Raw genomic sequence first — 72,089 nt, 5'->3', positions numbered from 1 at the left:
CATCATTGAGTGATCAACCTGAGGCGTCCAAGTCTTAAGGGCGATCAAAAATGGTTGTCTACACTAATGTATCATCAAGCAATTGAAAGATACAAAAAATCCTTACTACAAGTTCACTCTCAAAAATAAAACTCTCTTACAAAATAAACTCTCTCAAAAGTATATTTCTCTAAAATATAAACTCTCTATGAATTTTGCACTATTAAGCTCTAGAGATGTTTTAGAGAGATAGAAAATGCTCTAGGAGAGATACAAAATGATCTTGGAGATGTGCCTCGACAAATGAGCCAAGGGTCCTTTAAAAAGACCTAAGGCAAGGCAAGTTCGCAAGTGCAAATCTGTTCATCGCAGGCGCGGTCAACCTTGGTCATAAGTGTGAGCACCCTTCACGGGTTGCAAAGCAAAGATACTGGGAGCATGAACTTTTGAACCTTCCCAATCGCGTGCGCTATTAAAACGATCACGGGCACCAAGGTTAAGGTCGCGGGCATGACCACACATGCTAAGCAGCCTTTGCTAACATTTTTCACCATACTTTTGAGGCTTGTTTTTCCTCCATGATTTAAGGCACGTTTTCATTAGATAACCAGCCTTCATGTGCCCATACTTGCCCATGATTTTGACAATCCATACATGCTTTTACACATGCAAGCCCACAAAACTTTTGACTAAATTAAGCAAAACATCAGCACATTATCACCTTTAGCTTCTTCAATTGCCCATTCACTTTACTTTGTCTACCATGTGCCATGAACAAAATCAAAGCATGTTGTTGCTTTGATTTGCTTTGATTCACCGAGAAATCAAAAAAAAAAATTATTTTTCAAATCAAATTATAAGACCAAGAAGATAATGAAAGATCATCAAATAAACAAAGTAACGAAATAATGAAAAACAAAAATACTTTGAATCAATAATCAAGATATTAAGTTTTGTCAAGAGAGGTGTTGCCAAAACACAAACCATTAAATCCCTTAGGATAAAAATCTTAACAATTTCCCTATTTTCTTCTTCTTTCTTCCTCTTTCTTTCTTCTATTTTTTTGCCTAACATTCACTCTCTCTTTGTCTTTCTGTTTCTCCCTCTCATTTCTTTTTCCACCATTAATTTACATCTTAAAACTTCAATTTGAAGCACTTAGAGTGAGAAATAGAAAATTTATCGAAGATGAATGTTGTAGATTGTGTTGAGGGCTACGCAACTATAGTCTCCGATTTTCATTTTGACAAGTTTGGAATTTTTGGATTTCTTCTTTTCTTGCTTTGAGGTATGGATTTTCTTACTTATATTATGGTTACATATTATTTGAATTGTAGATGTATGGTATTATCTCTATAAGTATATATATACTAGTGTGTGCCCATGCTTGAAGGCACAGTGCAATTAATAATGAGATTAAAATTTAAATCAAAATTGGAGAGGGATGTATTCAGTGTTTTTGTGTGTGTGTGTGTGTGTGTGTGTGTGTGTGTGTGTGTGTGTGTGTCATTTTCAAAGAGTAAGGAGTGAATTCACAAGAAGGAAAAAAATTCCTAAATGAAGACATGAAACTCAAATGAAACATCAATTTATTAGTAACCCAAATAAACTCCAAATTCAGAAAATTTATTAACTGATAAAAAAAGTTGTTTATAGAAACAGAGCATTAAGACAAAAGCTTTACCAGCACTTCAACTAAACCCTCAATTTTGCCAACAGCCCCACCCAAAAACTTCATAATAAAACAATCCAATTCCAACCCCTAAATAGAACATTTCACAGCACCAACACTTCAAACATTTCCAAAAAATAATAATAATAAAATCATGAATTTGAACAAAGAAAATCATACAAATACAAATAAAATATACCTGAAAGAAGTCAGTGAACTTCATATCAAACTCAACGATTGAACATCAACATGCAAACATTTTTCTAAACATAGCTATTGCAGAAAATGTAAACATGCGAACTTCATACTCAATTACTCAATTACTCTTTTTTTTTTTTTACTCAGTTAGTCAATTACTCTTCAAACTCTTCTTCTTTTATTTTATTTTATTTTTTGCAGAAAATGTGAGCATAGCTATTCCAGAAAAGAGAGCCAAAAAGAAATAAAGATAGAGAGAAAGGGAGAGAAATAGAAATCAAATTACCTAGTGGCCGTGTTGATTGAACCGTGGTGGCCACTTCTAGCGGTACAGTGATGATGTGGTTATGGCTGGAACACACAGGTAGGCTTTAGAAAAGGAGAAAGGGAAATAGAGATAGAGAGTAAGGGAGAGAAAGAGAAATCAAATTACCTGGTTAACAGGGGTTAACAGTATGGATTCCAAAATATTAAAACAAAGAACTGAAGAAAAGAATCATCCTAGCTAACCCAAAAAAAAATAATAATAATAACATGACACAGCCAACCAATGACACACCGGTAGAAACAATGTAACCCAATGTTTCTAATGTGGATCAATGACTTGCAACAAAATCACTCATTTAAATTCGCTTCAAAAAACCAATAGCTATGAAAAATCACATGACAATGCAGAATTGAATATAACTATTATGGTCAATTGAATTATGTCATTGAATGGCAAAGTGAGAATAGACATATGCATGCATTACTAAAGTAAACAAATGAATAGAAAAGTAAATAATAGTATAGATAGACCAATTGAGAATGCCGATAAATCATACAAACCTCCAAATAGAATTAAACTCAAAGGAAAATCAATAGCTATGAAAAATCATTTCTATGAACATATGAAGAAGCAAACCAAGTTGAAGGTAGTAAATAGCAATTAAGCATAATCACTGTTTCAACCTTCTATACTAAGTGACAATTTTTGAACATGAAAAAAATTGAAGGGTTATATTCCAAACCAATATCAAGGACTCATCTAGACATTCTGTCAGACAACTAAACTACAAAACCGAAAATTACTCCTTCAAGATGGAGAATTGGACAACAGAATTCAAACAACAAACAACGAGTTCGAAGAGCAGAGAAAGGGAAAAACACAATAGTGATCAAGAGCAGTGAGTTCGAAGTCTTACCTTGCGATAAATTTTATAATTTTGATGCTCATGTCTCCAAATTTCTTGAAATTTCAAACCAATATCAAGGACTCATCTAGACATACTGTCAGACACCTAAACTACAGAACCAAAAGTTACTCGTTTAAGCTGGAGAATTGGACAACAAAATTCAAACAACAAACAGTGAGTTCAAAGAGCCAAAAAAAAAAAAAAGGAAAAACACAACAGCGATCAAGAGTAGCGAGTTCAAAATCTTACCTTTTGATAAATTTTATAATTTTGATGTTCATGTCTCCTAATTTTCTAAAATTCCAAACCAATATCAAGGACTTATCCAGACATTCTGTCAGACACCTAAACTACATAACCAAAAATTACTCCTTCAAGCTGGAGAATTGGACAACAAAATTTAAGCAACAAACATAATTCAAACAACAAACAGCGAGTTTGAAGAGCGGAGAAAAGGAAAAACACAACAGTGATCAAGAGTAGCAAGTTCGAAGTCTTACCTTGTGAGTGCGAGTTCGAAGGGAGCCGAAGGAGGAACAACGTCGTGTTCAACCTAAAAATGCTAACCCAACCTAACCAAAAACAAAAAACAGACACAACCATGAGCAAAAAACAAAAATAGCCATCAATCGAGTTCAAAGGAGCGACCGAAAAAAATATTAAAATTATCGAAGAGAGCCGAACGAGAAGCAATGTCGTATTCAACCTAAAAATGCTAACCCAACACAGCCAAAAACAAAAATAGACATAACCATGAGCACAAAGAAAATAAAATAAATAGCCATCAGCCGAGTTCGAATGAAGGGAGAGAAACAACATAATCAACGATAGCGACTCGAAATTACCTTGCAAGTTTAAAAGGAGCAACGTTGGTACAATAGCGACCGAATACAAATCTTACCCCTTGCGAGTTGTAAATTGAAATCCGAAGGGTTGTAAGGGATATACGGGAAGGAGGAGGAGTGTGGGTGAGAAGAACAGAGAGTGGGTTTTGTTGGGTAGCTTTTTTTTGGTTCTGTTCAAGAAGAACAGAGAGTGAGAGAGAGAGATAGAGATGGAAGGTGGACGGGGAAAACGTGGATAGGTGGACTCTATGAGAGAAATGTTTGGAGAGATAAAAAGAGATTTTTTGGTTCTGTTCAAGAAGAACAGAGAGTAAGAGAGAGATAGAGAGGGAAGGTGGTAGGGGGAGACGTGGGTAGAGGGCAGACGTGGGGGGGAAAGAGAGAGAGAGAGAGAGAGAGAGAGAGATGAGCACTTGGGCGGGAATGAAAGCATCATCTGAACCATTGATGTTTATTAGAATTGATCTGAGCCTTTGAAATCAAATCTACCTCTAATACAATTTACATATTTCGAAAACCCTTCTGTCTTATTATATAGATATATAATTTGCATATCTTGTTTGAAATGCTAGGGTTTGTTCAAATTTTAGAAATTATTTGAAATATACTTTGTAAATTAAATTTTATCAAATAATATGTTGATTATATGGATAAAAATAGGAAAAGCCCCAAATTTTTGAAAGCCCTAATTTATGAAATCTTGTTTAGTTGAAATTTTAAAGTACACTTACCATGTGTTGAAGTTGGAAAGTATTATTTCTCTTGTATCATTTCAAAAGGGAAATTTCATAAAAATTATAAGACTTTGAGAATTTTACTATGCATGTGGAAACTTATGATTTTATTAACAACTTGGAATAATTTGGAAAATAGTAAAGATTTATAATTGTGGTAATTGGTGGAGGATTACGTTGTTGTGGCAATTATAATTTGGAGAAATCAAAATTTACCTTTGGAGTATGAGAAATTGAATTGTTTTTGGAACTTAGGCCTCGGTTGGAAACTACATGTTTTAGCCAAAAAGTAAAAAAATTAATAAAAATTGTCACATCACTCTCTCTACTTTTCTGCACATCTTTTTGTAATAAGCCAAAAAGTTACTAAAATAACTTGTTCTCAAACAATGCCTTAATGTTGGTGATTGGTTTAGGTGAGTGAATTCAGCTAGTATATTTTGGTTAATTAAGCTAGTGAGAGTGTCCTCGATAAAAGACCAGAAACCCACTTGAGAGAAAATACCACATTCCTGCCGGTTAATACCCGATAAAGTGAGGGTGTTATTTGGTGGTCCCTATCTTTTTAGATCACTGGCATATACTAACCATGTGATTACCACATTTGTAACATGGTATGATTTTGGAATTGAGAAATGTACTCTATGCATAAAATATTGACTTGGATTTTGGAAATTTTAAACTAACCCTTTATATCTTAATTTGAAAATGTGATGATTTAATTAGAACATGGGCAATGATGAAATTTTCGAATCTATATTTATGTATCACACTCGCATCATGGTCATAGGAATATTTCATAGGTTTAAGAATTTCTGTACTAGATTTTGGTTCATCCCATTGTGGAAACAATTTTTCAAGTGTTGATGTTGGACTATGATTTTGAGTAGGCATGGATATGGCTGTGGGCAAAGGTTCTTGGTTAATAGGTTTTTGAGCCTTACTTGTTTGGCTGTGTGCCTTATTTGTAAAAAGGTTAAACCCTATTTAATTGATTCTAGCCCAAGGGGCATTTAAATATTTTGACTTATAATTGTTATATCTCATGTCATGCTTATAAAATCATATAATTGTCGAAGAATTAGTTTGCATGAGATAGATGTAATATTATTGAATGTTGCATTTCAAAGAGCGGATTTATAGGTTTTCTAATCTTTAATTATTTTGTTGTTCCATGATTAAACAATTACTCGCACGAGACTTCTAGCCATTTTCTTTATACTTCTTCACCTATTATTATGGTTTTGCTTTCATCCTCTTTGGGTTTTCGGATCTTATAAATTCGGGGTGTGACATTGAATAAACCAAATATCACTGAATTTGGATTTTAAGAATACAATCATATATTTTCCATAAAATCAATCTTTGAAATCATATGGTTATAAACACAACCCAAATCAAGCAATATTCATGAAAAACATCCAAAATACTCGATTGATCACCCAAAAACACCTAACTTGCATTATTTAAAGGCAATGCACCGAACAATGAAAGAAGAGAAACTTACCCGAATTCTGCCACAAAGCAACAAGATGCAAATAGGAATAAAATAATGTACATATGATCAAAAAGCATTCAACTAAAATCCTAACCATATGGCCTATTATTTGCAACTATACATTCAACTAAAACATGCAAAATAAAGCGAAAACATGCAAATAAGCTAACCTACATGATGCTGCATGATTATAACACCGTAACCATTACCAAACACTGAAAACATGCTTAAAAGGTATTAAAATTAACCAAAATTAGAGGACTTACTTGCAGGTTTGAATATCAAACCGAAGAGCAACAAAAAAAAAGGCAAGAAATCTTGCTTAAAAGCTTTCCTTAAGCTTTGGCTATGCTTTGGATGTTCCTTATTCAAACCCTAGGTCTACTTTAGGTTGTAGAGCTGCAATTAGGGTTTAGTATTTTAGGAATTGAGGCTAAGGTTTTGAGTTTCACTCTTCTAGCTCACTAAAAATTCTTTTTTTTTTTTTTTTCACTCTAACTCTTAGTATCATCAAAGGAGAGAATGGAGTATATTTATGTGCATGGCGAGACTTGGGGGCTAAGAAAGGTCACCCTAGATGAAAAGGGAGAATGGAGAAAAGAGAGAGAAGTGAAGGCTGAGGAGAGAGAGAAAAGCTAAATAAATTGTTCGTCGAACTAGTGATCGATCGCCCTTGAAAAGCAATCCATTGCTCTCCATATGCGATCGATCTATCATCGGTTGCTACATTCTAATTTTTACACTAGATAAAATTCAAGTATGGAGATCAATAGGAGTGTAAAACTGGCCCACAGCCCGTAGGTGGCCTAAAGCCCACCTACGGCCCGGGGTGGGCCCGACCAGATTAGGCCCAGTTAGGCCCAAGCTCGAGCCTAGCCTGAGGCCCTGGGCCTGGGCCTGGGCCATCATTTGGAAGCCCGGTCCTCCTAGGCCAGCTCATCGGTCCACGCAAGGCCTACTCAAGGCCCGGTCCGAGGCCCAGCTCTACCTGCCCAAGGCCTAGTGTCGTTTTTGGTACGAAAAAATAAAATTTTGGTGAAAAAAATAGAAAAAAAATTTAAAAAAATGTTCAAGCCTTGCCCAAGCTTAGGCCCAGGCCCACCGGCCCAGCTCGAGGCCTGAATACCTCCTAGGCTTGGACATGGGCCTAATTTTTCTAACCCATGGGTCGACCAGGCCTGGTCCAAATTTTGGCAGGAGCCCACAAGGCTCGACATGGGCCAGCCCAAGCCTGGGCCCGGGTGGGTCGGGTCAGGCCAAATGTACACCTCCTAGCGATCAATCACTCCCTATATGGCAATTGATCGCTCTGCCCAACAATCAACAATCTTTTCTGCACCAATCTGCACGAGCAGATAAGCTCGCCGCACGTGTTGTCATACCATCCCAAGTGTAACGCCCCCAAGTTGCTAACATCTTATAACTCTGATTAACACCTCAGTAATCCTCAATCCTCATTAATTATGAATCCTTAACAATTTAATAATCATATATGCATATTCAAGATCCTTATTTTTTAGATGTAAAGGTTCCATGACTTTTTTTTTTTTATATTCTAAAAAAAACAATTTAGAGAATTGACCCATTTTTCAAATTATTTGGGAAACTAACCCACTTTTTCAAATCACATTTTAAATATGCAATTTCAACTTGAAATCACATGTTCAAAATGCAATTTCAAGCCAACATAGATTACGACGCGCTGATGTAGCAAGTTGAAATCGCAGTTTGAAAATGTAATTTCAAGTTAACATGGCTTCTGTTGCATTGATGTGGCAAGTTGAAATTCCATTTTCAACATACAATTTCAACATAAACTCACATTTTGAAAATGTGATTTTAAGTTGTGCAATTACAAAACTCATTCTAAAAATGACATTTGAAATTGAAATTCAACAATTGACAAATTGAAAGTCCTTTCATTTCAACATTTTTTAACATACACAACCAAACTATTCATATTATTTTAATACATATAAATTTTTATTCAAGTCAAATCATCACTCCTTCTACGTTTCTTTTTTCTTTTTTCTTTTCCTTCCTATATGTTGAAGTGAATTTTGAGAAAAGATAAGGACTCCCTTAACATAATATAGTGAACGCTATAATTTTAATACAATTACATTGAGTGGTATCATACTTAATTTTCATCAATGATTTTTTTAGTTATATGGATGAAAAAAATAATATTGTCATACTTTTTAAACAAAATTGTATATTTTACGTTATTTATTTTGTGCTTACATAATATTTGTATTAGTTTTGATCCATTTAATTTTACTAAAAAGGAGATTGGCATAATTATATGAAAAATGTGAGACGTAATGTATTTATTTTTGAATTTCACATCGTTGGTGACAATTATGTCAATTGACAACTCTCTGAATCAGCTATCTACATAAAACTACAACTATGTCAATTGTAATGTTTATCATTTACTTCATTTTACTCATAAAAATATAAGCGTTATAACAGATTTTTGCATTAAGAAATATGATACAATATACAACTTAACATAAGATTGATAACATTACATTGGAATCACTGTAGCAAGTCATAGGGGTAGCTAACAATTGAAATCACATGTTGAAAATGCAATTTCAAGTGAAGTTCCATTTTAAACCTGCGATTTCAATAAAATCATATTTACAATTGACAATTTCAATTTGCCAGGATAGTAGTCCATGTCATCATAAAATTACATTTTGAACATGCGATTTCAAGTTGAAATTGCATGTTGAAAATGCGATTTCAAAAAGTGGATTAGTTCTCCAAACAGTTTGAAAAGTGGGTCAATTCCCTAAATTATTATTTTTTTAAAATATTCAAAAAAAAAATCTTAAGGTTCCACGTGCCTTTATACTTTCAAAGCTTCTAAGACAATCATTTACAACATGTAACGAGTATTCAACGGAAATTAAAATACAAAATATTGCCCCTATGGGCTACACGTTCCGAGACATAAACCCGGTTACAGACAAATGATTTTCTAACCCATACAAAAATAGCCCTTGGCTTATCAAAATAAAACAGCAATAGATAAGCGTTTCATGCTCCCAAAACAATTCTTCAGACCTCTACTTTAGCAAGATCACAACATCTTTTCCTGCAACAAATCCACTAGAGGTGAGCACAAAACCCAGTAGAGAATTCATAACAAAGTATATACATTTTATACAGTCTTATGAGATGGATGCACATGCCATGTCATGCTCAAAATAGTTTTTCTCTTTTGAAAATCTTATGCATAATGCTCATTCAAAAGTAGAGTCAATCCAATGATTCCCATATGTCAACAAGGGGTGGTAAATACGACTCGGGCAAATTTCCAAGGCTAATGTCTGGAAGTAGGCTTATCAGGCACTACCAAATCCTATCTTACCAGCTTCTAACAAGAGGGCTTAGGCATCCGTACACACATGTTTCTGGTCTTACCCCAAAGACACTTGTGCCAACTTAATTTTCAAATTACACCCCCTAACAGGATTTCCCACCATATGTACCTCAAAACGGTTCATTAGCAATATTTGTTCCACAACATTACCATTTCAAAAATGATCCTAACAATGCCAGTTCAAAAGAAAAACAATGAACATGAAATGAAATGCCAATGTAATAAATGTCTATATTAATGCCTTAGACTTTCTCAAATTTTCTTAATATTCTCTTATTTCATCCACACAATCTTCCATTGTGATCAAGTTCCACATCTCTACTCAATATATATATATATATACACACAATATATATTCCAAGAGATAGATAAAAACACATTATCAAATATATTTCATTTCTCTTTAAATCAAAGAAATCTCAACATGAAAATCATCATTTCCAACCTTCATCTATTCAAGATAAGTATAACAACTTATTATTTGCTATTTTGTCAATATCAATTTCTCTTTAACAAGGGATTTTAACAATAGGGATAAATATAATAATTTTCTCATCATTTTTCCAAAATGGATCTCAATAATTCATGATTTCACAAAATCCCAACTTTTTCCCAAATTTCCAAATCTAGGTTTTCACAAAAGAAAAAAAAAATAGGGTTTCTCTTTTTGAAAGATTTTATGCAATTAAGAACCCCAACTATCACACAACTCATATTTTACATCGATACCACTTTTTCCTCAACCTTCTCAGGCCTAGGGTTTTCATAAAATTAGGATTTCCTCATTTAAAAAAAAATTAAAAAAAAATAATTGCTCATGAACTTCCAAAACACTCTTATAGTTCAAAGATTTTAAGAAAGATTTGAAAAAACTCTTCTTTAAGCAAAACACAACCCCATAAAAATCAAACCCTAACTCAACACACTCCAAACAACATCAAAATAACCATAGGCTTACAAAAAAGTATATATGACTCTAAGAAAAATCCTATAGTGATTCTGGTTTTAACCCAACCCTTGTTGTATTTCAGGCTCGAGTTTCATGATTCTATAATGTTGTTCTCGTCTCTTTTTCCTTATTCCTCATTGAAATTGAGTTTTGGAGTGTCATGGTTGTGTTTGGAATAGGTTGGTTGCTAGTTGGTTCAAATTGTTGTTGTCCAGATTTTGGCCTTTTCGCTCGAGCAAGGCTTCTTGCACTCGAGAAAGCTTTGTGAGCTCTCAGTACTTTTGTAGGCCTGCAAATATACTGGGAGGGTAGTGTTCTTCACTCGAGCAAGGACTCTTGTGCTCGAGCGACGGTCTTCTGTCTGTAAAACTTCTGGGAGTGTGTATTATGCGCTCGAGTGAAGCTTTTTGCACTTGAACGAGGTGACTTATTTGTGTCTCGTCGCTCAAGCGACAACTCTTGCGCTCGAGCGAGCTGTGCTTCTATCAGTTTGCAAAAACACCTTTTTACATCACTTTTTGATATATCTTCTCTCAAAAACCCTAGACTGACCCTCTCTCTCTCTAGAACACCACTTCTCTCTACAAATACACCTAGATTATGGATCTTTCTACCCTACTCTCTTTGATAAAAAGATAGAGCATTGCTAGAGCTCCATTTTGATCCAAATAAAGCTTGGTTTCGGCATTCTTGAAGTTTCTCCTTTGCTCCCTTGGTCTTCTAAGTTTGAGGTAGGGATCTTCTACACTTTCTATGAGTTTTAACTCAAATATTTGTTGATATGTAAGAAACATTGGGATTTGAAGTGATTTTTGAAATAACCAAGGGTTTGGATTAAAATCAAAAGAGGGGTTTTGAATGTATATATTGGAAATGGATATGGGAGTAGATATGAGCTTTTGTTGTGTTAAAATGGTTGATTTTGGTGTTTGGGATGAGATTGGGAAAAAGAGGATTTTTGCCCTAAATTACCTTGAATAAGTATTTTGTATAAATAATGAAATTGGTATTGGGAATATGAAATTGGATGAATGTTTATGTAAATGGTGGAATTAGACGTGTATTATCTCGTACTTATGGAAAATTTGGATAATTTATCTATTGTAAAGATTGTATATCTGTTTAGAAATATCTTTTGGGGGCTATCGGTGGATGATAGCCATGATTGTTGTAGCAATTGCATGAGGATTAGGCGAATTGAAACTAATATCTTGATTATTATCATTGAATATGATTATGATGTTTATACATTGTATATGTATGATATTTGGGAGGAGAAAATGGATGTACTCGATGTTTGGGAGGAGAAAGGGGATGGACTCCATAAATTAAGTTGGCCTGTGTGTCTAGGGTGAAAGTCCCGAAAATCACGCGCACACATGGGTGACGATTCCCGCGGACGAAATTTTCATAAAATGGCAAGTGGATGTATCTGTATGATAATTATGTTGGTTGGAGACTTGTGAGGTGTATCCTCTGTTTGATCAATTAAATGAAGTAGGTATATCTAATGAACCAGGATAGAATGAATTGAGACGTAAGTTTGGTATAACATGGTTCAGAATAAGAGTTGTAAAATATTTTGTCATTGGACCTTGAACATGTGCATATTTCTTATATCTTTGTTAAGATTTATATATTATACTAGATTGTCTCAACTGGGCTTTGGCTCACCCTACTTGGGAAATCATTTTCAAGTGTTGATAACATACCTCCGCTAAGGACCTAGCTTGGGAGGATTGTGGAGCTGAGAGCTCACTTTTGTTTATTTCGTATTTACTTTTGTACAAGCCTAGGGCTTTATTTGTATTGAGCTTCTGATTTGTTTTGTTGTAACCAAACATTGTCTTGGAAAGTTGTAAGCCCGTAGGGCATTTATTTCGTTGATCATCTAGTTTGGTGTCACATGCTATAGATTCAGGGTAGAGCGTATAAATGTGTAATGCATATGCCCTTTTTGTAAATTGACTCTGATTAATGAAAGCTTAATACTTTGTTTATGTCACGTTCTATTTGTCTTTACTGTTGGATTATTGTATTATTTTCGGGGCATTACAAATCCCTACCTCAAGATTCGGAGAATGGAATGAGAAAAACCCCCAAAAGCAATGGTGTCAAAACCCGATCTCCACCGCACAAAAATTTAGCCCTTGGTGAGCTATCCAACTTTGATGAGGAACGTGGGTCAAAATTCCAATATATTTGGAGAAATCAAGGATTTACGGTGGTGGATGGGTGTTTGTAGAGAGAATTGAGAGGAAAATATGTTTTTGGAGAGAGAGAGAGAGAGAAAGAGAGACATAAGAGGAAATAAGATACACTCAGCCCAAGGAGAAGAAAAATAAATAAAATTCAAACTCAACCTTTCCCACACGTGTACACCTTTCGTCGCATGTGCGGAGCGTGCCCTGCTGCACGTGCGACCTCCTACATATGTGGCTCTAGCCCCCGTACATGCAGTTTTGCTCCAGCAGCAAATTTTGCAAGATCAAGAAGGTGCTACCAACCGCAACTTCGATTATGCCACCGAAATAAGAAACCCAACTCCGGAAACAAAAATTGAGACACAATTTTGAGGAAGACTTTAAAAGTGATGAACTAAATGGCCGACGAGGCCTCGAAATAGTTTTCTAATATCCCATACAAGAAAATAAACATGATTAGAGGAGAATAAAACAATCCACGTACCCGGACATTATACCAAGCCTGATTTCTATAGAAAGGCTTCTACATTTATACTTTTCATCCTTATGCCCTATACTAGAATATTAAAGACGTTATATGCTCAATAGGAATTTACACTAATTTGATCACAATCGTCAAAACGCAACCTGTCATACCAGGGGTCTGAAATTGTATGGACGCATCCATACATGTGGGTTAAAATATTCGATGTCAACTCAAGGTTGTGGCACGTCCTCAACACCTAAAATTTATCAACAACGTAGGGTGAACATATAGTCTAGTAAAGAATTCTTTATGCCTACTAACATGTATCCACACAAGAATATGATCATGATGCTATATATATATATAGGATGCTCAAATTCGTTTAATAAGAATGTTTACTTTCCAAATATCAAAAATTCTCAAAGTGTTTAGTCAGAAACCTCAAATCTCAATTCATTACATTGCATTTCAGTGAATCCTCTGAAGGGACATATATATGTCAGCGGCCATCACTAAGTACCATCTACACACCCATAGGACAAATAGGCACCTAATCCACGTTGGTTTTCAGTCTATCATCGTGGATTCTCTTGCCAACTTAATCTCATGCCTCTATACATTATTTGGATTCACCATAACCATTCAATTTAAAATAATGATTTTCAAACCCCAATGCAATACATGCAATTCTCATTTCCATCTAAGTGTGTTCAACAACACCTCTGTTCATCAACGGATTTTCATCTCATGAATTCAAGAATTCAATATACATCACATAAGTTTCAATTCATCCTATGATGATGATTTTTACAACGATGCCATTCTCTACTAATGGCTAACAATCAATCTTTACGATATCCAATAATTCCACAATTTAAAGGTATTCAACTTCAATTTCAAGTAAAGACAACATTTCCAATATTTGAACAATTTCACAAATTAAGGTTTCAAGAAAATTAAGAATTTTTTTTCAATTAAAGCATCCTCATGCTATTCAACATTTGAAAAATAGGTTTTTATGGGAAGAATGTAGAGAAATACCCAATAAATTCCAAACCCTAATTCTATACAATGCATATTTCCAAAATATCTACCAATTTCTCAGTATGGTAGATATAAACCCATATTAAATAGATAAAAGAAAATCCTACCTCAAAAGGAGAAAATGAGAAATAAAAAATAAAAAAAAAATTCAAATGGTGGCAAAATAAAGATCGGCTCTAATGAAAGTGAAGCCCTTAACGTGCTCTGTGATATTAATACTTGAGTTTTTTTATCAACTGGAATCTCTTAAGGCACCTAATTGAAAGATTTATGGTGAGTTATGGTAGAGAGAAAAATTGAGGAAAAGAGAGAGAGAAAGAAAGAGTAAATGAGAAGACAAAGCAAAGAAAGTTGTAGAAGTAGATCCAATCAGACTAGCGGTCGATCACCGTGAAAGAGAGATTGATCATTCTCAAATTTCAAAAGTTGCAATTGTTCTTTTGTCCATCACTAGTCTCTGCTTAAGGAGTGATTGTTTGAGCGATCGATCACTCGTCGATCGCAATCTACTACTGAACAAGCTTGAAAATGGCCAGTCGAAACAATCGCTAGGCAGTCAATCGCATATCAATCGCTAGCTCTCGAAAATCAATCAAAACAAATGTAAGTATGGCGATCGATCGCTCCAATTGTAATCGATCGCTTTGCCCAAAAAAATTGGTTTCAAATCTCCTATTCAATGCCCTTTCTTTTTTTTTTTCTTGTTATGCAGGGCATCCTGGGTTAGCTTTCGTGTACCAGACCAAGTCTCCTATTCAATGCCACTAACACTAATATCAACTTTTCAACTCTCAAACATGATTTATTGTATCAATAACATCAAGCATGTATGATAACGATACATATGAGTGAATCAACATACAAGAATAAAGGGGTTGTGACACATCAAACAAATATGTGTAATTGGTTTTGAGGCAGGTCCCAAAGTGTTCCAAATATGAAGGAAGATACGTGGATAAATAGGTGGATAGATAAATGACACTTAGACCGATAAGTGACATGAACAAATAGACAAATAGGTAGGGGTAATATGGTCTTTTCAAATTATTTAATTGTTTTTTCCTTACAAAAATACTAGATCTTGGATCTATTGTCCCAAAAAAATTTAAATTAGACTTTGCGGGGAAAAAAAAAAAAAAATCAACTTTTGCTAGAGAAAACCAAAAAATACCAAAATTTTCGTCATCAGCTAAAAAAATTAAATGTCACATCAATTTTTTTTTTTATTCACAGAAAATAACTTTTTTAGTAACTTTTCAAACACATTTAAGTTCTTTTACTTCTAAAAAACCTAAAAATGTATGGGGAAAAAAAACAACTTAAACAGAGAAAAGTGGATATGGTAATTTGGAGAAAATGAATAGAGCTGAGGGGTCATGCTATGATAGCAAGTTATGACATTTGTGGAATTGATTGTCACAAATATCATAATTAGATCTCTTTATTCATAATTTAAACATATAAAAAATGAGTTATAACAAAAAAATCACATAAAATACAATTAAAGGCCTTTTCAATCTGAACTAAAATAATGCCATAATCATTATGTCAATGAGTCATAATTAACTCAATAACACAATAAATTATAACCAAATATCACAAAAGTAAAAACTAAGACATATACTACATATCCAAAAAGGAATATGTATCATAGAATTTTCCTAACTTCTAATTTTTAATCATGATAGCAATTAGCAGCAACACGAGGGTCACATAATATCACCTACACCATAAAGAGACAGAATCAAGGGGGCCATGAGGGAAAAAATATAAAGATAATTCTTTACAAGAAACTCTCTTCTTTGAATTATTATCTATGTCATTACATTTTACTTCTAATTTAAGAAATGTTATATATTGCTGGCTTTTTGTCCATATTTTGTTTTACAGCCTATAATGAATATTAATGGTTGATTATCATAACGAATTAATTAATATAATTAATATCTTATCACATATCTTGGTGATATAAAAATATGAAAAAAAAAAAGAAGAAGACAATTTATAGGGCGGGTTTGGTAATATTTATAACAATTGTATGATTATATATACAGAATTTTTGAAAACTTTGATCAAAAACTCCTTTAATTTCTGTTCTTATTTTTAAAGAGTTGTAAATAGTTGACAACCACAAAAAGTTAATTTCACTTGTTTACTTATTTATTCTATTTTTTTCCTATTTTTCTCCCACCTTTTTCAACCATTCCCATTGCACATCACTACCACCGACCACCATTGCCAATAATCTCCTTCCCCCACCCCACCACCTCCCTTGGCCGCAAGCCACACCTTCTACCGCTGCGATAACCACACTTGCCAACTGATCACTATCTGACCGTCAACAACCACTTTTCGCCACAACTTTCCGCGGTAGACAACCACCTCTTATTACCGCCAACCACTCCAGCCACCACCAACTACCTCTCATTGATAGCAAACCACCTTCAGTTACCACCTCTCACGTCCAGCAACAATCTCCGACCATCATCTCCAATCGTCAACAATTACCTCTTTCACTTGTTTTCAAAATAAATTTTAAAATACTCGTTTACCAAGCATGATTTATGAAATCAATAATATATTAGTGATATGACACCAATTATATTATTGAAGTGAAATATGTTTTAATTTATGAAATTTCATCATTGTATGACACATTGGCAGTAAAAAAAAAGAATTTGTATGCCATTTTTCTTCCAAAAGACTGAAATTCTCCATGGTGTCAACTTCCTAAACTCTAAAAATTTAATATTTTATTTGGTTAATTGGTGAAAAGTCCACACTTATGAGGACATATAATATTTGGTCTAAGGTTTAATCTCTTTCGTTGATAAGGACATGCGTTGAAAGTCGTCATTGCCATAAAATTAGCCAAAAAAGTCATTGGGGACTGAGGATGGCAGTTGGTGGCAATGAGGTGAATAAATAAGTGACATTAAAAATAGACATCTAACCTGAGTACCTTATTTTATCTCTAGATCCACTGGAGTCTTTTTTCGAGTATGCTAGTGATTGCTTTGTCATAGAAAAATAACAAACATTACATCCTTAAAAAATCGTGTTCATATAAAAATAGTTGTATCCATAGACAAGACCATATCTCATATTAGAGTTTTGGCAGCATCAAAGTGACCATACTTTTGGGTTTTGCCACACCTATTTGGGTAGATAAAAGATTGATATATCATAGAGGTTGATTAGAAATCCATCTTTCAAACATAGTATAACATTCAATAGGCTTTTGCTCCGAAGCTGTATGTCCTCCTCCCTATTAACACACAAAAAAGAGAGGTTAATTTCACTTTCTTCTATCGTTCTAACTATTGTCATTTTTATTTTTTAATTTTAATTTAAAATTATTAATTTTATCTATTTATCTAATTTTATCTATTTAGTCTATAAAGTGTTTTATTTATTTATTTTTATTTTAGTTCATATGGTCCACAAGATAAAATGTCCAAATTAATAGTGGTGGAAATCTAACCTGATACCCCCATACAAAAGGTAGTTTTATAATCTGCAAAATCTAAATCTAAATCATACAATTAACCACTTGTTTTACATGTACCTTATTATAAATTGGTATAATTTTATCACAAAATTTCGTAATATCAATTACAAAATGCATAATCTCACTACAAATTGGAGTAACAAAAAATATCATAACCATACCACAAACTTTTGTTACATGAATCGCAAAATTTTGCACATTTTGTTACGCTAATTTGTGACGAAATTACGTATTTTATATTTGATGTCACGAATTTTCATAGTAAAATTACATCAATTTGTGGTAGGGTGCATATGATATGCACCTTAAAAATGCACACCATAGGCTTTCCCATAACCCAATACCCATATTCTGCCTCACCCCTTATTTCAAAATAGTAAGCAAGAAAAATGAGTGTTGCTTTGTATGGTTTAAATTGTTTAAATTTTGAAATTATATTTTTACCTATCAAGTTAACCTTAGCAGTTACTAATTTATTTTTCATTTGGCTATGGTTTAAAAGCCAACTAATTGGTTAAAAAAAATTATTTTTCTAAAAAGCCATATCGCACCTGACTAATTCATGTTTTGCCAAAAAAATGAACTTTTAACTACTCAAAAGTCGGTAGAAAAATCATTAAAATTAAGAATGTGCTAAATAAATTAGCTTTTTTAGCATTAAGTTTTTGTAGACTTACTTTTAGTCAAGAAAAACTTTCTTTTTTTTCAATGAACAATCATCTCCAGTTAGATAACATTTCCTCACATTAGAAACTCTAAGAAGTAATTAGACGAAATTGATAGAAATAGAATAAAAATTGATAGTTTAAGAGATAAAAATAAAAATGACCTAATAAAAAATACAAAGAAGGTAAACAAACAAACAAACAAACAAACAAAAAGAGCATACTTCACGTTTGGTACTATTTTCATTTTTTTCTTCTAAAATTAAAAAGGAAAAAAAAAATTTGAAGCAGAAAACTTTTTGGCTAATTGTTTTTTTTTTTCTTGAAAATATTTTTGAGAACATCTTTTTTTTTTAGAAATACTTCTAAATTATTTTCTCAATTTTTAAGAACTGTTTTTACACAAAAATGAAAGGGATAAATTTTTTCAATTTTTTTATTACTTTTACTTTCAAAAACATGAACAACAAAAATAAAAAATTTCAAAACGATACCAAACACATTTGAAAAATATGGAAAACAAGTGAAGAGAAATTTCATACCTTGACGGTGGCAAAGGTCATCCAATTTGAGTAAGTCCTTGTATAACTACACATTGGCAATGAAAAATAAACAAATAAATAAAATAACCTTTTAAATAAGCTTTAAAAATGAATATCAAAAGTTGAACCTACCCGGCAACTTGGCCTTGGACCCACCATGAACGCCACTCATCAACAATGGAATAATTGAGAGCCCTAATCCATGCTTGAGTTCCCAAGAATGGAACCATCATGTCATGATCACCACTGCTTCAACCATCATTACACAACCAACTTTCTTAATTATTATTAGGGGAAATTACAATTTTAATTTATTGATTTAAATTTCATTTTTATTTTTTTTATTTTAAATTAAATAATATGTAGACTCTACACTTTAATTTTTGTTTTAATTTGGTTATTTCGTTCCAATTGAAAGGTAAAATTAATAACTTCGAGACACGAAAATTTAGACAAAAGAATTAAATTTAAACATGACTTAAATGTATTGACTAAATTGTTCAAATTTAAACAATAGGGATCAAAGTAAAAACTTGAATCAAATTATATAATTGAAAAGTATTAATTACATTTTTTTGGAACCAAATTATCTCTAGTTGAACAAAATATTGGTTATGTCCAGTTACCTTAGGTCCTTTGATGATCCAAATAATTCATTAGGTAGGTCTCTCTATATATAGATTATTCATGAGAAAAGTTAAGTTGATCTAATAATTATTATATAATTTCATCATATTTACCTTCAGAAAAATAACCACAGGTAATGATTTCAAGCAAGTGGTATGTTCTTTTAATGATAAACCTTTGTTGTTCAAATATTATTTTTTTTAAGATAAATATAATAAAATTTTATAGTTACAATTTATTAGATCAATCTTCTTTATTGTTGGTAGATGATCAACACACTAAGACTTCCCAAAAATAACTAATTTAAATCATAAAAAAAAAAAAAAAAATATGTTGTAACGCTCATAGCCAAGTAGACAAAAAATTAGAAAGTTGAGATGCTGCTGCGCAACAACGGCTGTTGTGTGGCGAAATGAACCTATTTCGGGGTTCATTTTAAACCTTAGATTAAGATATTCAGACTTCCCTTCTTGTAGATCTGAGAATAAGAAGAGTGGGAAAGGCAGGAGAATGAGGGAATGAGTGGAAAAGTCAAGAAGAGAGTGGGTGTAGAGAGATAGAGTGAGGTGGGGGATGCATATAAGATTGGAATATTGGATATCCACTACATAATTTATTCATTTTTTGTTTTTATTACCTTATCATAAAATTCCAATTTTATTTTCATTTTTAACCTTCCAAACCTAACCCTAATTCTATACCACCCACTGCTACCATCTCTGGCTACGACCTCCAACCCCTTCCCACCCTTCCTCACTTCTCCTTTCCACCTTTAGTCTCTTTCCATCCATGCCACCCCTAGCTCCATTTCCACCTCTCCCAACCCTTTCCTTCCCTACCTTTCCCCGCCCCTTCCCAACTCCTCTTTATCTTCTTCTTCCTCTCCTAATGATCCTTATCCCCTTCTCACTTCTCCACAACCCCCTTTGATAGAGAAAGAGGAATCGTGCATGCATCACAGAGAGAGAGAGAGAGACTTATAGAAATGAGAGGGGAAGAAAAGGAGACTGGGTGGTGCTGAGAGATGATGAATATGAACAGGAGAGTGTTGAATGGGAGGAGTAGAAAGAAAGTGCGGATGGAGATGATAATGGGAAGGGGGACAAGAATGCAAGAATGGTGTTGAGAACTGCTGGGTTGGATGGAGATGATAATGGGAAGGGGGACAAGAATGCAAGAATGGTGTTGAGAACTGCTGGGTTGGATGGAGATGGGTTAATAGGTGGCGGGCATATAGAGAATGGACTGTAGAAATTGAAGGTAGAGGCTAAGGATTTGGGTTTCAAATGATGAGAATGATAGTAGAATTGAGATTTAAGGTTGGTGTTCAAAGTAGGACTAGCAGGGATGGTGGGGGCGGGTTGAGGAGTGGCAAAAATGTGGGAGAAGAACTGCTAAAAGTGAAAGTAGGTGCTAGGATTAGGATTTCAAATGTTAAAGATGCTGCTAGAGTGTGGTTTGTTGAAAAGAGGTGTGCAGCAGCATGTGTGTTGAAAAAGAAAATTTTAATTTGTTGAAAAAAAGGAATGCGGGAGCAGCTTGGGTGTTTTGGTGCTGGTTTTTGGTTTTGGGTTGTGTGGGTTGAATTTGTGGGGATTTATGTATGTTATTTTTTAGTTAAGTTCTTAATTTTTTACTTTAAAAAAAAAAAAAAAAAATTGTGCAGCCAAGGGGTTAGTTGTATGGATGCGAGTAGCAGTAGTAGGGACAATTTGTACTTTCTGAATCTCTCTCGATACATGTCATCTTTCTGTACCTTTAATTTCATGCTGTTAATGAAATTTTTCTTTGTTGATCAAAAAAAAAAAAAAAAAAAAGATGATGCTAGAATTAGGATTAAGGTCAATGTTCAAAGTAAAAGAGAAAATTTTTAAATTTTGAGAGGAGGGTTCAAAGAAGATAAGGGTCCAACAAAGATTGGTGAATGCTATTAACAACACTCTTTTTAAATGTGTATAATGAGGCAAAATAGTGTGTAAATGGAAGCACCCATATTTTTTGGACTTAAAAGCTTGGTTTAATGCAAGAAACATAGTGATCTCACCTGTATATAAGGGACCTGTAGCCTTTAGTGCTGAGATTTACATGATATTGGAAACTGTCCCAAATTGTGCTAGTGTAAGATAATTTCTTGCATCTCATCCATCCTTTTATGCTTCCCTATTTTAAGAAGTACAATTCATTCTCTTATTATTTTTCTTATAAATAGTTTTAAGGGTAAATTATACAAATAATTCCTGCAATTTACACAATATGTCAATTTGGTTCCTATTATTTTAATTTGTCTGATTTTGCCCATTAATTTAACGGATTGTATCAATTTAGTCCAATAAATAACAGTTGTTAAGTTTGGTGGTTGGAAAGTCAAACTATGTATCAATTTGGTTCATGTAATTTACACAATGTGTCAATCTAGTCCCTGTCAAAATCAAGCAAATTAAAACAATAGGGACCAAATTGACACATTGTGTAAACTTTTCGTCCATCAAACTTAACAACTGTTTTTTATTGGACTAAAATGATACAACCTATTAAGTTAAGGGGCAAAATTGAGCAAATTGAAAAAACATGGACCAAATTGACACATCGTGTAAACTACCAAGATCATTTGTATAATTTTACCCTAGTTTTAAATATAGACGTATGTATGTTTCCTTCCCCTTCCCTGTTATCAGTACATCTCAACAAATCGGTGAACAAAAAAAAAAAAAAAATGCAAATTACACTTTGCCTATATCATTTAACCCCCTCAACTAAAAATTGTAACAGTTAATCCTGCTCATTTATTATTATTTTTTTTCAATTTGGACCTTAATGACGAATGTCCACTTTCATCTATTGGGGTAAATTACACTTTACTCTCTTAAACTATCACAAACTATCACTTTACCTCCCTCAACCAAAAAAAATACTACACTTTGGTTTTTCAACTCAACAACAGTTTTTGAGTTATTTTGTTTTCAGTAAAACTTTTTCGTATTTTAATCAAAAACAAATTTCTTAAATTTTTATATGCCTTTAATTTAAATACACCTAGAAATTAAAATATTTGTGAAGAAAAATCTTTAAAAAAAAAGTTCACAAAAGATGAAAAACTAAAAGATAAAAAGATTATAAGAAAAAAAAAATTAAAACGGGTATACTTTTGTATTTCTTTTATCTTTAGTGAACATTTTGCTAGATTTATTCATAAATATTTTATTTTTTAAATGCATCTAAATTAGAGGTACATAAAAATATTGTCATCTATTTAAGAAACATGTCCTTAAAAGAATATTTACATGATACAAATTTATAATTCAAGGTGGAAAAATGTAGCATTTTTTAGTTGAGGGGTAAAATGAAGTGATACTGGGTGACAGTTCAAGAAGGTAAACTGCAAATTATCCAATAGCTAAAAAGGCATTTTTTGTCAAAAATGTCCAAATTGACAAAAACTAATAGATGAGGGAGTTAAAGTGTTACAATTTTAATTTAAAGAATAAAACGATATGGAACAATATTTGAGGGGGCTAAAATGTGATTTACCCAATAAAAAATGCATGTGTATTGGCCAATTCAAAATATGTATCAGTTATGACCGATATCATTGGTTCACAATGATACGAAGTAGGCTACTATAAAACACTTTATGTTTTATTTTTGCAGCTAATGATATTTTAAAAAGGAAAAAATTATAATAAACTCCCTTCAACTATGACTTGTTTTTGAGTTACCACATTTCTGAATTTCTATTATGTTTCGCTCGATCCACTCAATACTTTTACATTGTAACTAATAAGAATTCTTCTTTCAATATAGCTATATTTAAAAAATTTATTTTAAAGAAATAATTTCAAATGTACCTTTCGGATATGGAGTGCTTCTCGAACTCTATCATTATTATTCCAAATATAGGACAGTTTGTACGCATTGATCTACAATCAAGGATGTCAATCAAATAGTCATAAGATAATCTCCTTATCAAACCATACATATGGGATCATTGGGATAAAATCAGCGCAATTTCAAATGCTATATTAGAGCATCAACAATGTTGAATGTCATTGTCAAATTTTAGCTATGCCATAATACAAAAATGTAAAAGTTTGGCAACCTTGCTCCAAACATGTGGCATGGTGAAAGGTTTCCGTTGAGGTTTGCCCTTCTGCTCTTCACCTACTTTATGGAATACTTGTCAAGGATAGCAATGCTAAAATTTAGCTACTTCAATGATAGCTTCATTAAAGCACCCGGCTGCTATAATATAGGTATGGTAACTCAACTCCCCATTGGAGTTACTCTTACAATTGGCAGATCCAACATTAATATTTTAAGCTTCAAAAAGATTTTGATAGACTGAACTTTAGCGCACTAGACCATGCCCTGGACAAAAGCCATTTTTGCGGTTCTTCAATTTGGCCGGATTAATTACATGGGAATCCCTCACTAATTAAGTCATTCTCCTTTATTGTAAAATGTGTAAAATTGATAACTCATCTTCTAATATTTGAAAAGTCAAAACACAAAATATAATATTTCAGTCAATTCAGTCGGTATTGGTATAAAATTTTGAATCCAGAATAGACCATAGCTTATGAAACCTTATTAAAATCAAAATTTAATCCATTTGTTTTTCTTAATGCCATAGCATATTACCACTAATTTTTCATTTTTTTAAACAATATACCATGCTAAGTCTAAATTGGGAGCAAATTATTGGAAAAGTTAGGAGGGCTTACACGACTAGAATCACAAGGCGATGATTGACGAACAACAAGCTCTATGTTTTTCTCATCGACATATCTTCTTTCACTAAACAATTCCTGTGGTTTTGGAGAAGCAAAACCACATGATGGTTCCAAAATTTGAGAATTTAGAACTCCATCAATACACTACAAAAACAAACAAAGAAGTTTTATCAACTTAGTATCCAAGAAAAGGCACACAATAAGGTAATGGAAAGGTTTGTAGAATAGAATATAATATATTGACCTGAGAGTAAGCCTGATGATCCTGCAAACACCGTGTATTGTCGGGATCTATATTCGAATACTCTCCTTGACAGCTTCTTTGCAATGACTAGAAAAATAGAATTCACATATGGTCTCCGTCCTAAGAAGTACGGACATATATACAGACATGGAGATTCGATATAGTGATTTCAAAAAGAATAAATTACACTAATCTCCCTTGAGTTTTAGAGAAATTAGAACAAGTCTTACAATTTTGACATAATTATATAGACCTCCCTTTTAGTAATGTTAAAGAGATCAAAACTAATACAGATGGTATAAAAACATAATGATAGGTAAAATATATGTTTCAATATGAAAAAGATGATAATATCATTTTTTTTCATTCATACAGCTAATCTGATGAAAAGGGGGCCAAGCGTTATATGAATTACAATCTTAAGGGAATTCAATGTAATTATGTCAAATTTGTAACCTTAATGTTGTGTTTGGTTGGGGGATTTAGGAAGGGATTTGGAAAGGAAAATGGAAAAGGTAGGTGAAATGTGAATAAATCATGTCTATATTTCACATAGTTTCACACACCTTTTTCCTTTCCCTTTCCAAATCTCATCTCAAATCCCTCAACCAAACACAGCATAAATGATTGGCCTAGTGGTCAATCTTGGGGCTTGGGGTTTGGGGGTATGCTCCCTCCAAAGTTTTAGGTTGAAGACCTCTTAGGTACAAACAATTTATTGGAGGAGCCAATCTATACGAGGCTTTACCTTGACTTTAATTGGGACCACCACAGATGGACGGTGGGATTAGTCTTGTGAATTAGACAGTCATTTGGGCCAAATATCAAGTTATCAGAAATTATGCCAAATTTATAGGATTTATTGTATTTTTTTTTATTTTTTTTTCCCCAATCTCAAGGGAGATTAGTGTAATTTAACTTGTCAAAAAAATAAGGACTCAAACACAAGAGGAACACGACAACAAAAAAATATTATATATATTTTTAATTGCTATAAAATTAATATCATCCACAAATAATTAAAATTAACAAAAATTAAGGCCAATTTGATATTTAAAAATAAATCTCACTCTTACGTTATCTCTTATCATTTATGTCTTCTTTTATAGATGGACAATTAATTATTTAAATCCAAATAAAAAGTAATAACCATTCAAAATCTAACCTCCATCAAATGCATTAACAACAAAGAAAAATGGATTTAATTGGTGTATCCCCAACATGTTTGCTCGAAAACAAATTAATTAAATATCAGGACACCTATTGGCATGTCCCATATTTATCTCATTGTCTGACACCGCTACGGCATATATTTCAAAGTGGGGCAATGCTAGAGACCTCTAATTTAGAGGCTCTAAACACACCTCTAATGAGGTGGAAAAGGCAAAAAAAAAAAAAAAAAAAAAAAACCAAGACACAGCACTAATGTGGCAGTGGGTGGGACCCACTACCACATCACTAGTGGTACCTCTAATTAGAGGTCCCAAGCATTTTTCTTTCAAAGTGTTGGTATTTCACGATCTCTTTCATTACCTTTTCCATTAGGCACTCAATCTGTTTAGTCTATTATCTTTATCTATGAAACAACGTCACATATGAGGAGGAGTATTAGTTTGATCAACATTTTATTTAAAAATATTTGGGACAATTGTGATTTGTGATAATTGCTGATGAAATAACATTAAATGAAGATATTTGAGTAGATTCTAAAAGAGAGATTGAATTTATTTCGAAGTATTAAAGCACCTCGTAGAGTTCGTCTGAAATAAGTCCCATTCCATGAGCAAATGGAATTGCATAATTGCTGTCATCAGGAGTTGTAACTGGGTTGCCAAGTAGGTATCCCTAAACCATTTCAGAATGAGAAAAATTATTCATAATTTATGCAAATAAATAAATAAATAAATAACAAGAATTATGTGTCAATATCATTTTTGTAAACAAATTTATCTTCATAAATGTATCATTATATATGAAAATTATATATATATATGTATTTTTTTTAATTACACTAGTAATCCTTATGTCAACTCTTGTATCATTTTGACACTTACACTTTCAATTGGTTCAATCTTGATATTCAATTTTAGATTTTATATCAATTTGATTCAATTTACAATGCCATTATGATTTTTTACGAAAATTATCACTGAATTGGTTGATGTTTACTCTTTGAATTGATCAAATTTACAATCATAAAAGCAAGAGACATTCCACTCGTGTACACATTTTTCATAAAATAATGTGAATAGTGAAAATCAGCTAAACCAAATTGAGGTAAAATTCAGAATCAAAATCAAACCAATTAAAATTATAAAACCAAATAGAAACTACTAACATAATTTGCCCCACTCCTTTAGAATCACAACAAAACACTTTGTAACTTTGTGAAGCATTAAAATTTTAATTCTCATGCTTCTATCAACCCAAACGATACTATCCAGCTCACCCAAAAAAATAAAATTAAAAAAAAAAAAATCCAAAAGATACAATCTAAAAGTGGCCTAGTTATTGTAACAGAAAAAAGATACAAAGAGAAAGAGGTACAAACCTTGAGATTGATAAGTGGTTTAATGCCTGCTTCGTTTCCTGCATTGCAACACAGTACATGAGAGGGAGATTTATGATCTAGTTTCGGCCAAACAAGATTGGGCCGAGGTATTTGGCTTCAGGATTGTGCCGTGGTTTTGCTCAGTAATGGCAAAGGGCCTGCGGAGCCGAGCTACTTGGGCTCTTTGGTATGAAAGCCGGTCAAGTGAGAGCTCGGCTGAGACGTCCGCGGCCTAGAAGGGCTTCATGGTTCGTGCGTTGCTCGGTCGGAAGGCGCGCACCCATAGCTCGGCGTGAAGATTCGTGCCTGAAGCTCGGCAGGAAGGCCTTTGGTTGACCGGAATGACCAATTCCGTGCTCGGCGTCGCCGGAATGCAGTCGAGCACGGCTGAAACGAAGCTCGGTTATTGAAAGCACTTGGTCTTGAAGTGCAGTATGGCTGTTAGCAGCCGAGAAGCTGCAGCCCGGCTGCCGAGCTCCCAGTAGAGTGGGCTGGCAGTTGGGTTAGGTGGTGTTCAGCATGGTTTATGCTGACAGATGGGATAGCGAAGCCACGTGTTAGGAGATGACTGGGAGTGGATATGGGGCGCAGAGGGTATATAAGCATGTCTGCGCCCCCCATACGCGAACAGACGAACACTTGGGTAAGGAATTCTTACATTCAAACACTCTTCTCTCTCTCTCTCTATCCTAAGGTGTGTACTAACTTGGTCGTCGGAGGGTTTTTCCGGCCACACACCGCCGGGTAGCTCACCCTTATTGGCTCACAGGTGATCGGGCAAAGACGGAGCTCGGAAGAAAGGAGTACGGGCTTGCCGGAATATTTGCTCCCCATACAGTACACTTGATCAACCCCTTCTTCAAAGAAAAATGATTGAGACAATAAGTTGTGAGCTCTAAAAGAGCTCTAACTTGTGGGTCCCACCGCGTGATTTGATGTTTTGACTTTTGTTTTTGTTTTTTGTTTTTTTTTTTAGGGTTGCCACGTCACTAGTGCTCTGATTAGAGCTATATTATTAGAGCTCTTAATCACCATTGTTCTTCAAATTACTGTCGAGTCTTTTTTTTTTTTTTTTCTTTTTTCTTTTTTCAGAAATTACAAAAAAAAAAATAAATGAATAAAAAAATTCCAAAGTTTGACCTCAATAATAAATTAAACCAAAACTTTTTAATTATTTAAATCCTAAATTTTTTAAATAGTATTAATTTGTTACAAAGTTTAATTTTTACCAATTTGAACATATATTTATATTATATGGAATCACGTACGTACGAGTGTCGAATCAGGGCCAGTCCTATGTTTTTTGGGGGCCAAGGCTGACGGAATATATGACCTACGGTTTACCCCTTAATCGATGGACTTTCAGAACCAAGAGTCAGATTGTGTCTATGGGAGAAGAGAATACACTGTGGAACCTGTTAAGTGGTAAAAAGATTTCTTATTTGCAAGTTTTATCCAATATATTTTATAATTTAAATTTGAACCCCGAAATTTGTTTTGGCCTTTAGTCATCTGTGTTGTGAAGTAAAAGAATATTGGATTGGGCCTTCAGTTTTGGACTATTAATATTACATTGACTAAAACTATTTTGAGGTCCTTAAATTTTAATAAAATTAAGGGGCTCAAAGCGGCAGCCTTGCTTGCCTTGGACCAGAGCCAGCCTGTGTCTAGTGCAGATATTTGTCTAAAGTGTCTAATTTATCTAATCCTATGTCTAAGGAGATATAAAGACACTACAAAATATTCATGCTTTTCAATGTACTTTTTTGTATTTTTTAAAGTGAAATAACGTTTAAAGATATCATACATCATTTCATATATAATATGAGAATTTTATTTGTATAATTAGGCCAAGTTTGGGAAGACTAAATAAGTGCACTTTTTAACTTTTTATCAAATATGAGTTGGGTTTTGGTTGGGGTTTGAAGTGATGTGTTAGAGAGGTGATGTGACTTAAATAAGATGATATGATTTAAATAGGATAGTGACTTTTTGACTTTTTGAATTTTTTAAGAGTTGCCAAACTTGACCTTGAATTACTTAGATACGCTTTTTAGTTTTCTGACTACACATATCAGTGTATACGTTAGCAGCAAATTGTAGAGTTATACCAATAGAATTTTCGGAAATTTTCTCTTACCCATCATTTACTTTCTTACCATTTGATATTAGTTGAACTATAATTGGAATAGTAATGCCTGTGTATGACTCTCCACCCACGTAAACTGGATTTGAGAGGAAGTTTGGATGATCAATCAACCACTGCAAAAAGTTTTCAAAACAATAAGATTGTGTGTATGTATAGTTTTTTTAAATTTTGAAAGTACAACTGGTTTATGCAATGGACTGTTCTTCATTTACTCTCCAAAAGCCACTCTAAAGCATTGTTTCATATTGCTTTTATTGGATAGTTTAAAAAGTTACCTTCTTGAGAAATTCATAGGCTTGGTCGCATGATTGCAAATCAGAAGATTGAGAAGCAAGTGATGTCATTCCGTAGGAGAATCCAGTACCAACAGGTAAGTCTATAAAGATTACGCTCGCCACCTGATATTTATCATTGCACCATGATCAAATTAATGTTATTGTATGTGCTCATGCACATAATCATTGGATGAAACACTTCTCTCCCATCAATTGGACTTTTAGTCCAAATTTTTTGCGAGAGGACAAGTGGATCTCATTGTGGGATTCATTTTTCCTCTCACAAATTCATCTCCCATCTATCTCATTTGGAAATGAAATGGACTGGACATTGTTGTTGAGTCCAATCAGGAGTCATTCTTTAAGTGAGCCCCTGTGTGTAGATCATTTATAAAAAAATAAAATAAAATTTATCATAAAATCACAATTACGTTATATCTTCATATTTATCTTTAAAAAAAAATACCAAATATGCTTTTAAAAATAGGCTATCTATTTTTTTGAAGATAAATATGTTGAAATATGTTATTATTATTACTAAATCTTTTTTTTTTTTTTTTTTTTGTTACACAAACTATGGTTGATGTTAGGGTAACATATAATATTTTAATGCATTAGATAGTATATATAGTTGCTCTTTACAGCGTATAAAACTAGTATGGCAATAATAGCCTCACGCTTCGTGTATTCTATCTACCTTCGTCCATGAATATGGATTCAAGACTAAAGTAGGCAAACTCCCTTCTTTCTGGTTGGCCTCGAAATTTAGTGGACCTGCAAATTAGTTAAGCCATTATATATTCTCAATAAATCACCAATTCAAATCAATTGGGCACCTTTTTTTGTTTTTTTTTTTTTTTAATCTTTTTGATTTCCTTCAATTTTGTTTCCTTCTTTGTTTTTTGCACTATTCACTGAACACAAATCCCTTAGGCTTTATAATGAAATAGGTAAAAAAAAAAAAAAAAAAAAAAAGAAGTGGAAAAAATTTAATTTCTATGAGTTTGTTTAATTTGAAAGTGGTGAAAAGTATAAGCAAACTAATTTTCTTGTACAATTATAACTAATATTTTATTTCTTGCAAAAGACACAAGAAAAATTGAATGTGTGAGTTATTTATAACTAAACTTTTAAATTTTTCTATCTTTTTCTTACAAATTTTTCATCTTAATCAAATGCTTACAATAAAATATATTTTCTTTTCTATTTATTTTCTTTCACTTCATTTTCTTTTACTTTCACTTTCTATCAAATTTTCTTTCTAATCAAACGGAACCTTAAGGATTAATTATTTTTTTTACATGTATACACGGCTAGTGACGAACCTAAAAATTGTACAAAAAGAGCTAAAGTAAAATCATTTAGAATTTGGAAGGATTGAAGTAAAATTATATGCATGTTAGTGGGGCCAAAATTTTTATATATATACTAGTTTAAAAAAAAAAAAAAAACCGTGTTATTACAATATGTTGGATTTTATATTTTGATAATTTTTAAAAAATTAGAATATTGTTCTATGAAATTGAATAGAATAAATCATTAGATATATGATAGAATTATATGGTATGATATATATCATTTTTTAATTTGTTATACACCTAATGATGTAGACTCCAATTCTATTGTCATATCATTTTGAATGAATTTATAAGTCTTTAACATTTCTTCTGAATTTATATATAAAAAAAAAATAGTGCGCAACTTTTCTCACCAGATAAATATAAAACAAATACCAAGATAATTCCCCCATCTAAAAAAACTACTAAGATAATTTACTGAACTAATAAATAAGCAAAAGAAAATACATATATATATATATATATATATAAATGACCAATTTTATTAATAAGTAAATCATTAAGTAAATTAACAATTTTCAATGATATGAAAAATCTTTTTTAGTTAACCATTTTGTTAATAAATAAAGTATTAAGTCAATTAACAGTTTTTAATGATATAAGAAATATTTTTTAATAAATAATTTTGATAATTTATTATTACATAGGAGAATATTTTTTTATTTTAAATTTATTATTGTGTTAAATTAAAATTTATAACAAACGGTAGTTGCAACTTCTAATATTCTAGGACCGATTCATATTTTAAACAAACCTTATGGGTGTATTTGTAATTTGTTAAAAAATAAAATATATATATGTTTTATAATTGATCAATAATGTTTGCGTAATTACGAAAAAAACATTCACTTAATATATAGGTCACTATTAGTAAATTATTTAAAATAAAAAGGCAAAATTAGGAGGAAAAAAAAAAAAAAAAAAAAAAGATGAACCGACAATAGGTAAGCACTTCTTTTATATATATATATATATATATTAGTTTAAGAAGGCCGTACAAGGCATGGGCTATTATTACAGCATATTTAAGTTTTGTATTTTGATAATATTTTAAAAATTCAAATATTGTTCTATGAAATTAAATATAATAAATCATTAGATAATCAACCCAAAACCAAACCTTAAGTCCCATAAAATAAGGTCGGCTACATGAATCTTTCTTCTTCACGCAACTTTATCAAAGGTCATTTCGTTAGTCAAATTAAGTAGATCTATATCTCTATTCACAACACTAGCCAATGTTAATCTAGACCTACTCGATCTCCTAACACTTCCATCTATCGTCATTGCATCGCATCTCTTCACTACTGCTTATGTTGGTCCCCGTTGAATATGACCAAACTATCTCAATTGATTTTCTGTCAACTTATCTTCTATCGGTGTTACTCCTACCCATTCCCAAATACATTCATTCCTAATTCTATCTTGTCTAATTTTGCCATACATCTATCTTAGTATCCTCATCTCAGCAACACTCATCTTATTTACATGTTGTTTTTTAGTTGCTTAACACTCCATCCCATACAATATTACTGGTCTAATAGTCATTCTATAGAACTTATTGATCAAGGTCGAATTGTGCAACACTGAGACCGCTAATTAGGATCTTTCTAACTTTACTTGCTTGACAAACTATACATTTTATGCATGTTTAATGTCAATTAGGTTTGTACACAGTGGGAGCATAAAATGAGTAGAAAATTGCTTTCCACACGTGTAGAGACCTATTCCCACACGTGCGGCCTATACCTCGCAACCAAACGGAGCCTCAGCTTCTCGTACGCGCGTAGGGTTTTTCCCGCACGTGCGGCACCCCTTCCCGCACATGCGGTGACCACTCTCGCACGTGCGGCCGTACCTCTAAAATTGTGTCGTTGTTTTAAACCTGTTTGGAAGACAGCAGAGGTATAAAAATACAAAAAATAGGCTGGAATAGGATTCTGAAAAATTCAAAGAAAAAGAGGCGGCTAGGGTTTGGAAAAAAAAGTGATTCTCAATCTTCAAAGCCAATTCTCATAGAGGGTTTTTCTTCCCCCACTTCTTCTCACTCCTTCATGAGTGGCCAGGCTCCCATTTCTAGGGTTTTGATGAAACCCTAGCTATGTAATTAGGTTTTCTCTTTTCTTTTTTATTATATAAAGGTTTGAACAAATTGTATAATGTTTAAGAAGTTTCAAACATATATTTTTTATTATTACTTTAAGTATTCTGCTTTTTGTGATTGTTGAATGCTTTCCATACAATAATTTTCTATTATTTCATATTCAAGGTATGAGACGAACCATACTATGAGGGACGAGTCATGCCGCTACCTTAGTTTAGAGCAAACGATATGTACTACTTGAGATGGTTCGTGTCCATACATTGAATGTGATGATTTTCTTGATAAATGCTTCGAGCTTATAGTTGCGAAGTATTATTCTGTTCAAACTGTAACATAATTGAGTCTCAAATTGAAGTTTTATTTATGTAACTAGTGGTGAATTCATTACCTTAGGTTTTTCCACAATCAGTAATTTCAATTTCAATTTTAATCGCTTGTTTAATTTAATTATTATTATGTTATGAACAACCATCTTTTTTATCAAAATTAATTTAGGAATTTATCATTTAAATTAGTTTAATTTCACAATTGTCATTGTGGATCGATATTTGGACTTACTATTATTCTAAGGAATTTGGTACAATTTAGTATTTAATTTTGGTGTGTGAAATGGCCCATCACTTACCTTTTAGTCTAATGAGTATTCATTTATCGCATAGTATCTCATACTCACTTCTCTACTTAAGCCATCCTACCTTAATCCTATGAGTCACATTCGCATCAATCTCCCCTGCCGTTGTGATAATCGACCTTAAATAACGAAAATTTTCACTTTTAGACAGTTCTTGGTTCTCAAAAAATCTAACAGAGATAGCCGACACAGTATGGCGCACACAAGGTGTAAGTGCATGAAAGTGCAAGAGATTTGAAATTTTTAGTAAAGTCAAATTCTAATTAAAGAAATCACTGTTTTTCTATCAACTCGAATCTGCAATCTTTTATCTCATTACACTTTAAAGTGTGGTTACAAGATCATTGGGCCAAACCCAAGGTCTAAAAGAGATTTGTGATAAAATCAAACAAAAATGATATAGGTCAAAAAGTTTTATGAAAATTTCTATCAAACTTCTCACATGATATGGTCAACATGGGTGTGGGTATGTGTGTTTGGTAGGGGTGTAAATTTAGCTCAACCCGGGCTCAGGCAGACCCATGTTGGGCCGCGTGGGCTCTTGCCACAATTTAGACGGGGCCTGGCTAGCCCACGGGTTAGAAAATTAGTCCCAGGCCTAGACCTAAGGACATTTGAGCCTTGGGCAATCCGGGCCTTTGGCCATGCTAGCGTTCCTAGGCCTAGGAGGGCCTAAACATTTTTATGTTTTTCAATTTTTTCCACCAAAAGTTTATTCTTTTTTACTAAAAATGACACTGGACCTCAGGTGGGCTGGGCCTCAGGTCGGGTTTTGAGTGGTCCTTAAGCGGACCGATGGATTGGGCTATGGGCCATGCCAAAATGATAGCCCAAGCCCAGGCCTAGGGTCCCGGACTAGGCTCGAGTTTGAGCCTAACCAGGCCGGGCCCATTCCCAATCACGGGCAGGCTTCGAGCCGTCCATAGTCCGCAAGCTATTTTTGCACCTCTAGTGCTTGGTAATTTTGTGATTCAAGGCCTTGTTTGGGAAGTGACTAGTATAATCAAATAGTCACTACAAGTTATTACATAACTTTCCTTATTTTTTGTGTATTTTTTCGTAAAAAATTAAAAAAATCAATTAAAATATTCAATTTCCAAACTCTAAGAATTGTTTTGGATATAACTTATAAGTTGATTTTTTATTCATTACAAAAAGATATAAAAAAAAAATAAAAAGATAATATAATAAAAATAAACAAATAAATTAATAAATAACGTATTTATAGTATTGCCAAATCTAAATGAGAAGAGTCAATGTATGGCTAAGATTTGACTAGGATTTCTCCCATTAAGACGAGCCAATTTACGGCCATAGTTGGACCAACAAACCAATTTACAGTCATGGTCAAACCATCGAGCTAGTTTATGGTCATGGTCCCACCAACGAGAAAATAGTAGGGAAAATAATCAATAAATTTTATTTTGTTTATTATTGAGTTGCATGGATTCGAATATGGACAATTGAACTCTATTTGTTATAAAATATTTTTTAAAAATTTATTACTTCATAATGATGTCTTTTATCTTAATTTTACCCTTCTTCTTTAATATAAACAAAAATTTATAAATAATTTTAACTTAATGAAAATTAAAAATATAAGTAACAATTAGATCAAAAAACTTTAGTATAAATGCGTCATTTTTTATTATTCCCAATTATAAATTTTATATAGTATAAACAATTTAAAAAGTTGTTAATCTTCTAAAGAGTTTTGAAAAATAATACTATGGCAAATTTATATATTTCTCAATGCATGAGATAGGTTTTTTTTTATTTTTTTTTATTTTTGGTTATGTAAGGTATTCTTGGCCAATTTACGTGCACCAAACTAAGTCCTTACGGCCCGAACAAACCTTCCGAAACTTGAGACCTGGGAGGGAGCAAACCTCCAGACCCTAGTCGTCACCCACTAGGCCAACCACCCTGTGGTTAATGCATGAGATAGTTGATGAATCATATACTTATGTTTTTGTTTATGAAAATTCATTTAATTCAACAATTAAAAATATTATTATCATAAAATTTTAAATAAATTAAAATTATTTATGAATTTTTTGGTTCATATTTTAATGAAAGATAAAATTAAAATAAAATATACTATTATGAAACCTTGGCCTAATAACCTTGAGATTATAAGTTCAAGTTTTGAGGCAACCACTATGGCCCCGTTTGGTAGAGCTGTGGGAAAGTGATTATAACTTATAGCCTAACAGCTTATAACTTATAACTGTGAACATAAGCTGATTTTTGACTTATAAATTAAGCTTCTCCTCCCCTGCTCAAAGAATAAGTTGATTTTTGACTTACAAAAAACTATAAGCTGTATTATTAAGCTGAACCAAACACATCAAAATAGCTTAAATTAAGCTAAAAGCTAAAATAAACTGAAAATAAGTCCTACCAAACAGGACTATAAAGCACTATGCCAATGATTGGTATGTATCCAATCTTTCCTCTCCCAAATACAAGTTAATATGTACTAATTGATCGTTATTTTTTATTATGAATAATTGAATTTTTTTATAAGAATTTATAAAATAAAAAAGAAAATATAGCAAGTTTGTCAATTGAAATTTGATATAATAAATAAAATAAAATTTATTGATGATTTTTTCATTGTGCTTTATAATATTTTAATAAATATCATACTTTTTACAATTAAAAAAATATAATTTTGCTTAGATTAAAAATACTTATGAAATTATTGTTCATATTAAATGAGGGATAAAATTGGGATAGCATATATCATTATAGAAGAATGAACTTGTTAGGAATGTTTTATGAAAAATAGGACTTAATTGTTCGTATTAAAAATTAATAAAATTCAATAATAATCTTAATAGTAAAATAGAACTTATTATTTATTTTCTCTTTTCTTGGGGGTTTCTTTGGTTTGATTTTCAAACATTAGTATTTTCTAACTTTTTAATTTTTTTATTTTTTATTTTTTATTTTTTATTTTTTAAATATACCTAATTTTTAGATGTATCTAAAAGCGTGCATATATTAAGTCCTATTTTACTTTTAGAATTATTATTGAATTCTATTAAATTTTAATATGAACAATTAATTCCTATTTTTCATTATGAGAAAGGGGGGAAAAAAAAATGTCAACAAGTGGAGGGAGATTTAAAGAAAAAAAAAAAAAACATTCGAACAATCATGACTGCTTTTATTGATCAATAATCGTGTTGAACTGCCAGAATGACCTTATGCTATTGGACAAGCAACATTGGAATGGAATTACATTCATATAGCATGTATATACATATTTCTCGTTTTTCATTGGACTGACAGTCCATCGGTCTATCAAGTTGATTTTTGGATCATATTTTGATAATGTAAATAGTTCATATTTTAAAATTTATTGAGTATATTATTCTTGCAAAAGGACAAGTCGATCGTATAACAAAAAATACGTGTTCAGATCAATTTTATATGAATCGTTTATTTTTATTTTTATTTTATACAAAATTAATTTGAATATGTAGTTTTTGTTATCCAATTGATTTAATTATTTTATAATAATGATATTTCAACGAAACCTAAAATATAAACAATTTATATTATTGAAATCAAAAAATGAACTCACCGGACCAAATAGCATCTATCTAGTTTGACGAAGGCCTGGAGTATGGTATACTTACAATTTGCATTTAATTCACAGCTCATTCGTGACACCCCAAATTTACGGATAATTAATAACTAGTTGACATATCAACTACAAGGTATCATGAAAAACCTTTAATGAAAATAATCATGAAATTTTGTGACCCTTAAATTACACTTAAAATAAAGTACCACACACTAATCAAAGTAATCCAATGATTATAAATTTTTTATGAGCATTTTCATGAAAAAATTTTCATGATCCCTAACTTTTTCCTATCAACTAAGGCATTATTTGGCATTCTAACAAAAGTATATATATATATATATATATATTTTTATCTTTTTATATTTTCTGAGTCATATTATCTCTTTATTTTTTTATATATTTTTTCGTTAAAAATAAAAATTATACTTATTTAGATCCCAAAAACCTTTTAACTTAAACTACATCTTAATTTTTTAACTCAGCTACTTGAGAGATGAAAAATTACATACATAACATACCTCGTCACACCTTCATCTCCTTTCTCCCCTCATGCCTATCCGTCTCTGCCTCACCACCAACAACAACCAATGTTAGTACCTACTATCCATAACTGCCACCCTTACTTCCTTCCTACAATCCCTACTAACAGCTTCCACTTATTTTTTTTTTAATAAATTACACTTACCTCCCCTAAAGTTTTTGACAATCACAAGAATTTCTCCCGTAGTTTCAATAATGACATTAATCTCTCTTACTTTTGAAACTATTATCAAGATTCTCTCACTATTAAGCTATTTAACATACTTTACTGATGTCATGCAGATGTCATATAAAAAATGACGAAATTACCCATTAATGGATTCATTTATTCAAATGAGATATTTCACTCACATTTCTTGAGATTTTACATATATATTATTAAAAATTCATACATATTTTATCATTATTTAATAAAATTCTTAAATTTCATGCAATATTAAATAAAATCTTTAACTTGTCAAGACATTATTAAATCATTTAAGACCCAAAAAAAAAAATTATTGATAAAATACTTAAAAATATAATCTCTCTAAAATTAATGTTAGATAATATCCTAAAAATTTAATATAAATCTTATTTCACATCACATAAATAACCTAAAATTCTTTATTTAAAGTAATGCATTTATTCTTTATTTAAAGTAATACATAAATAACCTACAATTTGTATTACTTATTTATTCATAGGTAAAACAAATTATTATTTTATATTTTCTCAATCATATATTATTCTCAAATTTTTATTTTTATTTTTGAGTCATTAAACTTATAGTCGATTTGTATTTAAAAAAATACAGGTTAATATTTCTTACATGATTAAAAAAAATTAAAAATAAAAATAGAAGTAAAAAAAATTAATTGCCTCACAATTAATTAAAATTAGTTAATAGGGATTGAAATATCAAAAAATCATTTGAGAATAAATTGATAATAAACAGTTCAAACAATTTGTCATTTCTTATAGCTAAAATTAAAATAAATCTTTACTTACATAGAGAAATTATTTGAGAACAATAAAATACTCAATTAATTTGGTATGTATGATACTTAAAATCTATTTATCCATCTTTATTTATCTCATTTAAACTATTTTTATTAAATTAAATCTTAAAATTAAGTTCTCACCTTCATTAATGGTTGAATTTTTATTTTATTTTATTTTTATAAAAATTCAAAAACTTGTTGTGGAAAAAAATAGATTCAAGAAATTATATTTATATTTTTAAAAAATTATGAAAAATAAATAATAATTTCATATATATTTAATAGGACAAATTAAATTACATTTATATTTTCTTCTTTAGAGGGTATTTTATTTCATTGCGTAATATTAGAGTCTGATTTCTTAGTTTTGTCAATAAAGTTATATGAGTACTAGATATACGGAAGAAGTAAAATTAAATAATTCAAATAATAACACTTCGCTATAAATAATAATATAACAAAATAAATGTGAGAAATTAAAAAATAAAGTAAAAACCTAACCATGAATGAATGTGAGAAATTAACTTTAAGATTTAATTTAATAAAAATAGTTTAAATGAGAAAAATAAAGATGGAGAAATATATTTTAAGTATTATACAACAAATTAATTAAGTACTTTAGTATTCTCAAATAATTTCTCCATTCAAGTAAAGATTAATTTTAATTTTAGGTGTAAAAAAATGAATTTTTTTTGAATTGTTTATTATTTTCAAATGATTTCTTAATCTTTTATTCCCTATTAACTAATTTTAATTTATTATGAGGTGATTAGATTTTTGTTTACTTATATATATATATATATATATATTTTAATTTTTTAATCATGTAAGAATAACTTGCATTTTTTTAAATATGCATCGACTAGAAACTTAATGATTCAAAGATAAAAATTAAAAATTGTTAATAATATCTTAACAATTTAGGGATAAATAATTTTCTTACATATGAATAAATAAGTAGGACAAATTAGTGGAAAAAAATTAATCCAATTGTTTCAACTAAAAAAAAAAGAAAAATAAAATAAATTTAAATAATATATGTATTAATTAAAATTAATAAATTTTTAATTGTTTATAAGTCTTTTAAGTATTGTATTAATTATTAGGGTCTTATATTAAACTATTATTGCGTTAATGTAAAATATGCATTGATCTTTAATAATATATATACAAAACATCAGGGGAGGTGAATGAAATTTTTTATTTTAATAGCTTATTGGTTGATTAAGTAATTTTCATCTATTGTCGCTCAATTCAAAGGGGCAATATGGTCATTTTGGATAATCAAGTGACAACATTTATGCTAAATTAACGGATTAGGAGAATCTTGATATTGCCAGCAAAAGTAAAAGATGTTTTTATAATTATTGAAATCACAAGAGAGATCCTTGTATTTGTCAGAAACTTCAGGGAAGGTAAGTGTAATTTACTCTACTTTTTTTTATATAATCCAATAAACAAAGCACGTAAGAGCATCTCAACACTTACTCAAACTTTTCATCAAATTTGAATAAAAATTTGAGTAAAAGTTTGATCTGATATGTTGCATTTCAATCGTTTCATCAAATCTTGCCGGTCATCCGGCCGAGAGAAAATTTTCAACAAAACTTCCCCAAGCCAGTCATCCACCTAGTCATTTACCAGCGATCGCTTGTGAAATTATGTGAAAGATTAAATGCTTCCTTGATTTGATTAAAAATTTGGTCTCGCCTTTCTTTGATTTGTGTTTAATGTCATGGTTGGAGCCAAAAAAAAAAAATTATTAAATTTAAATATAATAAAACATTTGAGGAAACGTTAGAGATGTGTGAAGGAAAGTTGTTATCTAATTTTTGAGGTCATATGATATGGCTGTCAATCTAAATAATGATATGCAGAGTATTGTTGGGTGGGTGGGTGCCATAATAATACAGATGTTTTGCGGTTCATCCATCCGTAAACAAGTAAATCCCAAATCGATCATCACTGTTGTTTTGGAAAGGGGAAATACAATAGGTGAAAGTTGGGAAAAAAAATTATGTGACACTTCTACCCTTACAGCCTTTGATTTGCACCCATCCCACCACGGATACACTTACACCGTCATGTGTTTGTAATTTTTTTCCTCAATTCCTATCTATACGTAATTCCCCAATACAATACAAGGATTTGAGGAAAGAGAAAAAGTGAAGTTGGAAATGAAAGATTTACCTATTTCATAAACGAAACCAGAGAAAGCAGAGCAGCCTGGGCCTCCTGTCAACCAAAGAACCAGAGGGTCCTCTTTGGGGTTGGATTCAGACTTAACAAAGTAGTAAAAAAGCTGTACATCCTCTAATTTATCCACACCCACATACCTGACACATACATGTATACACAATACATAACATTAATCCACTATATATTCATGCACAAAGAAAGACAGAAAAAGAATACTATATGAATGAAATATACTGAGTTGACCCACCCACCCACCCGGTTTCGAGTTCAAAGGGAAGGGGTCCTTCAAATCCTGGGAGAGATTCAACCACAGTGTGATCGAGTACGAGCTTAGATGAACAAGCAATTATCAAAAGAGAAAGCATGAAAATCAAAAGCAAGTGTGCCATTTTTGAAGCCAAGTTTGTGTTTAATTGGAACCAATCAATAACAGCGACACAGCGAGTGGGGTAAAAGGAAAAAGGGTCACCAATCCAAAAGGAAGGGAGTAGTTGTTTTGTACACTTCTCTTTATCATCTTTGGACTTTCTTTATTAATTTCTTGACTAAGTCATGACAAATAAATTAATGTAACCTCAGCAATAATGACAAATAATTATATTTTAACCATTAAAAAACAATGATAAATAATCGTACACGTTAGATTTAGAAATTTGTTTAATTTTAACATAAACTATTTATATGACCTTGTTTTTCACTGTGTTTTATAATATATATTTTTTCATTTGGTGCAAGAGCTTTTATTTTAATGTAATCCAATTGTTACCTGCCATATAATTATTGATTAAAAAAAAAGAAAAGAATACATGACATTGAGATGCTGCTGCCAAACACAAGAACAATCTTTAGAGTTATGGGGAAAAAAAAAAGAAAAAAAAAAAAGTAATGTTATGTGTACAAACTCACCATAAAATTATGTAAATTTCTAGAAAATTATATAAGATCACTTATATAAGTTCGTAAAAGTTTATGTAATTTTGAGATATGAATGCATATGGTGTGCATTGCATATGAGCGAATTTTTCTATGAAATAGAATCAAATAGTTTTTATTATTTTTAGCAAAAAATGAATAAATTTTAAAAGGTTACCAAAATAAATAAATAAATAAATAAAGGTTAATAATCGGAGGAAAATGTCAAAAAAAATAATAAATTCAAATTCAAATTCAAATTATTTACACATTCCAAAATTTGTATCACATTATTTCCATGAGTTTTGTTTCAAATTTTAAAATTTTATTATGTCACATTGGTTTGTTTGTTCGTAAGAATGGTACCTAAAGGGATGTTATCAACTTTTTTTTAGTTAAAATAGTCAATAAAGATAGACAAAAGTTAAAATAGTCAATAAAATAAAATGTCACATCATACACATTAATCAATCACTTTTTCTCACAACCATTTATTCAATTACAAAAAAATTCACAAATCATCCCAAACAAACCTTTTTTTCTTCTCATAAAAAAGTATAGTAAAAAAGTCAACTAAAATAGCAAACATCCCAAACGAAGGCTTAGTTAATTGGGATTTCCTGTAAGGACTAGGAGTGTCTCTAATTGGACTGGGCTGTCTCTAGTTGGACTAGACAACTGGACGATCCAGTCCAGTTCATTGTGGGCCCATTTTGGATTCGTCTTGACAATCCAAACTGTTCAATGCATAAGGCTCGTCAAGTATTTCGTCTCTGTAAAAAATTATGTTAATCAGATATCAATAGTTATTTAATCAGATCACATTTGTGTAAACAATTTATTTTTAAAATCATAATTATCGTTGACACAAATTTTTTTTTGATCAAATGACTATCAATATCTGATCAACTTGATTTTTGTAAAAATGAAGTAATCGAAGAGCTCTACATATTGAACGGTTCGAATTATCGATCTGTGACTCATGATAGGTCCATAGAAGACTAACAACATGCTCAAATCCAATTCCAGACTGGAGGGACAAAAGCCTAACCACAAAGGGGTGACTTCTGGGGCTAAACCTTAAGAAGTCGAGGCCTCAGAGATCACCTTTAGGTGGTGCTACAAAGCAGGGCCACTTAACCATATAATGGTAAGTCGCGGATTCACACATAAGCGAGGATTCAAACCTACATTCCTGACACTAAGTGCAGTTTACCCTAGCTTGGAAGGTTTGCCCTATCAACTGTATGTGCTATTGTCCAAATGGCTAACCCGGGAAAGAATAGAACTTGGGATCTCAAGACTGGAGGGAAGTCACTACCTTGCTGGAAAAAGTTCATCACCATAGAACTTTATGGAAAAATGACACTAAGGAGTTATTTGGGAACCTGGAGGTAAAATAGCCTCAAATACCAAAAAGGTCAAATAGCCTCAAATAATAGACTAAGGCCTCAAATAGTAGCCTAAGCCACTGTCATGTGGTTGACAGTCGGCCACCACAGGTGGTAAATGACAATTTTGCTCCTGTAGACTAATTTTGGAAAAACACGAATGTCTTAGGTTAAGAGCAAATTTGTCATTTTAGCCTCAAATATTATTTCAAACACATTTTTCACTACCACAATCAAACCAAAAAAATCAACCCAATTTTTCAAATAGAAAAACTAAAATTGCCTATTAAAATAGTCAAATAGTTAAAATGCCAAAAAAATAGTCACTTTCCAAACAAAGCCTAATTTTGATTGTATAAAGGACAAGCAAGCACTTATCATGCATCGTGTATAATATATTTTCAAAAAGGCAGTGCTAGGGACCTCAAATTGTCGAGGCACAACAATTCCTCTCTCTTCCTTTTCTTTTCTTTTTTTTTGGGCTATATTGTTTTTTTTTTTTTTTTTTTTTTGGAATGGTGGACATCCCGCACCAACTCAGCCTAGGTTGGACTAGTTAGGTGATAAAATCAACTGATCAATTAGGCTGCTGGTTAATATTTATTAATTCTATATAATTTTGTACGAGTCCCTGCTATATTTTTATTCTTAATTGATCAGTCAATTTTATCATTCATTCAGTCCAACCCAACTCACTCACCTTATCAAAGCACATAGACTGAGTGGGTGCGGGATGTCTAGTTTTTTAGCACACCTTTCACTATAAGAAATAACACCTTTACCAACCAAAAAATTGGTCGCTAAAAGCCCATTTTTAGTCGGCAAAAGTTATCCGCGACTAATTTTTTTAGTCGCTACTTTGGTCGCCAATTGAGGGTCGGCAAAAGAAATTCGCAACCAAAATTTTTGTTGGTCGGGAAAAGTTGGATTTGCCGACTAAATTTTTGGTCGCTAAATATATCATTACTGCGACTAATCCATTTTGTCGCTAAAACACTTTTGTCGCGAAAAGTGATATTTTCCCGACCAAATATCTTAGTCGCCAATTGTCACATTCCACGACCAAACAGATTAGTTAGCAAAAGTCGAGGAATCGCCGACTAACAATTTAGTCGCCAAAAGATAAGGAATTACCGACCAATGATTTTAGTCGCAAAAGTGTAAAATTTGCCGACTAATTTTTTAGTCACCAAATCTCTTCTTTTTTTTTTCTTTTTTTTTTTAGAACAATCAATTTTTGTTTATAAACATTCAATCCAATATCAAATAAAATTCATTCAACCCAACCACAATTAAGGAACAATAACATTTAAAAAAAAAAAAAAGCTTAGGAACAATAATTAACAAATTTCCTTTCTTGTAACTTCACTAAATCATCAAACAATAATTGAATTCCATTTAAAATAAAGATGAAAATATGTAGCCGTAGTGCAGTATGAGGCATATTCAAATCAATAACTATTTAGTACCTACAAACTCTTTCAGAAATGTTCCACAAACACGAACGTCCAAGCCAAACATCAAACTAAGGCTTAAATGGAAGCAAATTCAACTTATCCACAAGGTAGAGCTAAAAGCCTAAAACGTTGTAGACATAGCTCAGCTTACATTAAGCAATGTCTTGCCAAAAGTTGTTTCCTCTGCTACAATTGTGTCCCTGATATGCACTTCATGGTGTCTTAGCTCTGGAAATATGTCACCCATCACTTGCACCACCACCTTTACAAGCTTGATTTCCACACAATTATTAAGCAACCTCTTGAAGAGATGATATATATCAATTAGGAACAACATACGTAATCTTAAAAATACAGCAATTAGGGATAATAATGTAAAGTTAAACATGGCACCATATAAAGTAGAACTACAATACATTGCAGCAATTAGGAACAATAATTAACAAACATTGCAGGCTAGTTTTTCATTCCTACCCATTAAAGAATCCAGGTTGAGCTTTTAGGACTTCAGTTCCATATCATACAGCTTGACGAAGAATATGCCTTAGGACATATTCACGCCCCTCATTGCCTGCACAGGTAGTGAGAATATCATTAGTTCCATTCACACTTACTTACCTAGGTCCTTGAATTTCGGTAATACTTCATTGTACTTCAATGTAGAAAAGGACAATTTATAACCGACAAAAAATTGGTATCATTTTTCAAAGTGAACAAATATTACAGGACATTAAAAAAAAAAAAAAAAAACAGATACATGGGTTATAATAGGCAGATTTGCCCATCTTCTTTTGTGTATATGTAAACACCAGAGAATCCATTTTTTTATTCCATTTTAACTCCCTCTTTCTTATAAACACATAAATCTTTCTTTTACCTCTTAGAACCCAAATCCTAAAAACTTTCCATAACTAAAACCCATAACAATACTTATTGTAGGTAGCATTAACCCAAGTTTGCTAAAGTCATCCTGCATCAATAGGCCTCTAATCAAGTGCACCTCACATATAATGGAAGCAAAATGAACCCTAGTGACAGAATTTACTGATCTACCGAACAAGATTACAAAAAACTTTACTAAAGGCAAATTGGTTCCAAACCAATCACCAACCTACAATGTAAATTCTTAAGCATACATAATTAGGACAAAACATTAAATTTTTTATGTGCTAGGATAGAACAACAAAATCCCTCAATATTTCTATATTTCTATATATTTGTAGTATTTGGATTCCTGTTAACAATTCTATGAAATATTTTTGATTAAAAGAATCAAGATTCCAATCCCAACCATGTTAGGAACCCATAAGAAATGAGATTAAAATTTTCTGAAAACATCAATTGACTCTTCAAGAATGTCCACATCATCTTCACAGCAGAGTATGAGTTTACATGAATCTGTGTAACAGTCCATGATCCATTTTATCAAGTGCTGAATGTTCTTGGAAACTTTGTCAACATCATAAAGAACCATCACTGTAAGCAACCAAACTAAATCTTGTAAGCTTCATATGATCTGGGTGTCACTGTTTTGGAGGAAACTATGTTTGCTAATAGGAGAGGACCTATGTTTGCAGATTAAATCCCAAAGAAGATAGAATTATAATTACAAATTCATATTTCGCATCCCCATAGAATGAGTGGACACCTAGTGCAACCCATAATTAGGATACATAATTAGGATGAATGATTCAAGTTATTTCACTCACATTGCCCACTAGATAAATTATTCAATGCATGTTTTCACCTAAATCTATATGTAACACATGTATCATTCACAAGAAACCCTCTAGAGGGATCATAAAGTTCACTTAGAGGCATAAAAGATGTGAAGCCCCAATCGCTCTCCCTTGCATTGAACTGGTGCTGTGTGTTTACAAAATCCAAACAAGATTGTTAAAATTAAATCCATGTCAGAAGATTTACTTAAAATGTCATCAGAATGTGCACAAAGAAATTGAGAAGAAACAAATTCTCTGTTAGGCAAAGGTAAGAAATGAAATAGATACTGATAAAATTCCTTGAGCACGAGAGAGAGAGGGTCAGGTTTGCTATTGATTCAACCCATCATCATCTAACAATTGTATTTTGGTAAGCTTTGAAGACTAGAGCAACCCAATCAGTCTATAGATTGATGAATAATGATAATCAAATTAATAGGATAATTTCAACCTGATGGCCCTGACCCCACAAGATGCAGGGCAGTTAAGACTCAATGACTAGCATTTTTTCGAGGGAGATATTATATGTTTTAGAGCAGGGGAGTTAAGACTCAAATTAATTTTTTTAAATCTATTACAGGTGAGGCGGTATTAAAATAAAATAAATTTATCTATGCCATATAGAGAATTACTAACAAACAAATCATATACCACATCAAAATTTATATCTATGTCAAACCTTGGAGCCAATGAAGTATTAGTCTCTTTGACAAATCCTCAAACAGCTTCTGTGCACAAGTTTTGTATACCCAACAAGACCATGGTCTATCAAACACAAAGTAATCATTGAACATATATATATACCTGCAAACAGCAATAAACAACCAAAAGTAATAACCACAAACACCAAAAACAACCTCACCCAAGAAAAAGCTAACCAAACCTGATACATACCAAATAGTGAAATAAACAGACCAAACTAGTTGACAGCTCAAAACAGCAATAAACAGACCAAAAACTACCCCAAAGATCACCAGCCTCAGACCAACCACAGCAACTGCACTTCAAGATTAGCCCAAAAACCAGCATCAGAAGCACCAGTAGCCCTACGCAATCCAAAATTACCACTGAGCAACAGCCCCACAACACCAAACATCATGGAGTTGTGACAATCTTTGTAGGTATGGCATCTCTAAGATAATACATAATGCACCAACTTTTCCTTTAGGCAGCAGACTTATCAAACAACCTTAGAAATACACAGCAAATTAAACAACCATAGCAGCAGAACACAACACCCAGCAGCCTTTTATCCTTAGAAGTCTTCTTCCTTGTATACCAGAACATACTGGAGCATCTCACAGCAGAAACAGCAGCTTTATCCACAACAGCAGTCTTGTGCTTTGTATACCAGACCACAATAAAAGACAACACTTTAGCAGCAATGGCTCAGATCATTTTGTATACCAGATAATCACAGGAACATATCACAAATCATACAACAAAGGGATAGATCAATAAAGAGTGGTAGAGAATTATTGTGGCTTTGACAAGTTCAATGCATCTATTTTCAGTACGATATCTTATACATGAATTAAACACCATAAGAATTAAATGAACATAAGAAGCAATCGAACTTGATTAATTAAAAGCCTAGCACGCGATGCATTCGGATCAGTTGCGGGATCTTTTTTTGCATCTCTCCACATAATATCAAGAACTCTGCTTCACACCAAGAATATCAATAGTATTTACAGAGGAGATTTTCACAATTGTGATTCAAGAGGATGTCACAAGCCAAGGCATCTTTATAAAAATTAATATTACTAGAAAGGACTGGTAACTTATTAAAAACCGCAACACTTGTGTGGGGCCATCTGCACAAACTTCATATCCCACATTCACCAACTGCAAGCCAATTGATTCACCAAAACTACTTTTTTCTGGTCTCTTGGGTTTTTATCCGAAGGCAAATAATTTATAAGAGGTTTGAGAAATTCTATGACTATGTTATTCTACTTTCATGAGTAATCAATTTCTATGACTATGTTATTCTACTTTCATGCATGGCTATGATTGATTATTGTAGCTACAATGCATTGCAGGGAAATATATCACAATAAGTTAGTTCATCAATGAGTTGCAAGTGGACACCAGCAGTATGAATCACCAGCCATAACTCTAATATACTTTTAAGTTATTTCGAATTTCAAAGGGCTAGAATATTGAACATGCATGATGAAAGGGGAATCCTAACCTAACAACACAAAAGACCAGGTAAAACTTACCAGGAGATGGAGCAAGAACACCAAATTATAGCTGGTTTGGTCTTGGTCAAAAGAGAGCAACTATTGCATTCCTGATGATCAAGAAACCACAATGAAGGTGGTTTGGGTTTGAAGTCCCTGAACTACTTATGAATGATTCTGTTTTGATAGATAATATGGGAATTTTGGCATTTAATATAATTTAGAGTTATGGCCAGTTATATACATGATGACGAATTTTTTGTCTCAAAATTCTTATTTATTGTCTTTAATACATTCACTCAATTGCATAATGTAATGAGCATTTCAGAATATGATCAGACTTAGCAGCTCGGATATCAAAACCTTCAACTGTACCATCTTCAAGACTGACCACAAATGAATGCTCAGTGTGTGGATCCCATGCTACAGTTTCAACATCTGCTGAAACTGACCACTTAAATCTTGTATGAGAAGGTATCCTTCCATCCTTCTGCAATCACATAAACATAAATTTAATCAAAATAATGCTGAGGAAAGGCAACTTAGCAAAGTGAATGCACGAGCGCGCACAAAAAAAAAAGGTAAAAAAAAGGAGCAAAATGCAGGAAAACAATCACTGTGTTTGGTTTGAGTTTTCTGGATTAAGTTTTTTGAAAATTGACTTTTTTAGTTTTTGTGTTTTTTTGTTTTTAGTGAATATTTTTTAAATTTTAAACATTTTTTTACTTTTTTAGATGCACCTGACTTAGATGTATCTAAAAAGTAAAAAATTTGTGAAAAAATATTTTAAAAAATTAATAAATACATAAAAATACAAAAAATGTACTGAATTCTTGTATTTTTTTTTGTATTTTTGGTATTTAGTGAATTTTTAAAAGATTTTTTTTATAATTTTTTTTACTTTTTAGGTGTATTTATGTTAGGTGTGTCTAAAAAGTAAAAAAATTGCTTAAAATATTAAAAAAATTCAGTAAAAACAAAAAAACACGGAAAATAAGAAAGTAGAATTTTCTGAAAAGTGTTTTGGAAAACTGGAAACCAAGCAAGGTGAATAATTTTGAAGTTTATAATTAATAAACAGACCCAATAAAACATTTTCATTACCATGACTACTGTATGATCAAAGGATCCACTAAGTAGAACTTGTGGCACATGATGATTCAATGCGACAGCTTGAACCTGAAAATCAACTATAGCAAGGTCATAAAAATTATAAACAAATGAAGTTTTGCCACAGTAAAATAGATGACTTGAATCCTGAAAAAAAGAACCGTTAGCTATAATTTGTGGATACAAATACAAGTGCCGAAACAGATACAAGGTGTCAGACTGTGAACACCTTCGAATTCCAAAACATATTTGTCTACATTCTCAACAGAAAGAATAAGGTAAAGCATTAAAAACTTAATCTTATTAAGAATGAAGGATGACATAACTTTTCTTTCAGTCACTCTTCAATTGCAAATATTCTTCCCCATCCTAAGCTCCTTACAAATCCATCGCCATTCACGTTCTTCACCATTATGCACAACTGTCAACCCCCAAAAATACCCTCATCTCTAGCACTAGCACTGACTGCGGATTTTACTTAGTCAATCACTGGCTCAGGACCCACCACCAGAGACTTCAGATGTTCTTTTTTATTTTATGTTATTCGCATTGGCATTTATAAAGCATGGAGTTTGATTCAAACCCTCTTTTTATGGACCCAACTATGAATCAACAAATAATTGATAGACTGAAGAGGGATTTTGCGTAAAGTATTAATTTCGAACAAGAAATTAATATTTTAATTATATATATTGAATTGACTAACCAAAGCCATGCACTATGATTTGAGGCCATCCCTTCAAACATTCACTCATTAGGGTTTTGAAAATTAGGGAAAACAAAAAAATTGGTTTTGAAAATTAGGGAAAACAAAGGAAAATAGAGAAATTGAGTGACAGAGAAAGAGAGGACCCATACTTGATCTCGGGGTTGTTTGAAGATAGGCGAACTGGTAGTAGCAGAAAAATGGTGATGGTGGTGCTGTTAGGTGCGAAAATAGAGAGCAACCATGTCAGTAATACAAAGATTGAGAGAGAGAGAGAGAGAGAGAGAGAGAGAGAGAGAGAGATGGAGATAACATACATACCTAACAATGGAGGCCCAAGTACTTCTCGAAGCGCCACTGATGCTTGGTTGAAGAAGCCACACACGCGACTGCGATGATGGAGGAGGAGCGACTTTGGTGACTGCAATGGAGCAGGAGAATCGACGATGAGGTGCGTGTGAGGAGTGGTTCGCGGTATATACTGTATAAAAGAGTTTGAAAATTTCACTCGGCTGTTATAGGGCATTTTTTCCCTACCAAACTGTTTGGTCGACACTGTGCTTCACTTAATTTAAATTACATTCAAAACAGTATCGTTTTGTTATGTGCGACCAAATTACTTTGGTCGGTAATTTTTTTTTTTTAATTTTCTTGCTTTTTTTTGCTCTTCCATATTCAACCTTTGCCAAGCAAATTTCAATTTTGGTCCCAAGAAATTTTATTTTGGCAACGTTATATAGTACTCTAATAGATTTTATAATAATTTGTGCTATAAATTATTTGTTTTTATTTTCTAAAATTACGAATCAACTGAATCATAATTTTTTGTGCTAAAATTACAAACTTACATCAACATCCCGCACCGAGCTATTATACATTATTATAGAATTTTGCTTTGTTTTTATTAATAATGTTTTGTAATAATTCTTATGCTTAAATTTAGCCTATAAAATTAAAATTATCTTAATGTTGATCATGTTTTTTTTTAAAAATAAAAAATTGTAATTAATAAGTGTCTCATCTCTAAATAAGTTTTTCATTCAGCAACTAAATAAGTTTGGTAGCCAAACCTAACTATACCGCGACGAAAAAATATTTTAGTCGCTGAAAATAAATATTTGGTGACCAAAACTTTTTGGTTGCTAAAGGTAAAAACAAATTTTTTTTTTCAGTCGGCAACTAAATAAGTTTGGTAGCCAAAACTAACTATACGGCGACGAAAAATTGTTTTAGTCGCTAAAAATAAATATTTGGCGACCAAAACTTTTGGTCGTCAAAGATAAAAACAAATTTTTTCTTTTTCATTCGGCGACTAAATAAGTTTGGTACCCAAAACTAACTATACGGTGATGAAAAATTGTTTTAGTTGCTGAAAATAAACATTTGGCGACCAAAACTTTTTGATCGTCACAGATAAAAACAATTTTTTTTCTTTTCATTCGGCGACTAAGGCCAAGTTTGGGGTATGTAAAAAAAGCCAAAAAGTAAAAAAGTTACTCAAAAAGTGAAAAAGTTAACACTATTCACCAAAAGTCAACAATTACGGCTGCATAACTCTCAATCCTAATTTTCCTCTACAAACCAATTTTTACAATTTTTTATTACACATTTTTTCATGAAAAGTCAAAAAGTTAACCCAAGCATCCATATTTTTTTCATTAACTTTTTAGTCCAAAAAGACAAAAAGTACACTTATTTAGGACACCTCAAACAACCCCTAAGTAAGTTTGGTAGCCAAAACTAACTATACGACGACGAAAAATTGTTTTAGTCGCTGAAAATAAATATTTGGCAACCAAAACTTTTGGTCGCCAAAGATAAAAACAAATTTTTTCTTTTTCATTCGGCGACTAAATAAGTTTGGTAGCCAAAACTAACTATACGCCGACGAAAACTTGTTTTAGTCGCTGAAAATAAATATTTGGCGACCAAAAACACATCTAAAAACAATTTTTTTCTTTTCATTCGGTGACTAAATAAGTTTGGTAGCCAAAACTAGCTATACGGCGACGAAAAATTGTTTTAGTCACTGAAAATAAATATTTGGCGACCAAAACTTTTGTCACCAAAGATAAAAACAATTTTTTTTCTTTTTCATTCAGCGACTAAATAAGTTTGGTACCCAAAACTAACTATATGGTGACTAAAATATTTGTTTAGTCACCAACTGTGGCAACTTTAGCAACTAAATTTTTTTAGTCGCCAATTGTGGCATTTTTAGCGACTAATTTTTTAGTCGCCAATAATCAATATAGCCCGACTAAAAAAATTAGTAGGTAAATATTGAACTTTTGCCGACTAACATAATTTTGGTCGCCAATTCGACAACTTTTGGCGACCAAAATTTTTTTAGTCAGCAAAAGTTGTCGCCAATAGTGTGTTTTCTTGTAGTGATAGTTTGTAACCAATAACAATTTATGTCATAACACGAAAATATATATATATATATATATAAAGGGTAAATTACAAATACACCCTCTGAGGCTTGTTTAAAATACGAGTTGCCCTCTGTGATTTGGAAAATTACAAATACCTCATTGCCAGAATTTTTTATTTAATAGAATTAATTAAAAAAGTAAAATTTCTAACTGTTCACCTATATAATAATAAAATTATCTGAATTATTAATTAAAATAAAATTTTAGCATCATTAAAAACTGTTAATTAACTTGATAATTTATTAATAAAATGACCTATTTGTTATGAAATTATAAATTTTAAGGGGTATAATGTAATTTCTAAAACCATGGAGAATAATTTGTAATTTAAATAAATCTCAAAGGGTGTGCTTGTAATTTATCCTAAAAAAATTAGTGTATTTGTATTATTACCATCCTAAATCATGGCGGCTTATAATTTTCCTACAAGTTTATCCTTGGTACTTTTGCCGACCTCATAATTTCTCTAATGACATCGCCCAGTTAACAGTCATGGCTGTAAATCTACGTTTCCGGCGCACTTAATTTAAGGAAAATGGATTTGAATTTGTAAAATTATTTATATATTTTTGAACTTAGTATCTATGCTATTATATAAAATAAAGACTATATTTGATGCCCTAAAATCTTTAATTTTAATTTTTTTTTTTTAAAAAAATTACACTTTGAATAGTACAGCACACATATTGTGATAGTAATTTTTTTAATTATTTATTTTTATATTTTTATTTAAATTATATACTCATTATATGTGTCACCCAATAATATATAGATTGGGGGTGGGGGATATTCATTCATCATTTTTGGTCCCATTTTGTCTTCAATTATGTCTCTCATTGTCCTTTCAATGCCCTCCATTTTGGTCATTTTTTTAACAACCAACTATTTAAAACTTGTCTTTTTTTAGAATGAAAATTGCTATGAAGAATTATTAAAGTTTTCTTGGACAGGATGTTGTGGTGTTGTTAATTTGATTTTTATTGATAAAATAGTTAATTATTTTTACAAAATTACTATAAATTATAGAATTTCTTTTAATCAATGAAATTCTACTCTTAAATAAATAACTCGACAACAAAATCTTAAAACCTAGCTGTAAAAGATTTATTTGCTGCGGATTATTGCCCATTACCCATTATGAGATTTCTCTTATTAGTTCAAAAAAAAAAAAAATGAAAAGAAAGATAGAGGGCATGTGACCACTTCTTAGTAAAACGAAAATTGTATTTTAGAAAAATAAAGATTAAGGTTATGCTTGTTTAGGGATTGAGGAGTTTGTTGGATTTTTAATCTGTGAGATAACTCGATCTTAGGTTAGGAAAATTACAGTTACTCTATTGGCTCAAATTTTAAACCTCTGAATTTCTTATAATCTCAAAAGGTAGTCACATGAATCACTGATCAACTATCCTATACAGATAATAAATTAATTTAGATAACAACATAACACCGTACTTGATTTTAGCGACACATTACGAAAAAGGTCAATAAATGTCACTTTTTTTTTACGATTTTTTTATCTATACAAACACTTGTGAGATTTAATGGTATACATGTTAATAATTAACCCATCGATTGATTTGATTTTGCAAGGGGTTGTTTGGAGTAAACTAAATAAGTCAATTTTATTTTTTTGATTTTTTTTTTCTATATTGATTTTTTTTTTCAAAATTAAGTCAAATTTTTTTTCCTGATCTGTCTTTTGTAGATGAATTTATAAAGTAAAAAAAATTAGTTTACTATTTTTTATTTATCTTTTCCATTTTTAGATTTTTTATATTTTTTTTTCATTTTCGATTCGTTTTGTCAAGCTAAATCTAGAACTTTAAAAATTTTTGAATTTAAAAAAAAAAAATCAGTAAAGACGAAAAAAAAATTCACCAAATAAGCAAACTCCAAACACCCACAAATTTTTTAATCTATTATCTATAAGGAAAATGTAATTGTTTTATTTTTGTATATTTTATTTGGGACAATAACAAAAAAAAAAATAAAAAATCCAGAATGTAAGTCTTGCAAGAAAATAAATTTTGATTTTTTAATTTTGTCAATTTAAATTCTAATCTTTTGATTTGTTTTCAATTTAAACCATTAAACTATTTCCATTATGTAAAATTGAAGAAAAAAAAAAATTTAGTCATTAAACTCAATGTAAAAATATATAAAATGTCTAAAACACATTTTTTTCATAAGTTTAACTATTAAAATATTTGTTTTTTCATTAATTTTACTTAATAAAAATAGATAAATGATTTAAATTGAAAACAAATTCAAATATAAAGTTTAAACGGATCGATCGTAAGTAGGTTCACACTCGGGTCGGGTCGAATGGTCCAAATAGGATATAATCCAGAGGGATAAACCAACAAGTTTCGGCCTCCAATAATCTCTAGTACTATCCTGTGATCGCAAGTTTTTCTTTCATCCCTTTTATTTTCTCAGCAACCAAACACTTCAAATGGTAAAATCAACCTTCATTCAGGACTTTCAAGATATGTTTGCTTTTATTTTCTCTTTGTTTTTGGAAATGAGCCGAGTGCTGTTTTGTTGTTGAGAAAATGTAGAAAAAAGGTATAAGTCTTGGTTTTTATGTCAGCAAATCTTAATTTTGCTTGTTTCCCAATTCAACCTTTAATTATTGCGGCTCACATTGATGTTCAAAGTAAATTACTAATTATTGTGTTGAATAAAGTTTGTGTGTGTGGTTATGATGATGGTGTGTTCAGATGTTTTCAATTTATGCTTGAATTTTCCTTTATTGTTAAAGTATATATTCTTCGGTTGTTCTAGCTTCCACCACTGTAAAGAGAAATTGCTTATCAGCTTTATGTTCCATGACATTTAGCATCACAATCACATAGCTATGGGAGATTTGGAATATAACCCAACAAAGTCCGGATTTTTATACCATTTTTAGTGTAGAATGTTACATAATGTGGGTTTTAAACTATGATCTTAAAAGCATTACCTGGAACGATCCCATTACATTGGGGTGTGCTAGGATGGGGATAGACTAGGTTTAGCTCTTACCTTTATATGATTTGCAAAGAGTGGCTTCCTTTGGAATTAGACTTGCAATCTCATATGCTTGGTAAATTGACATGTTCTTTTCAATTTTATTATTTAATTTTGACCATCTACTGGTTAAAATAATTATTAGCCATGTCATGCTAATACTACTAAATGCTAATACTACCTAGTTAATCCTTGATTATAGCTTTAAATTGAAATGGATTGGAGTGCAGCTCAAAAACTCATACACCACTAGAAGATTCTCAGAGGAGATAACGTAAGAAAAAGAGAGGAGTATTTTCCTCTTTGTACCTGTATGGCTCTATTCTCCACCTTGTTCTCATCTTAAATGAATGTTTCCTTCTTTTAATTTGCAGGTGATGGTAACCAGGGGTAACGATATAGGTGGGACTGGAATTGTTAAGCATGTCATTTTCGCTCTCACAATCATTTGATTGTTGAGGGGGAAAATCTGGTGAGTGGCACCTTCCTAAGCTATTCGATTATATTTAACTTATGTCTTGTAGACATATGGATGAGGTTAATATACACAAAATAAAATTTTAAATTTCATTATATTCAAATAACATCTTGGACAAACTTCCTACCCAACCAAATGCATATTGAAAAGTTACTTCTCTCTTTATTTTCCTTTCATTTATTTTACTTTCTAGTACTTTCACTTTCCATAATTGTTTTGCATTTCTAAGGCAGTAACCTATCAACATGGGTTTTTGCGTTGATTTTGCAGCCGTTGTGTATGTTGTGATTTCTTGACTGCATATTGCCAGGGCTCACGTATATAGTTCAAACAGTTCTCTCAGTTATGAGAGCATTCAAAACATTCTCTATGTTTATCATATTTAGTTTAGTAGGAAAATGAAAAGGCCATAATTTCTGTTAGGCATGTCTGAAACTTAAGAGAATATTTTGGAAGATGAGTAATGGACGGAATTTAATTTCGATACTGTCTTTGAATAGCTTCCACTCAATTGGCAACCTTTAGTATGGTCCTTAACTTCTTGAAGGCCCCTGGTAGTTGCTTATTTAAAAATCATTCTTAAATTACAGTTTCTTGTTAGAGTACAAATAATTGCTAGACTTTTTTTGAGAATATAATTGTTTGACACTTGAATTTAAAAGTAGCCCTTGATGTCATTTGTTCAAATCAAATTTTCATTGAAGGTCTAATGTGATGTGGGGGCTTGTTTTTGTTTGTTTTTTCAGTTGGCCCCAAGGATACTCCGATGGATCTAGCGTTGGAAAAGACACATGACACCAAAACTGGGAAGGGCATGCTTGATCTTACAAATCTCTTCTTCAATTTTATTGGAGACATTTAACATGGTGTAAAAATGTTGCAGATGAGTGCCCGTCGGGTGTTATTTTTGGTACTTGTTATGAGAAATTCTCACGTAATTTGTGTTATTGCATAATTCTTAAACACATTTATGTTATTTGAGTTTTAGTAAATGAAAAAAGGGATTGGTCTCTCTCTCCTTCTCTCTCTCTCTCTCTCTCTCAAACCATTTACATGTACTGATGAAGATTGCATACATGAAAAAGCTTGACTACAAACAAAGATCAATTTTGTTTTTATGATTCGAATTTTCTAATTCAACTTAAAACAGAAGGGATTGGGAATAGTTGTATTCATTTTTTCATTAATGTTTAATAATTTTTTTAAAATTTACAATTGAACAGTAATTTCCCCTTGTTTTTTTTTTCCTTGGACTCACCATCCATAAAAAATTATCACATGAGTTAGAAATATCATAGTGTTCACAACAACTAATGAAAATGCAAAATAGTTGACAGAGAGTCACTACTTCAAATACACTATGTTTGGATTTATGGATTTTGAGATAGGGATTTAAAAAAGAAAAAAGAAATAGAGAAAAAATTTAGCTTATGTTTCATTTGCATCTCCCTCATATTTTTCATTTTCTTTTCAAAATCCTTACTCAAAACAATCATCCAAACACAGCCGTAGAGATTATTTTGTGAATGACATTTGTTATACATGAATTGAAGGGGGTTAGGAATTCAAAATTGTAAAATAGAGTTGGCATTAATATTGTCTCTGTTATACAAAAAATGTTGCCTATTTAGGGAAAGAGGTTCTCAGATGTGTTAATACAAAAAATTGCTATCTTTCAAGCCTTTATCACCCATATCTTCTTCTTCGCCCTCTCAATTTGCTTGTACCTTTGTTGGAGTTTCCTCTTTGTGGCTTCCATCTTCAGTTCATAAGCTTCTGCATCATTGAAGCACGTAGACTTGTGTTCTTTCACTTTCGCTTTGGCCGGTTTACTGATTTTGCTGATCTCGGTGCTTTGCCTCGGACACTTTGCAATCGCCTGAGGGACAGAACATTGCTCATCTTTCTTGTTCTCAGACTCGAAGCTTCTCTTTCTCTTCGGTGATTGTAATAATGCACTGATTTTGCTGATCTCAGTGCTTTGCCTCGGACATTTCGCAATCGCCTGAGGGACAGAACATTGCTCCTCTTTCTTCCTCTCAGACTCGGTGCTTCTCTTTCTCTTCGGTGATTTGGCCGCTTCACTGATTTTGCTGATCTCGGTGCCTTGCCTAGGACGCTTTGCAATCGCCTGAGGGACAGAACATTGCTCCTCTTTCTTGTTCTCAGACTCGGTGCTTCTCTTTCTCTTCGGTGATTGTAATAATGCGCTCTGAACGAGAGACAATTGCTTTCCTTTGCCGTGTGTGGGGATTGGGAGATCATGATCATGACGGTGATGATCATCATGATGATCGATCTCAGAATCAGAAAAATAATCTCCTAGCTCTTCTTCTGTATCCAAAGCAGAGTCTTTCACTAGCTCTGATACAATCCCATTCAACCAATCAACATCTCCATCATTCAAATCCATATCCAAAGAATCATCATCATCATCAACAGCATCATGGGTACCGCAGTAACCTCCTCTGATGGGCTGCCTCACATAGAGTTTCTCAGCGATTCTATCTCTTCGCTCAAAAAAATCATTGGGTCGATACCACGCTGCGACGTTGATGGCTGAATCAATCACGGTGAATATATCATCAACGGCTTCCAACTTCTTCTTCCAGGCCTCCATTGCTGCCATACTCATTCCCATCGATTGATTTACCCAAAAATAAAAAACCCTTCCAAGAACAGATGATTTACCCAAAAATAAAAAACCCTTTCGAGAACAGAGCAGTGAGTTCCTTTCTGGTAAGTATGTAGGTTGTTTCAATCCCCTCTCTCTGTCTCTCTATCTATATATATATATATATATATATTATAAAAAGTAGAGTTTATATGGATTTATATTTCTTTTATTGCCTATAGAGTTTTAGACAAACTCAACTCTATATATATATATTATTAAAAGTAGAGTTTATATGGGTTTATATTTCTTTTATTACCTGTAGAGTTTTAGACAAATTCAAATTTTATGTAAATTTTATTAAGGGTAAATTACATTGACACCTTTGAGATTTATGTTTATTATAGTTTCCTTTTCACTTTTTGAAAATTACATCTTTTCTCTGAGGTTTAAAGTTTTATTATAGATTTCTCCCTCCAGCAATTTAATTTTTTTAAATACCAATTTTGCCCTTACTTGGTAAATTACATTGACTCACATTTTAGAAATTATAATCCCCTCCCCAAGGTTTAAAATAGCATTACCAATTACCCCATCGGTTAGTATTATTTGGAAAAAAAAAAGTTAATTGGAAAATAAAATTAATTGAAAAAAAAATAATTAAAAAAAAATTTATTACTCAAAATTTTAAATTTTTGTTTAAAAACTAATGTAAACTCATTTTTTGAATTTACGTTGTTTCCTCAAATTTACAAACTGAAACAACCATTTATAAACCAAAAAAATTATCAAACAAGTTTTTATGATAGTTTTTTAAATTTTTATAAATATAAATTGAAAACTGAAAACGAAATGGTTACCAAACAGGTTTCAGATGGTAAAAATGTCGTAAAATTAACAAATAATTAAATAAGTTACCAACGTAAGAAATGACTTATTAAAAGATTTTTAGGCTATGTATGGTTTGATTTTTAGAATTTTTTTAAAAATATTAAAAATTAATTTGGTTAAGAAATAAAAAATAATTATCATTATAATTTTTATCTTTTAGTGTAATAAGCAGAAACTTCAGGGGGTGTCAATGTAATTTTTATCTTACGTTGGAGTGCAACACAGTTGGAGTGCAACACAGTGTAATTTTGATAATTTTTTGGTTTATAAATGGTTGTCTCAGTTTGTAAATTTGAGGAAACAATGTAAATTCAAACAATGAGTTTATGTTGGTTTTTAAACAAAAATTTAAAAATTTGACTGACAAATTTTTTTTTCAATTAATTTTTTTTTAAAATTTGAAAAAACAACGTAAATTCAAAAAATGAGTTTACGTTGGTTTTTAAAAAGAAATTTAAAAATTTGATTAACAAAATTTTTTTTCAATGAATTTTTTTTTCAAATAATACTAACGGAGGGGGCAATTGGTAATGCTACTTTAAACCTTGGGAGAGAGGATTGTAATTTTTAAAATGTGAGGGGTGTCAATGTAATTTACCAAGTGAGGGAAAAATTGGTATTTAAAAAAATTAAATTGCTAGAGAGAGCAATCTGTAATGAAACTTTAAACCTTGGGAAGGGGATGTAATTTCCAAAAGGTAAGGGGGGAACAGTAATAAACATAAACCTCAAGGGGTGTTAATGTAATTTACCCTTTTACTAACTAGTGTTTTCATAGATTTATATTTCTTTTATTACATATAGAGTTTTATACAAATTTAAACTTCATGTAAATTTTACTAATAAATTTTATACAAACTTAAGTTTCATACAAACTTAAACATCATGCAAATTTTAGCAGCTGTAACAACGTGAGAGTGGGTTGAGAGAGGAGAAAAGAGAAAAGAGGTAGCTACAAAAAATTTTTTTGGTGTGCTCTCTAACTTTCTACCTCCTTTTGTTTTTTTTTTTTTTTTTATCCTTATTCTATTATTATTTAATTCATTGATGGAGAGATTGTAGGTATATATATATTATACATATATATACATTCTATTAAAAAATCGGAGGAGCTAAATTCATGTATAAAGAATGAGAGTAATTCTTAGTTTAAAAATTTTGTACAGAACCCCAAATTGTAAAAATTTTGAAACCATATTAAACGAATGAATTTTAAGCTAAGATTTTTATAGTAATGTAATTACATATTGAATTTCATACCATAATTTTCTTGTAATTTTTAGGAGTCAAATCTGTATAAACTGATGCATTCAAATCTGTCCAGAAAACTATTACAAAACAGTAACTTCGGAAGTATCGTTCTCTTTGGATATAAATCTAAAAATTATCAAATCAGCGTCATTAGAACCGGTTACGAGTATAATTTCTTAAATTTTTGGCCTAACATTGATTTCCCTTGTATACTAAGAGAACTGTTAATTTCTTTAAAGTGCTGCAGAAAACAACCCATTTGGATATAATTAATTGTAAATAATTATTTTGATAAGAAAATCAAGTAAGTAAAACCAATTGGGTTTGAAATTTAGGATATATTAGTTGATATTTGGAGGGTTTTGGAATTTTTTGAATGGCGTAGAGTGAGTTTTTAATTTTCAAAGTTAGCAAATAGATTAAGAAAACTTGTTTAAAACTCTGTTTTATCTTAAAGTTACTTTTAATTAAATTTTGATCTGAACCCATGTCTTGGGTAATTTTAGACCTTCAAGAACATGAACTTGGGTATTATTTAAGAGTAATGGTGAGTGAGGTTGAGCTGTGTTAGTGCGCTTTAGTGCGGGGTATTTAGTTTGTTATTCTTTTTAGTATTTTTGCATTTGTAGTGACGTGTAGTTTTCATATTTGGTTCAGGGCACTAGTTGGACTTTTATACTCTATTTGAGGATTACATTATTCCGTTTTCAGGTGAGTAATTGTATGCTACACATTTTTATAAATGTTCCCTTACCCTAAACTGTTGAAAAATTTAATTGTTGTTTCAAGACTAAACTGTTTTGATAAATTATTATAGTATCAATGGAATTAAATTATTTCTGAAACATGTGTAAACTTGGCATACTATAAACTATTTGTTATGGTCTCCTGTTTATAATGGCGAACTACCTTGTTTTGCGAAACTAAATTGTATTGATTATTGGGGCCATCTGTATATAAAAGCCCAAGAAAATTATTCCACTGTGTGTGGTGACTCTGGCCACTAGGGAACAGATCCCGATTGGGCTGTCATGACTCTAGTGCGCAATGATTGTAAGGAAAAGACCTAGGCTAGGCTAGGTGACCTTCAATCGGATCGTCTTAGAGAAAATGCCTGGGTTGCCACCCCAATAATGACTCTTGATTTGATATTGGATCCAACGGGCTTATTGCCTTGAGAACTTTGTGGCATGTTACTTGTTATTCTTGGTACCCAGAAAATTATGATGATCATGTTATAATCTGTTTTAAGTAGAGAATGTCATTTGTAATGTTCTTGAGAGACATAAGTATTATAACTGTTGAACTGTGGAACTTTCTTTTTTTTTTTGAAATAGATTGCCTTTATCAAAACTGTATGCCAATCTAGTTTTTGTGATATACATCTTATTTTAGAATTGAACCTTGTTTTTCAAAACTGTATTTACTATCCATACTTCTACTCACTGAGCTAACAGTTGACTTAGTTGTTTATCATTTCCATGTGATAGAAGGACTTAGAGTGGACTCATGGTGTAACGGAGACTCAATTGCATGGACCTCTAGGACATTCATTATTTTGTTTTAGCTTGTTATGTCAGTTTTGTGCATACATTTTGTTTGGGTTTTATTTAGAATTATTTTATTTTGTGGGTGGTTTGTGTTCCATTTAGTATATATTTTTGGAAGTTGGATATGATTGATTTTACCATTTATACTCGTGACATGTCACTAGATTGGGTTCTGATTTATTTATTTCTAGACTATCGTTAAATTTCTTCTTTGTGATTTTGAGTTCGTGTTTAGGCTCACGTGTGCCTTGGGCTAAGTCTTTGTAGGCCACAGCCGGTCATGCCTAGATTTGGGGTGTGACCGTTTTTATTTGACAAATATTTCTTTTCTATATATTTTTCATAGTAAATTGATATATTCCACAAACCCATTACCAAATTTTGTGTTTAATGTTTTTCTTCTTAATTCTTTCAAGGGTGTTTGGATTTTTTTTTAACGCTAAATTGCCTTCTTTTTTTATTATTTTTCCGTGCATTATTTTATACCTAATACCAATTATATATTATTCTATATTATGATTTTGTCGTTTAAATTTTATAGTGATTCCATATATTAAATTATGCTTTATTTCCTATATTATTTTATATGGAGAGCTGCTATTAGTACCTGTCAAAATACTTTGGATCCCTCATTTCTTTGAGCCCCACCCTAAATCCAAAATTTCAATAAAAGCTCTTTGAGCACCCCACTTAATACCAAATTTATCCCTATTCATAATATTATCACACCCAAGGCACACCACTTAATTTTGTACACCCTTTCTCATTCTCTTTTTGATGACCGTCCATCTCCTATTGAAAAGAACGCCGACGATCATTGCATCAGTAAACACCATTGCCTTGGTGAAGTGCATTGCATCGGTGATCCATCATTGAAATTCTTGTCAAATCTCAACAAAAGGAATAATCGACTTGATGGTGTCCAAAGAATGCCGTTGAAAAACTCATTAGAAATTCCTGTCCACATTGCCTCTCTTCTTTCTCTCAGGTAAATACCGACGTCCTATCTTAGCAACAACATTGTCATTCTTCTTCCTATCACATTTTTGTTTTTTGGTTTATTTCGGCGTAAAAGGGAATTTTAGAGGGAAAAACCCTCATGAAAAACACAATCTGGTGTTGAAGATACAAAAATTGAACCGTTCGGCACACCAATGCCGAAAATAAAGGTCATGTTCGGTTCAACAGTACCGACTATCTGTATTACTGTTTCGAACCCATATATTGAACTAAATGTTTGCGTTCAGCACTATGGTACAGAACATAATCTTAATAGTTGGTAAACTAGTACCGAACAGCTCTAACAAAACAATAACAATTGAAACGACTGAGAATGTTAATGCAAGACATATAAACTTAACAATGGAATGCCAGCTTCATCAAAATTGTTATCATCATCCTCCATTGCTCTACAAGGTGAAATAACTAATGAAGAGTAATACGTTAGACTTGAAAAGAGTTTTCTGGTTCAAGGTTTCTGGTTTATGAGGGTTTATGATGGTGATAAAGATGATACGTTGAGGGTTTAAGATGGTTATGAAAAGTAACAGGTTTAGGATTAGAAAGGTGGAATACATATAGCTAGAGATAGAACTAGATGGGGGGTTGGGAGTGAGTGTACAATATTGTATAGTGTTAGTTGTTATTTAGTAGGTGGGTGTTCCATTAAATGAAGTCTTTTAATGTAATTTTACTTTGGAGTATAATTGTAATAAAGAAAAATTAGAAATTGGGGGGTCAAAAGAATTTAGGCAGGTTCTAATAGCAACACTCTTTATATAATCACAACTCACAAGAGAAAAAACTTGCACAACTATGATACTCTCGAGGAACCTATAATAACCCGACCCTCGTACATGTTTTTTGATATATTTTTAGTCCCTTGTCCTGTGCATTTAAATGCTTATTGTGAACTTCCATGTTAAATTAAGTTAATTAAGTGAATCCAATGTTTATGAATGTATATCTGTTTAACAAGAAAAGTATCTGTTACATTTAGAATGTCTGAATCAGAAATTGGAAACCTTAAAGGCTTAATTATCTGAAATTGATTATATATATGTGATCAGCATAATTTTTAAGTAATATTAAGGATGTTTACGAAATTTCAATTTTGGAATGATTAAACGATTGGATTTTGTCCTTATTCACATTTTATATAAGTGTCTATGCTTCTTGAACATTGACTTATACCCATTTTCAAGAAAAATCTCGTAAGAGAGAGAGATTAGGGAAGAAAAGGGCTTAAAAGGAAGTTCTTCAAGAAGAAGGTTAAGAAACCTTGTGAGGGTTATAGAATTTGAACTCAAGGTATGCTAAATTTACTCTACATAAGCTCTCTCTTGATCATGTATGAAATTCTCCTTTCCATTTGTGAGGAAGGGTTTGTTAGTTTCATATTTTTACAATTAGGGTTTGTAATTGAGAATTGGGTGCGATTCATGTTTGATTACAAAGTTATTCTCATCAATTGGTTGCTTTGAGATCTAATTTAAGTGTTGTGTGGGATTGACACTTCAATCTTTGGTTTCCATGCCAACCCATGAAATTATACCTATGTATTGTGTTATGAACTTAAGATTAATGATCTAAATTATATTAGGTTGTTATATGTATTGTGATTCCTATTCACATGATTTCTAAGCAAAATCTAACAAGTTATGGATGTATTTTAAGCCTTGCTTTAAGTGAACAAGAGAGGGTTTTGGATGAATTTTTGGGTGAATTTCGGACTGTCAAACAGGGCCCAAGCCGCACGTGCGGAGGCCATGGCCGCACGTGCGAAGAAGAGGGAAAAAAATAGGTTTTCATTCTGTTTTTGGGCGCTCGAGCGGCCGGGTTCTTCCGCTCGAGCGGAATTGGGCCGCACGAGCGGCCAAAGTGGGCGCACGAGCGGCCACCCCTGTTTCAGCATACACTAGGCAACTTTGAACAAGCATATCTTTTGCATCCGGACTCTGTTTTGAGTGATTCTTAAGCCTAAAATCAAGCCCCAGAAGTCTAGTTTCCAATGGTGGTGGTCTTACTCCCAAATTTTAAATACAGAAATAGTTATGCCCAAATTAGTGAAGACTATTCACTTTTTGTTTACCGATTTTACCGTTTCTTCGTCTGAACCTTTCTCCTATCGATTTCTCCTATCTTATGAGGCATGGATTATAACCTATGGAGGACTAATGAGTCTAGAACCACCATAGTTATTGAGTGAGGAATAAAAAGAGATTGGTTTTATTCTCATAATCTGTTATGTGCATTGTGTTTGTAGGTCAAGACGAGGACATCGTTCCACCGCTATCAGAGACCTACTACTGTGAGTAATAGAACGGTCGTTACTAACGTCTTATCCTTGTAAGTGATTACACTAACAGTTATGTCAGCTGGAAATCAATGTGAATGTTGAAAGATTTACATACGTCGGTATGACTTTGGAATCATTTTGTTCTGTCAATAACGAACATTAACTCTATGTTATCTATAAACGAACTATGTCGTCTTTTAAGAATAAAGGGAACTTATGTTCATCTTAGAATGATGAAATTTGGGTGCTTTTAAGATCATTCTGGGTTGCCTCTAATGAATCAAGATTATTCTGTTATATGACACATGAACTTGAGATCGTTCAGATCCTATGACATAAATGCAAAGGTCTAATGTCATCATATAACCCACGTTAGAATGTGAAGTGTTCTATCCTCATGAAATGCAATGGAATGGCATGTATGCCCTCTGTTAATGGTATATTCGCTCTTGATCCTCATTAATGTTTATGTTCTGCTATTTACGAGACAACTATGCTGATAGTTAATATGCACATTCTGTTATCTACAAGTTAGTGGCATTAATTCATAATGAACAAGTGAAATGTGGGTACATTATGAAACTACAGTATTTATGCACCTTTGGAATCACCCAATCTGTTAATGGTTGTTGTTAGCACTTTGTTAAATGTAACTTAATTATGCTAACTCATTTGAATGATAAAAAGAAACCGTGTGCCTCTATATGACTATAAGACTAGTCTATTCTGATGATATCTGTGGTTATTTCGTCATGATGTTCATTTCGTTTATATTATGACATGATGAGACTTATTGATTTCTGGTATGGAACAAAGTGTCGTACGGAACTAAGTGCTACACTTTGGTGGGAGCCACCTCTAGAATCCATGCGAGCCACCTCTTGAGTCCATACATATATGAACTGGGCTTAAAGCCGTTCTGTTATTTCTGGGCTTATAGCCGTTCTGTTATTTCTGGGCCGATGGCCGTTCTGTTATTTCTGGGCCGATGGCCGTTCTGATATTTTTGGGCCTATGGCCGTTCTGTATCTGTTAGGCCTATTGCCATTCTGTATCTGTTAGGCCTATGGCCGTTCTGTACATTACCGAGCTTAAAGCTACTCTGTTAAGCAAACTAAACCCATGGCTGTTCTGAAAATAATTAGAGAAAGAAGTTAATCATATATCTCTACAGTTATATGCTCTATCATTCAAGTTAACCATTACATTATTTATATACTATTATTCACTGAGTTTTACTCACTCTGTATTTTGTCCGTTTCTGTAGGTAAGCATCCGGGAGGCCAGTCCTAACCCTTAAGGCTCGTCTCTCTCTTGTCAACCCCAGTGTGTCCAGGCACTTAGATGGAACCATACATTTTGCAAGGTTTTACTAGGTTTTTGGTTTATGCTTTAATTGTCTGTCTAAGGTCAAAGTGTATATAATCCTTTTACCTTTCAATATTCTTGTTATGCGCTCAATTTTGAGGGCTGGGTCTGTACATGTATATGTACATAGCCGAATTCTCAGATGCATGTCACTGTATGTTTATCTGCCTTATGTTCTGTTTGCGATCCTGGCATAGTAGTGATAGCTCAATGGATGTCATGTATGTTATTATATGATATTAAATGCTTCCGTTCAGGCCCCATATGATATGTATATCAGATTTAGTGTCCGTTTTCGAATAAGTCATGCCCAAACTTTTAGGGGCGGGTTTGGGGCGTGACAGAACCTCTAAAGTTTGGATTTACTATTTGAGTTACTTTTTCAATTGTTGAACAGTAAGTTTTTTTTTTTTAATCTTTTGGCATTATATTATAGATTAATAATCATTTCACACATTGAGATACATCTATCATTTGGATGTTTTTGTTATTTTTTTTCTTTTTAGGTTTAGATGTTATTATATGATTCTTTCTTGGTTAGTTGTTGTTAAATTTCTTTTATATAGTTGATATTTTAATTTAATTAAGATTGTTTATTTTACAATCTTATAATTTAATATATATATATATATATATCATATAAAATCATTATATGATAATCCAACTACAATATAATTATATTTCATTTTTTTTATAAATTTTATAAAATTTTTATTTCTACATATTTTTATTTTCCAAATTAATATAAAAGAAAATTACAAAGTAGAATTACTTCTAATGATATATTATTAATTCTTCTTCTAATTTAACTATTATTTTTAATATAGTTAATTATCCAAAAGTCTTATTTATAAATGTCATGGTAGCTCAGGTCCTATTTAAGATCTTTTGAACCAATAAGTCTTATTTAGCAAAACTGATAATATTATCAATTTTTTTTTCAATTTTTAAAACTAAAAATATTATCAATTTTGCATAGTAATATTCTACATAATTGGTTCACTAACTGATGGAAAAAAGAAAAAAGAAAAAAAAATGAGATTAAACGTTTTTGCCCTTTTACTTATTGGTTTGATTCAACTATCCAATAAAACCGAGAACATTAAAAGTTTTTTCTATTTTAAAACTGAAAATATTGTAACGCCCCAAAATAATTACTATAACCCACTCATCATTAATCAGGGATCACAATAACAAAGTAGTTATCTTTCATTGATTTACAATTTAGCTTTACAAAATGGTGATATGGTAGACAGACAAGATAAAAGTTAGACAAATAAGAAATGCCCTAAAGGCTTACACCTTTCCAAGATGATGCAAGGTTACAACAAAAGTGGACTTAAGGCCAATACAATTAAAGTCCTTAGCTTGTACAAAATAAATACAGTAAATACACAAAAGAAGCTCTCGCTCCAAGTCCTCCCAAGCTATTGCTTTGGCAGAGGCATATCATCAGCACCTGAAATGTTTTTCCCACATAGAGTGAGCCAAACCTTAGTAGAAATAATCTAACACAATATATGAATCTTAATAAAGTTATAAGGTAAATACATATGCAATGCTCATGCCAAAACATTTTGACATCCATTTCCAAAACTATGCAAGGTCATAATAATATCATAAATCACTTCTTTTTTGGAATAAAAGATAGGGTAGTGAATCACACTCTGAGAATTTCAAAATAATACAAACTTTCTTGGAAATTTTGTCCAAAGGAAACCGTAAACCGGGACCATGTAAACGTAGGCTATACAAACACTACTATTGCCATTTTATAGAAATTTCGTCCGCAGGATCGATACCCATGTACACGTGCTGTTTTTAGGACTTTCACCAAGGACACTCAAGCAAACTTATTTCAACATTACAATACACGTTTCTCAGCGATTCTATCTCTTCGCTCAAAAAAATCATTGGGTCGATACCACACTGCGACGTTGATGGCTAAATCAATCACAGTGAATATATCATCTACGGCTTCGAACTTCTTGTTCTAGGCCTCCATTGCTGCCATACTCATTTCCATCGATTGATTTACCCAAAAATAAATAAAAACCCTTTCGAGAACAAATCAGTGAGTTCCTTTCCTGGTAAGTACGTAGGTTGTTTCAATCCTCTCTCTCTCTCTCTCTATATATATATATATATATATATTATTAAAAGTAGTGTTTTTATGGATTTATATTTCTTTTATTACTTATAGAGTTTTATGCAAACTCAAATTTCATGTAAATTTTACTAAGGGTAAATTACATCGACACCCCCTGAGGTTTATGTTTATACAGTTTCCCCCATCACCTTTTGAAAATTACATCCCCTCCCTAAGGTTTAACATTTCATTACAGATTGCTCCCTCTAGCAATTTAATTTTTTTAAATACCAATTTTGCCCTCACTGGGTAAATTACATTAACACCCCTCACATTTTAGAAATTACAATCCCCTCCCCAAGGTTTAAAATAGCATTACCAATTGCCCCATCGGTTAGTATTATTTGGAAAGAAAAATTAATTGGAAAATAAAATTAATTGAAAAAAAATAATTAAAAAAAAATTTATTACTCAAAATTTTAAATTTCTATTTAAAAACCAATGTAAACTCATTTTTTGAATTTATGTTGTTTCCTCAAATTTACAAACCGAAACAACCATTTATAAACCAAAAAAATTATCAAACAAGTTTTTATGATAGTTTTTAAAATTTTTGTAAATATAAATTGAAAACTGAAAACGAAATGGTTACCAAACAGGCTTCAGATGGTAAAAATGTCGTAAACTTAACAAATAATTAAATAAGTTACCAACGTAAGAAATGACTTATCAAAAGATTTTTAGGCTATGTATGGTTTGATTTTTAGAATTTTTTTTAAAAAATTAAAAATTAATTTGGTTAAGAAATAAAAAATAAAAAATAATTTTTATTTTTATATAATTTTTATTTTTCGAGTGTAATAAACATAAACTTCAGGGGGTGTCAGTGTAATTTTTGTCTTACGTTGGAGTGCAACACAGTGTAATTTTGATAATTTTTTTGGTTTATAAATGGTTGTCTCAGTTTGTAAATTTGAAGAAACAACGTAAATTCAAAAAATGAGTTTACGTTGTTTTTTAAACAGAAATTTAAAAATTTGACTGACAAAATTTTTTTTAATTAATTTTTTTTTTCAGATAATTTTTTTTTTTTTAAATTTGAGGAAACAACGTAAATTCAAAAAATGAGTTTACATTGGTTTTTAAAAAGAAATTTAAAAATTTGATTAACAAAATTTTTTTTCAATTAATTTTTTTTTTCAAATAATACTAACCGAGGGGTCAATTGGTAAAGCTACTTTAAACCTTAGAGAGAGGATTGCAATTTCTAAAATGTGAGGGGTGTCAATGTAATTTACCAAGTGAGGGAAAAATTGGTATTTAAAAAAATTAAATTGTTGGAGGGATCAATTTGTAATGAAACTTTAAACCTCAGGGAGGGGGATGTAATTTCCAAAAGATGAGGGGAGAACTGTAATAAACATAAACCTCAGGGGGTGTCAATGTAATTTACCCTTTTACTAATTAATGTTTTCATAGATTTATATTTCCTTTATTACATATAGAGTTTTATACAAATTTAAACTTCATGTAAATTTTACTAATAAATTTTATACAAACTTAAACATCATGCAAATTTTAGCAGCTGCAACAATGTGAGAGTGGGTTGAGAGAGGAGAAAAGAGAAAAGAGGTAGCTACAAAGAAATTTTTTGATGTGTTCTCTAGCTTTCTTCCTCCTTTTGCTTTTGTTTTTTTTATCTTTACTCTACTATTATTTAATTCATTGATGGAAAGGTTGTAGATATTATATATATATATATACATATACTATTAAAAAATCAGAGGAGCTAAATTCATGTATCATGTATAAAGAATGAGAATAATTCTTAGTTCAAAAATTCTGTACAGAACTGCAAATTGTAAAAATTTTGATACCATATTAAACGATTGAATTTTAAGCTAATATTTTTATAGTAATGTAATTACATATTGAATTTCATACCAGAATTTTCTTATAATTTTTAGGAGTCAAAATCCATATAAACTGATGCATTCAAATCTGTCCAAAAAACTAATACAAAACAGTAAGTTCGGAAGTGTCGTTCTCTTTGGATATAAATCTAAAAACTATCAAATCAGCGTCATTAGAACCGGTTACGAGTCTAATTTCTTAAATTTTTGGCTTGGCATTGATTTCCCTTGTATACTAAGAAAACCGTTAATTTCTTTAAAGCGCTGCAGAAACAATCCATTTGGATATAATTAATTGTAAATAATTATTTTGATAACAAAATCAAGTAAAACCAATTGGGTTTGAAATTTAGGATATATTAGTCGATATCTGGAGGGTTTTGGAATTTTTCAAATGGCATAGAGTGGGTTTTTAATTTTCAAAGTTAGCAAATAGATTAGGAAAACTTGTTTAAAACTTTGTTTTATCTTAAAGTTACTTTTAATTAAGTTTCGATTTGAACCCATGTCTTGGGTAATTTTAGACCTTGAAGAACATGAACTTAGGTATTATTTAAGAGTAATAGTGAGTGAGGTTGAGCTGTGTTAGTGCGCTTTAGTGTGGGGTACTTAGTTTGTTATTCTTTTTAGTATTTTTGCATTTGTAGTGACGTGTAGTTTTTATACTTGGTTCAGGGCACTAGTTGGACTTTTATACTCTATTTGAGAATTACATTATTCCATTTTCAGGTGAGTAGTTGTATGCTATACATTTTTATAAATGTTCCCTTATCCTAAACTCATGAAAAATTTAATTGTTGTTTCAAGACTAAACTGTTTTGATAAATTAT

The 72,089-nt window shown here is 31.7% G+C and overlaps 2 protein-coding genes and 1 long non-coding RNA gene across 3 annotated transcripts; all 3 read right to left on the bottom strand.

Annotated features, from left to right (window-relative positions):
- Positions 1-17,100: 17,100 nt before the first annotated feature.
- LOC145816149 (serine carboxypeptidase-like 17) lies at positions 17,101-41,397 on the bottom strand. The gene is made up of 14 exons (XM_082912391.1): positions 41,124-41,397; positions 40,860-41,005; positions 30,150-30,226; positions 29,453-29,575; positions 29,188-29,290; positions 27,029-27,066; positions 26,224-26,322; positions 24,478-24,564; positions 24,225-24,377; positions 23,349-23,420; positions 21,548-21,663; positions 19,009-19,122; positions 18,877-18,922; positions 17,101-17,426 (listed from the first exon to the last, which is right to left on the bottom strand). Exons 1-14 carry the CDS (start codon positions 41,255-41,257, stop codon positions 17,343-17,345), a joined length of 1,392 nt encoding a protein of 463 aa, XP_082768517.1. The 5' UTR covers positions 41,258-41,397; the 3' UTR covers positions 17,101-17,342.
- A 3,410-nt stretch (positions 41,398-44,807) lies between these two features.
- LOC145816150 (uncharacterized) lies at positions 44,808-47,164 on the bottom strand. Its single transcript, XR_014358584.1, has 3 exons — positions 47,029-47,164; positions 45,103-45,199; positions 44,808-44,929 (listed from the first exon to the last, which is right to left on the bottom strand). It is a non-coding gene; the product is annotated as an uncharacterized LOC145816150 (long non-coding RNA).
- A 1,554-nt stretch (positions 47,165-48,718) lies between these two features.
- LOC114261485 (uncharacterized) lies at positions 48,719-50,880 on the bottom strand. The gene is made up of 4 exons (XM_082912319.1): positions 50,676-50,880; positions 50,507-50,569; positions 49,643-49,728; positions 48,719-49,028 (listed from the first exon to the last, which is right to left on the bottom strand). The coding sequence occupies exons 1-4, from the start codon at positions 50,878-50,880 to the stop codon at positions 48,834-48,836; spliced, it is 549 nt and encodes a 182-aa protein (XP_082768445.1). The 3' UTR covers positions 48,719-48,833.
- Between the last annotated feature and the right edge of the window lie 21,209 nt (positions 50,881-72,089).

This window comes from Camellia sinensis, unplaced genomic scaffold (assembly GCF_055761805.1).
Source record: "Camellia sinensis isolate YWXY unplaced genomic scaffold, ASM5576180v1 Unanchor3, whole genome shotgun sequence".
Lineage (NCBI taxonomy): Eukaryota > Viridiplantae > Streptophyta > Magnoliopsida > Ericales > Theaceae > Camellia > Camellia sinensis.
This window is presented reverse-complemented; position numbering and strand designations above follow the sequence as displayed.

Excerpts from the sequence above, each read along its gene's own strand:
- LOC145816149 (XM_082912391.1), bottom strand. The coding sequence starts at position 41,257 with ATGGCACACTTGCTTTTGATTTTCATGCTTTCTCTTTTGATAATTGCT. Across the intron at positions 41,006-41,123 it reads CCCTTTGAACTCGAAACCGG|GTATGTGGGTGTGGATAAAT; the intron begins GTGGGTGGGTGG and ends TGTATGTGTCAG. Across the intron at positions 24,378-24,477 it reads ATCATCAGGCTTACTCTCAG|TGTATTGATGGAGTTCTAAA; the intron begins GTCAATATATTA and ends TTGTTTTTGTAG.
- LOC114261485 (XM_082912319.1), bottom strand. The coding sequence starts at position 50,880 with ATGCCCTATAACAGCCGAGTGAAATTTTCAAACTCTTTTATACAGTAT. Across the intron at positions 50,570-50,675 it reads ACTTGGGCCTCCATTGTTAG|CACCACCATCACCATTTTTC; the intron begins GTATGTATGTTA and ends CGCACCTAACAG. Across the intron at positions 49,729-50,506 it reads TCAAACAACCCCGAGATCAA|TTGATTTTCAGGTTCAAGCT; the intron begins GTATGGGTCCTC and ends ACCTTGCTATAG.